General features: G+C 34.8%; 8 protein-coding genes and 1 pseudogene across 10 annotated transcripts; 6 read left to right on the forward strand and 3 right to left on the reverse strand.

Moving 5' to 3' along the window:
• Positions 1 to 250: 250 nt before the first annotated feature.
• Positions 251 to 2,595, forward strand: LOC108196435 (uncharacterized). The gene is made up of 5 exons (XM_064086165.1): positions 251 to 381; positions 681 to 771; positions 878 to 1,311; positions 2,028 to 2,274; positions 2,358 to 2,595. The coding sequence occupies exons 1-5, from the start codon at positions 376 to 378 to the stop codon at positions 2,375 to 2,377; spliced, it is 798 nt and encodes a 265-aa protein (XP_063942235.1). The 5' UTR covers positions 251 to 375; the 3' UTR covers positions 2,378 to 2,595.
• A 2,370-nt stretch (positions 2,596 to 4,965) lies between these two features.
• Positions 4,966 to 8,525, forward strand: LOC108197764 (uncharacterized). 2 transcript variants are annotated; one of them, XM_017365462.2, is made up of 8 exons: positions 4,966 to 5,233; positions 6,521 to 6,601; positions 6,683 to 6,771; positions 6,976 to 7,050; positions 7,275 to 7,387; positions 7,482 to 7,724; positions 7,819 to 7,890; positions 8,189 to 8,525. In XM_017365462.2, exons 1-8 carry the CDS (start codon positions 5,111 to 5,113, stop codon positions 8,248 to 8,250), a joined length of 858 nt encoding a protein of 285 aa, XP_017220951.1. In that variant the 5' UTR covers positions 4,966 to 5,110; the 3' UTR covers positions 8,251 to 8,525. The 2 variants fall into 2 exon arrangements, with proteins under 2 accessions (XP_017220951.1, XP_017220958.1); XM_017365469.2 differs by having other exon boundaries at positions 7,275 to 7,381; positions 8,189 to 8,524.
• Positions 8,526 to 9,704: 1,179 nt separating this feature from the next.
• On the forward strand, positions 9,705 to 11,696 carry LOC108194918 (protein SULFUR DEFICIENCY-INDUCED 1). The gene is made up of 4 exons (XM_017361864.2): positions 9,705 to 10,041; positions 10,308 to 10,520; positions 10,828 to 10,983; positions 11,169 to 11,696. The coding sequence occupies exons 1-4, from the start codon at positions 9,925 to 9,927 to the stop codon at positions 11,571 to 11,573; spliced, it is 891 nt and encodes a 296-aa protein (XP_017217353.1). The 5' UTR covers positions 9,705 to 9,924; the 3' UTR covers positions 11,574 to 11,696.
• A 3,562-nt stretch (positions 11,697 to 15,258) lies between these two features.
• On the forward strand, positions 15,259 to 18,032 carry LOC108215268 (probable serine/threonine-protein kinase PBL25). Of its 2 annotated transcripts, none has more exons than XM_017387692.2 (5): positions 15,259 to 15,806; positions 16,130 to 16,362; positions 16,467 to 16,656; positions 16,785 to 17,176; positions 17,575 to 18,032. In XM_017387692.2, the coding sequence occupies exons 1-5, from the start codon at positions 15,656 to 15,658 to the stop codon at positions 17,938 to 17,940; spliced, it is 1,332 nt and encodes a 443-aa protein (XP_017243181.1). In that variant the 5' UTR covers positions 15,259 to 15,655; the 3' UTR covers positions 17,941 to 18,032. The 2 variants fall into 2 exon arrangements, with proteins under 2 accessions (XP_017243181.1, XP_017243206.1); XM_017387717.2 differs by having other exon boundaries at positions 15,512 to 15,806; positions 16,133 to 16,362.
• A 2,885-nt stretch (positions 18,033 to 20,917) lies between these two features.
• On the forward strand, positions 20,918 to 23,261 carry LOC108205154 (cyclin-dependent kinase inhibitor 3). The gene is made up of 3 exons (XM_017374970.2): positions 20,918 to 21,424; positions 22,594 to 22,794; positions 22,892 to 23,261. Exons 1-3 carry the CDS (start codon positions 21,003 to 21,005, stop codon positions 22,959 to 22,961), a joined length of 693 nt encoding a protein of 230 aa, XP_017230459.1. The 5' UTR covers positions 20,918 to 21,002; the 3' UTR covers positions 22,962 to 23,261.
• A 1,001-nt stretch (positions 23,262 to 24,262) lies between these two features.
• On the reverse strand, positions 24,263 to 26,630 carry LOC108205156 (cytochrome b5). The gene is made up of 3 exons (XM_017374972.2): positions 26,287 to 26,630; positions 24,958 to 25,024; positions 24,263 to 24,767 (listed from the first exon to the last, which is right to left on the reverse strand). Exons 1-3 carry the CDS (start codon positions 26,371 to 26,373, stop codon positions 24,514 to 24,516), a joined length of 408 nt encoding a protein of 135 aa, XP_017230461.1. The 5' UTR covers positions 26,374 to 26,630; the 3' UTR covers positions 24,263 to 24,513.
• Positions 26,631 to 35,879: 9,249 nt separating this feature from the next.
• On the reverse strand, positions 35,880 to 40,453 carry LOC108216663 (pentatricopeptide repeat-containing protein At5g48730, chloroplastic). The gene is made up of 4 exons (XM_017389524.2): positions 40,148 to 40,453; positions 38,408 to 38,814; positions 37,130 to 37,873; positions 35,880 to 36,303 (listed from the first exon to the last, which is right to left on the reverse strand). The coding sequence occupies exons 1-3, from the start codon at positions 40,451 to 40,453 to the stop codon at positions 37,180 to 37,182; spliced, it is 1,407 nt and encodes a 468-aa protein (XP_017245013.1). The 3' UTR covers positions 35,880 to 36,303; positions 37,130 to 37,179.
• Positions 40,454 to 42,559: 2,106 nt separating this feature from the next.
• Positions 42,560 to 45,721, reverse strand: LOC108225316 (3-dehydroquinate synthase, chloroplastic-like; annotated as a pseudogene).
• Positions 45,722 to 52,289: 6,568 nt separating this feature from the next.
• Positions 52,290 to 54,285, forward strand: LOC135151177 (uncharacterized). The gene has a single exon (XM_064088865.1). It carries the CDS (start codon positions 52,337 to 52,339, stop codon positions 54,065 to 54,067), a length of 1,731 nt encoding a protein of 576 aa, XP_063944935.1. The 5' UTR covers positions 52,290 to 52,336; the 3' UTR covers positions 54,068 to 54,285.
• Positions 54,286 to 62,487: the final 8,202 nt, after the last annotated feature.

Here is a 62,487-nt window from a genome sequence, read left to right on the forward strand (position 1 = left end):
ATAAGAAGCACTCCATGAAATGGCCTATGAATTGATGCCAAAAGTACTCTTGAGAACGATAACCGTACAGGTGTATGGTGTACCGATGTTCCACAGATGCTAAATTCACAATGCTGTAACATTCGATGACTCGCAAAAATTATGTGAATGCAAATTTGCAGTTGGAGGAGAAGGTAGCCCCACACACAGCCTGGTTGTCGCAGCATCTTCGTAGATTCAGTCAAGTATAGGCTCATTGTCTTCTCCTACAAAAAGGCATTTAAAGTGAGTACTCTTATTCAGACAAATATTATATCTTCATTCAGACATTACAGTTATATATCTCTTCGTCTATCGTTCGATTTCATCAGTCTATTGCTGCAGATATTGCATAACATGCAGGTGAGCTAGCTTTGGCAATATTTGTATATAAAGCATTATTTCACACACAGACACTCATCACCAGAGACGGATCTAGTAAGAAGCACGAGAGACACGTGTCCCCCCCTTTTTTTTTTTGACATTTTTTCACCATTCCAAATTTTACAAAATGAAAGAAGTGACTCCACATAATTAAAAAATATATGGGTGTTGTCTGAAAAATTTGTTTGGTGGCCCCAAGATTTGAATTCTAGATCCACCCCTGCTCATCACTCATATCTATGTATGATATTTATGAGCTGAAGTTTGATTTATAACAGATCATTCGGTGGCTGCTAAGGGTCGCAGATGAACCTACAAAAGAGCGTAATGGAGTAACTAGTACTAAATCCGACAAGGAGAGCTGGAGTGGTTAGTTAAAACTATCAGAATTCGTCGAAATGTTATGCATTGACATGATCAGATTGCAGAATTTTTGTTAACAATTGCTTCTTTGTTTTTACTTAAAATTCTGCAGCAAAAACTAAAGAAGTCGTGTTGACAAATCAGCTTGAGGCCAATAAGAGACAAAAAAGAGCAAGAAATATTAGTCTGGGTTGTGAGAATTTTACTTTGTTCAGTATACTAAAAAGGCGAGACATTTCAAAGCCATGGTTCTACAATACGCTCAATCTGAAGAGAGTCGATACAACGAAGATGATGAAGAAGGAAGCCATTGACAGAGGACTATGTATTAGTAACAACAGACTAGATGCAGCCGCGAATCATGTCAGAAACACTAAGGTTCTGCCTCTCGCTGATGATGCATTATCGTCTAGACACCAACGTGGAAACGAGGCAAAAGGAGATCAGAAAGGGAAGAGCGGAAAATCTAGACCTTTGTCGAAAATGAAGGAGCTTGTGAGATGGGCTCCTAAACCGGAGAAAGGAGGAAAGTACACTGACCGAAAGGTAAATACAAAAAATTCACACTAATGCTATTCTGTAAGTGTAAATGTGCAATCACCGGTTATAAGTGTTAAAATATAATATGATCCGGTGAGTAGGGGTGTAAACAAACCAAACTATTCGTGAGCTACTCGAGTTCGGCTCGGAAAATATTCGAATTTGATTCGGTAATAATCGAGCCGAGCTCGAGCTCGAGCTATTTGATTGTTTTACCGAGCCGAGCCCGAGCTTCAAATTACTCGGCTCGTAAGGTTCGCGAGCCTTATCGAGCCTCTATTATTTTTTAATTTTTTTATTATAAATATATTTTGACAAATATATTTAATATTATATTTATAATTTATATATTTAATCGAATCGAACTCGAGTCGAACCGATCATATTTCGAGTTTTTGTCAATATTTGGTGACTCGATTCGAGCTTTCGAGCCGAACTCGAGCCTATCGAACTATTTACGAGCCGAGTTTCGAACTTGAAATTAAAAGCTCGGTCGAGCTCGAACTCGAGCCCGAGCCCCGAACTTTTTAGTCGAGCTCGAGCCGAGCCTGGCAGTGTTCGAATCGGCTCGGCTCGTTTACACCCCTACCGGTGAGTTCTGCCTCAAAGATGAACAGCCGTGATTCACTCTTGACTCAAAAATGGGTTTTCGAGTGAGAGGAATGTTAAAATATAATATGATCCTGGTAAGTTCTCTTCCTAACACCTTATTATTGTTTCAGGTTTTACAAGATCGAAACAGAGAAGAACCAAAATCAGCACCAGATAATGGAAAATTTAGTAATGACTCTCTGAAAATGAGTTCCAGATGGGATATAGATTACTCTGCTCTTTCGAATGCTTATTCAAAAAGGGTCACGTCTGATCTGACTAAAAATCCACATTGTTCCTCGAACTCTACTCCCGTTCATCGTGATAATCATAGTACTCCAACGAAATCAGGGAACTGGATCACTACGGACTCCGATTGTAAGTCCTGATCTCCCCGAATGCTACTGTACTATTAATGTGTGAGGATCTGTTACTAATATTGTGTGTTCTGCTTATGACAGTTGTGGTGCTAGAGCTCTGAAGACAAGATCCCGAAAGGACTTGCTGTAGTAGAGATTTTAACCGCATAGTTAAAATTATTTACATTATTTACGAAGTGTTAGCACGAGTTGATAAACATTAGTATTTTTTAATTATCCTGTCATAGCATGTAGTATCAATAAATTAAATTGTGGTGGTTATATATTCATGTACATGCAAATACTCAATGTATAATTTTAATCCGTATTTGACAGAGATCTAATTAACTACTCCCTATGTCCCATTTAATTGTATACGTTTCTTTTTAACTGCTCGACACGCATTTCAATACTCTTATAAAATATAGTTCCGTAACTTATTTTTGAGATTTTCTTTTTCTGAATAAAAATATAACATCCAAACTTTAATTCAGAAAAAGAAAATTTTAAAAATAAATTACACAACTACACTTTATAGGAGCATTAAAGTCCGTGCCGCGTCCCCGTCCCCAATGTATAATATTCAGGGGGACGGAGGGAGTACTTTCAGAATGAATATTTTAAAACCGCAATTGACCGAGAACTAATCAACTAATTTCGAAATATATCTCATGAAAAGAACTACATTAAATTTTGCACTTGTTTGAGCCAACTACACTCAACTAAACTTCGGATTCACATTAAATTTTGGGTTCCTGTGAGATTGAACGCAAAGAATTAGTGTCGGATGACATGAAAATGAGAGAATCTGATGAATTTAGGCGACCTGTACAAAATATGCACCACCAGAAGACAATCGTGGTAGGTACAGTAATAGGTATAAGCAATAAGTAATATTCCCTCCGTCCATTTAATTCTATACGATTTTTTTCAACTGCTCGATACGCATTTCAATGTTTTTATAAAATATAATTTGGTAATTTATTTTTAAAATTTTTTTTCTGAATAAAAATATAACATCTAAATTTTAATTCATAAAAAAAATCTTAAAAATAAATCACACAATTATTATACGAAAGCATTAAAGTTTGTGCCGCGTCCCCGTCTCCCAATACATAAGGACGGAGGGATTATATAGGAGTAAATATAAGTACAATAATGAATATATCTTCGTTTGAGTGTTGGAGGCTTGGAGGTGGATGTCACGAATTTTGAAAAAATAATCCCAAATATTTGATCTCAAGCATTGGTTTGGCTTTATCATTTTTTTTAAAAAATGTTTTGTATTTTGAAACCTTAAATATTATTTTATATGATTTTTTACTGTAAAATGTCAAATCATGTTATGTGGTACTCCCTCCGTCCCTCTCATTTCTTATCGAATGGGTTGGGCACGGAGGTTAAGAAATATGAATAAAGTATACTCCCTCCGTCCCACCCATTTCTTATCAAATGGGTTGGGCACGGAGGTTAAGGAATATGTATAAAGTAGTGGAAAAGAGGAAGAAAAGTGGGTAAAGTGGTGGGACCCATTGATTTTTAATGTATAAAAAGAAGATAGTGGAGTAAAAGTAGTGTGAAAAGGAAAGAAAAGTGAAGAAGTGGTGGGACCCATTGACTATTTTTGGTAAGTTTTGAAATGTAAAGAATTAGATGGGACACCCCAAAAAGGAAAGTGTAAAGAAATGGGTGGGACGGAGGGAGTAGTTGAAAAGAGAAAGAGAAGTGGGTGAAGTGGTGGGACCCACTGATTTTTAATGTATAAAAAGGAGATAGTTGAGTAAAAGTAGTGTGAAAAGAAAAGAAAAGTGAAGAAGTGGTGGGACCCATTAACCATATTTGGTAAGTTTTGAAATGTAAAGAATTGGATGGGACACCCTAAAAAAGAAAGTGTAAAGAAATGGAAGGAACGGAGGGAGTATGTTTTTTCATACCAACACGCACTCTAAACAGGGTTAATAGATGATATCGATTTTTTTTTGGATATTATGTATGAGTTTTGTGGCAGGTACCCTTTACTTTTCCTCTTACTAGACGAGCGTCTTAAAATTTTGATTAAATGTTTAAAATAATTTATTTTGCAAATAAAAGTATATAATGAATATTATAATCCAGAAAAAGTTAAAATAATTTGAACTAGCTGACAAAAATCTGTAAAGTACGTGTAACGTGTTAAAAAAATAACCAAACGGTAATAAAACAGTGAGAACACGATTTTCTAAACTATATATGTGATAATATTTAGTTTAGTTTCAAAATTTATAATTGAGTGATATATACTCCCTCTGTCCCCCTCATTTGTTTACAGTTTTTTCACACTGCTCGACACGTATTTTAATGCGCATATAAAACATAGTTCTATAGCTTATTTTTAAATTTTTTCTTTTTTGTATAAAAATTTAAACATCAAATTTTTATACAGAAGAAAAAAAAGATCAAAATAATTTACCGAACTACGTTTTACGAGAGCATTAGAATGCGTGCCGAACCCCCGTCACCCAATGTAAACAAATGAGGGGGACGGAGGGAGTATGTGTTTTAAACATTAATATTGTTTTATTCTTATCAAGTGCCAACAGGCCTGTACAAGAACGTGACCCAAAAAGTCCAACGAAAACACACCCAAGCCCATAAAGAAATTTCTAATGGGCCCTAAGCTCCACTAAAAACAGGAGCCGAATAGTCCAATATATCCACACACGCTATATTACACCCCTGTACTAAAACACACACAACACACAGTGACGAGGGTTTAGTGCAGATTTTCATCTGTAAAGCATAAAAGATTTGAGGGTTTTGTTCTTGAAAAATCACACCCATTTGGCCATTTTGACCATCTGTTACAAAAAAGTGCAATGGAAAAGTACCAGAAAGTGCAGAAACCGAGGCCTGAGACACCCTATAACGAGAATGAAATGAGGATCACTTCAATGGGTCTGGTGGGGAATTATGTGAACTATGCTGCTTCTCTTTTTCAGGTGAAAAACCCCTTTTTTTTGTTTTTTGGTTTTGGTGGGCTAATGAGTAATGGGTGTGTTTATGATCATTGCTTAGGGGTTTTGTGGGGGGTTATGTTTTTGGGGTTTATGTGATGATTTGTGAGTTTGATGGGGTTTGTTTGTATGTTTGATTTGTGCAAAAAAGATTTATTTAATTTTTTTGGTGGTTTTTATGGATGTTGGAATATTTTGTTTGGATTGTGTCTTTTTTCTTTGGCTGGGTGAATTGGAAATGTGAAATGGTTTGGTGATGTAATGTGTTTTGTTTTTGGTATTCGGTTTTCGACATGCATGTTTGATGTTTAGTTATTGTATGATGCCTGTTGTAGTTTGTTTGATGAGAACTGTGTAAGTGTATGGAGTAGTGCACCAAAATGCAGCAAAGATATCAAGAAGTGTCATAATCTGAGAAAATTGCAAAGTTATCCTTATGGAATCAGATGTGTTTGTTTTCATTTTTTTCTCCAAATACGAATGATGGAATTTGCACATTGGAGATGCTTATCTTCCAGATATGCATTTCGAAGATGATGCACATTATGAATTGCAGTTCTCATGTAGTAATAGGAGCGAGCTTTCGGTTGTGGCGTTTGGGTCAAGTTCTGAAAATGTGGTAAAAAGGGTGGGCTAACACCTAGAACTTGTTTAGTGTCCTGTTAGTCAATACTTAGTTCGCGTGATTTCACATGCTCTTTACATGGGGAAACTCGAGATGTAAAACTTTAGTCCAATTACTCATTAGACACAGCTTATATTTTGATTTTGGGTCTGGGAGCTGCAGGACTTGAAAAAGTTCTCGTTGATATATAAACATAGCTTCTAATCGAAGGGGATACTTATAATGCACATTGGTCATGGGCTTCTTATGGAAGGGTATATTTATAATGCACATGGGTCATGCTTTGTAAAAATAAGCAACACCATTCTTTTGTATTTTTGATGGTAAACTACATTGCTTTTGTTAAGTGAGAAACTTTATTTTTGGTGCGATGACTTTATGAAATGGTGCACAATTCACCTCTGTTCTCAGTGTGCTCTTTTTCTAGTAATTTACTAGACTGATTTCAACTTGTAAACTTATCTTCATGAAATCCAGTTTACATTATTTGTCTTTTATAATGAAGTGGTTAGTTAATTCTGTGAAAGCACATAAGCACTGCATGTTAATTCTTGTTCAGCTATTAAAAACTATGGATGACTGTGACACTATGCCTCTGCTACATCTCGGTTTATACATTACATATTAATGTATGATTATATCTGCAGGAGAGACATGGACGGAAAATTGTTATTAAAGGAATGGGACAGGCAATAAGTAAGACAGTTGCTATAGCAGAGATTCTTAAGGTTGGTTTCTGCATTGATAGATAAATTTCTGTCTCTTTAATCACTCGCAAAAAAGTAATTTCTTCTAATTTTGTTCAACAGAGGAGGATTCCGGAGTTGCATCAAGATACTGCTATCGATTCGGTAAGCTTAGTGGATGTATGGGAGCCTATTGAAGAGGGTCTTCTGCCGTAAGTATTTCTAAAGCGTGTTCCCTTATTGTATCATCTTTTCAAGTTTTCCAGAACAATTTCCTTATAAGAGAAATTGTATCATGTTTGAAGTTTTTTATAACAAGTATCTTTTTCAAAAGATGGTCAGTACCATCTGAATTATTTCACTGACATGTGTGGGAGCTATCGTTACGGATTTGCTGTATTGATGTTAATCTGCAGTGTGGAGACAAGTCGCCGAGTCTCAGCTATCTCGATCACCCTGTCAACTGAGGAGTTAAGCAAGGATTCTCCAGGGTAAACTATACATAATCTGCATTCTATTAAGCCAAAAAAGATGAATATTTAAGATACTAAGCATTGCTCTTTTAATGATGCTTTCAAAATCTGCACAAACTGAAAATTGAGAAAAATTTGTAATTCAGATATGCAGCATCCAGGATGCTGTAAGCTTCTCACATTAATGGGTCCTTTGCCTTACCATGTAGTGGACATTTACTGCTGACTTTGTATGTGCATAGGTACCAAGCTCCAACTCATGTGGAACAATCAAGGCCACGACAGAATTATCAACAACAACGATTTCACCAACAACCTAGGGAAGCACGAACCGGTTACAATGTTGCCGGTGAGGGTAATTCTCAAATATTTATTCTGGGAAAGCTGAAACTATTATTCTTGTGAGATGTACTTTTATAAACTGAAGCATTTGCTGCTTGAACTTTTAGATGCATATGGGCATGGTCGAGTGCGTGGTAGGGGGAGAGGACGGGGATGGAACAGAGGCGGCTACAACAACTATGATGGAAACTATCGTGGGAATTATCAAGGTGGCTACCAGGGGAATTATCAAGGTGGATATCATGGGAATTATCAAGGGGGCTACCAAGGAAATTATCCAGGGGTATACCCGGGGTATCCAGGGAGCTACCAGGGGAATTATCCAGGGGGCTACCAGGGAAATTATCAAGGCATGCTCTGTATAATTCTCACATATACAACATAATTATCTGATTATAACAAATATTTTGTGAATTAATCTGACGTCACTCATTTTTTTAACAGAAAATGGCGGGTACTCAAATCGGAGCCAAGGTGGTGCTCGCGGCCCTCGTTTCAGTAGTTACGGCTATCGTGGTCAGTCTATGTTTTCAGTTGTCTTTTGCAATTATATCTTCATTTCTGGAGATCTGAGTTCTTTGCTTCGTCTTTACGACTTTCAAGTGTTACTGGAATAGGGGTGAACACTACAATTTCAAAATGTGCACTCACTCGGCAAACACATACATTTACAGTGTCTAGTAGTATCTTTATGTGTTTATGTTTGTTCTAACTTCTAAGCACTTGTACATGTTCAACCATTCATATCTTTCAGTTAATCTATAGCAAATGAAACATAGACTAGTACCATGTATAATTAGTGGCCTTTTAACAGGGACTGGATATGGAAGAGGCAGGGGTCGAGGTGGGGGCAGAGGTCGCAGTCACAATATTTAAAGGATGGATGGTCAGCTTAAAGATGGTTACAACCTGATATTCTGCTATACATAAATAGTTTTTTGCCTTGGCTTCGCAGTTCTATTTTGGAATCTGTTTCAAAACTTGAAGTTCTGGATTTTACAGTCCAAGGTTTTTTTAACCGTGTCATGCAATGTGCATGTCTAGGACCTTTCGATATTTACTTAGCTTTTGAAGTATATAAATCCATACTATCTAGTTTTTGATTTTGTTGGAGTTTTTACATATGTTTGTTCTCCGCCTTTATCATTTATATCTATACATGATTTAAGATCTTTTATATTTTTTATGACGTCGATTACAGCTTCATTCCCATCTCATATCGTGTAGAAGAACGTTGGGGGCTCAGGACATTCTTCCAAAGCATCCTAATCTAATAATGTTTCAGTTGTTTATCCTTTCCATCTTTATAATTTCAGAGGGTACTCTGTATCGTTTAATTATCGCTATTAGCCATTAGGGTATATATATATTAACATAATCATATTCTGTCCATTTGAAATTATTGATTTATTTTCAAGATTTTTTCTAAATTAGACGTACAGTTCCCATTCAATACAAATTTGTGATATTCTTTTCACAATTTCCTCTCATTTGCCGTCACAAATTTTGTCCTTTCTTCCTGTCCACAAAAAATTCACTGCATTTTGTTTTTCTGTAGAAAGTTTACTGCATTAGCTATGAGCAGAAATGGAAACTGCATAATATATATAATATATTAAAAAATTTATATGTGAACCTTACAAAAAAGAAAAGAAAATTATATGCGAAAAATTAAAAATTAATATGTAATGGAGGGAGATAAAGGAGTACTAGATTGGATTGAATCTTCTACGTATTGAAAAATCATTTTTTATATTATCCTGGAAATCCTTACATCATTTCTCCTCATAAATTATCAATATTGTTTTGTTCTCCCTTTGACATTTATGCTTTGTAGTTTAGACGTAGAAGCCGAAGGCAACAAAAAAGTACATGAATTAATCGGACTGCTTTTCAGTCCATATGCATCGATATTATGTATACACGGAAATTAATTTTTTTAATTATAAATTTTATCTTAAATATTTTAAACTATCGTGTAATTAACATGACCAATATTTCGTGTCAAAATTTAAAAAAAATGACAAATATTTCATCTTCTCAAATGGTGATTTAAAGGTTCTGATTCCGGTTTCCTTCTGATATGATGATCTCAATTTTCTGATTTCGATTTTTCTCATCAGTAACAAAGAAATATTTTAAATTTATTTGATATGACGAGAGATAAAGATAACAATGTACTATAGCAAGAATCCAAGAATCTGGTAAATACATAGTTCAAGCTGAACCTGGACGCATAAGCATCTAAATTCATCGTGTATCTCGACATGTACACCAGTAAACATGCATATATATAAATTGTCCTAATTTGCGTGTACCTGGAATTTACTATCCATCTCCAGTTCTCCACACAATTAACGACTCTAAAATGTCCACTCTAGATTACTCCAATAATGATCCATTTGCTAAGTGCTAGCTTTTAGATTATTAACTACTACTATTACTAATATTGCTCGTTTGCTTGTGTACATAAATGATCAGTATATAATTCGTATACTATACTTTCTTCTGCAGCCTCGATTTTTTTTCATCCCTTGTAGATAGAGAATAATGGAAGGTGAATATTCGAAGAAGAAAAGAAGTGAGGATGATGAAGAGCATCTTTTTCATGTGATATATAAGGTTCCTTCTGCTGACGGCCCTTACGGTCGAGCTAAACATGCTCAGGTATAAGAAGAGAAATATCCGCTAGACTATAAATTCATTCGATAATAAGTATGAGGTGTTTTTTTATCATTGAATTGATATAGGATGAACCGATGTCTATTAACGTTTTTCTAGCAGTAAAGCTCTCGATGTTAAACCTTTATATTTTGTGTCGTTGATATTAGTTGATTGATTGCATGTAAATTAATTATGATACTTTAGCACTAATTTATTTATTTGAAAATTTACCAAAATATATGGAGTGAATTTTTTAGTTTAATGATCAGCTAGTGCAAAAGGATCCAGAAGCTGCACTAGTGTGGTTTTGGAAGGCGATAAATGCGGGAGATAGAGTAGACAGTGCTCTGAAGGATATGGCTGTGGTGATGAAGCAGCTGGATAGAACTGAAGAGGCCATTGAAGCCATCAAATCTTTTCGAGTTCTTTGTTCCAGAAACTCACAAGAATCAATTGATAATATTCTCCTGGACTTGTACAAGGCGAGTATAAATTTACAGATTCATTTGCATATATTTTACCTGGTTCAATTTCTGGTTTTGTGTGGTTATGCAAATTTTCATGTATGCATTCAGCTGCGGATCCAGGTTTGGGCTAGCCTAGAGTTCAGCCCCGACTGAATTCCAAAATATAATAGATTTTTTTTCCAGATCTTAAAATCAACTTTGGCCTTGTCGCATATAAAAAATAGCAATATCTGGTACTCATTTGTTTGTAATGCTGATTCCGTCACTGCATGCATTCATAATTATTTGGACATGGGCGTTAATGATCGATTAATTTGTGTAGAAATGTGGGAGAATAGATGAACAAATTGCACTGCTGAAACAGAAGCTAAGGTCGATTTACAGGGGAGAGGCATTTAATGGAAGACCTACCAAAACTGCGAGGTCTCATGGGAAGAAGTTTCAGGTTTCTGTCAAACAAGAAACCTCAAGATTACTGGTAAGTACCAAACACACATAAGTCATAAGCCCACAAAAAAATAAAAAATCAGAGGACACTGCTCCTCGTGCCACTTACTAAATCCGCCCCTTTCTGCCACTGATTTCAAGGGGGGCACTGTCAAAAATAGTGACAATATTTTGTTTGTTCATGTTTGGTCTATAATATTTCTTACTCTGGTGCAGGGAAATTTGGGCTGGGCATATATGCAGAAATCAAACTACATGGCAGCAGAGGTGGTGTATAAAAAGGCTCAAATGATTGATCCAGATGATAACAAGGCCTGTAACTTGGCCTTCTGCCTCATGAAGCGGGCTCGATACGATGAGGCCCGTTCGATCTTGAAAGATATATTGCTAGGCAGAACCCAGGGTGCTGAAGCCATAAGGACCAGAAGTAGAGCTCAAGAATTACTGACAGAACTGGAAAATGAGACTCAAATGCTACCGTTGGATCTGTTGGGCCTTGATCTTGATGAAGATTTTGTTGATGGGCTTGAGAGATTGATGAATGCATGGGCACCAAGTAGGTCAAGAAGGCTTCCTATCTTTGAAGAAATATCAACTTCTAGAGATCAGTTGGCCTGTTAGATGTGTGTATTGCCTGATTTTGGGCCAGCAGTAAATGAAAGCCCAATTAATAATGAAAAGTGAAGAAACTGAACTATAAATATATAAAAATGTTCAGAAAATGCGACAAATTCGTTTATTATCCATGTTACTCGCACTCTTCATTTTCTGAAAATATTGTATAATTCAGTCCTGATTTATAATGTATGAAACAAGTAGACAAGCACCAAATTGGTTGAAAATCAGACATTCATGTTACTCGGACTCTTATAATCGTGTTCCATAATGCACCGTGACAAGTAGACAAACACTATTTACTTTTTCGCGAGAAAACAAAGGTGCTAGGCCGTGCAAGAATTTGACAGGAGTCGATTCTTCAACAAACTTTCCCTTTCACCATTGTTTGATCTGCACTACATGAGTGGGAAACTTATATGCAGATAAGAATAGATTATAGGTAGAGAAGACAAGACATGATTTGAAATAACCATAAATCACCAATCAAAACATAAATAGAAGCTCTGCATTCATTGTTTGTGAGATGAAACTGTCCTGGCGAAAATAGTTGTGTTTCTTGTATTGTACTATCATGCAATCAAAGAGCAATCTTGTACAGAAAATTTGCATGCAATCATTGTACAATCATCAGTTGTTAAGAACAAGTGGATCCTCTGATGTATAATTTGGCCACACAATTATTTTTCATCCAATAATTAAGCCCAGGAATAGGACTCTGATCTGAGGATTCTTGTTTTTATATTTCCATAATTTGAGTTTGATTTGATTTGGATTTGGATTGTTATGTCGTGTTATAAAGTTCGAGTTCTGTTTTTTCCTAGCAAGCCGAGTTTAATTTGAGTTCGGATTCTGATACTTAAATCAATAACACCATGGGAGGAAAATTGTCATTTCTGCAGCAGTTTTTACAGAGAATATCAAATCAACTTTTGAAATCAAATCCTTCTTTTATATTTTGAAAATATAAATTTATTCTGGATTTAGCAGTTCGTTTTTCCTGTGCATGCCAAGTAATGCAATGAGTGGGAAAAGAATACGAACATCACTACATCAGTACATAGTGGGAGTAATATTAAAACACTGTTTGATCTTTATTCCTTTCTCCGCGTTCAAGTATTTCAAATTAAAAAAATTGAAAGATCACCAGTCATCGTGTTACCAGATTTTATTGGTCGAGGCCATCCTCTGCAGCAAATAAGGGCTTTTACGATGGAAACAGAGAATAATTTCATCGTAAATTTCCTTATCCCGGTGTGTTGTAGACTTGTAGTGATCGAGACGCATGAAAAACAGGCACAGTGCATGTTACTGTCTCTTTTACTGGCTTTTAACAATTGAAGTTAATCATGAGCTTTATAATTTAACTGGATATTTATGCTCAAATCTGGGCACTTACTAGGATCATAAAGTTGCTCTATATATGGTGCAGAGAAAGGAGAGTACTACATAATGCTTCACTTTAAAGTTTAAAGAAAGTCTTAAAATGCCATAACATTACTATATTAGCTGGACTTAGGGTTCTTCCCTAGTCAAAAAAGCCAAAAACTAACCGGCAACCCAAGGAAAAGCTAGACAGATCACTTTCTTTTCTTTAGTAGTCTTTTGTTGCCAAAGATTCTTATTGTATATTTACATATTAAGGCCGAGTCTTTGATAAATGATTATTATGTAGTGTCCTCTATCGCGGTTAATAAGTGTGAAATGATAAAACTTCTAAAAAATTTAGTGTTACATTATAATGTTGGGCTTAATAGGCGTGGCAGGATATGTTATAACAATTATTTGTCTTGGACCGGACCCGTATGTATGTATTAAAACTTTATCAGTACTCTTCTCTAGTTCTCTTTATATTTGGTTGCCTTCTTTAGAATCATATCCTTCATAGCTTCCTACAACAATGTTTAACTAATTTTCATTTTCTTGCAACAATTTTCTGTGTACAAGCTAGCTAAGTGCATGGCCATCTCCGAAAACTCAATCAAAATTCATTGCTGCAGAACTATTTCAAGTGTTTTCTTCATGGCCTTCTTCATCTGTTTGTTCTTGAGCTGTAGTAGTGGTGCTTCCTCAGTGATCCCCAGTAATTTCCAAAGACAGAGGCAGTTGCTTTCACAAACTAAGGCTCATTCTTCGCGTTCAGTATCATCATCGTCGTTGGCTAGGGTCAAGAAATGCAATTATTTTGGAAAATGCAAAGTGCAGTTTGAAGGTGATGAGCACGCGGTTCCCAGTGGACCAAACCCTATATCTAACAGGTAATGATAAATTAGATCAAGAAGTTATGAGTTTTCTACGCGTGAGAGAAGATTTTGGCTTTACACTCGGTATTTGGTGATTGTTATAGGCCTAGATTGAGATCTCAGCTTGTAAATGAGCTCAGATCAAAGTAAGTCAGGCTCCATATATGGTTGTTACTATTATCAAGATTTAAGGTACTGTGATCTCAGCTGGTAGATGAGTTTGAATCTCATCAGAGACGATTTGGTAATTAATCATCGTTACAGAGAATATTCATGGCCTTATTATCTTGTAATATAGTTCGGATTATGAATGAGAGTATTTGAATTTAGCAACTACTGTTTGTAATTATAATACTTGCACAATAGTATATAATATTATAATCAAACTTAATTTGTGCTTGTTTGATAATTTATGCGCGATTTCAAGGCGATTAGTTGCTAGTATCAGTCCTTTATGCGCAATTTTAAGGCGTTCTTGCATGCACAGAGCTGGTCTTATAGTGTTCAGATCAAATTTCTCAGAACTATAAGTATACTGGATCCATGTCCAAGTATCCGTGTCGAATCATTATGTGTGTGTTTATTCAAGATAATTAATCGATATGGATGCTAAGACGATAGCAGCAGGGAGCTGATAATAATGAGTAGTACTGGAGTCAGAATCTGATGCTACTGCTGCATTTCAAAGTGAGCAAGAATCGCCTCACTCAATCACTAGTTTTTTGCTTTATTTTGTTTGACTTTGCTTTTTCTGATCATCAATCAACTTAAATATTCCAGTATAGCATAGCCTATTTGACATCCATGAGTTTGAGGGCTCCTCACTTGCCAGAAAATTTGAATACCTGGATGCTCAAATATTCCAAATGTCTTGTAAAAAATTTATAGGCTTTACTTTTTAGCGATTTATCGCTTATTTCATTTTCAACTGGATCTGATCATCGACTTCCGGTAAAAGAAGTAAAAGAACAAGTCCCGAACAAAAGCTCGTTGATTAAAATTAATTTTCAGACTCGAATATATTTAGATGCAATTAGTACTGTAAAAGAGCTGAGCTGTTCACGAACAAGCTTGATTCGGTATCTTATCGAGTTCAAATTTGAAAAAAAAAATTGTTCATTAAGAAATTCAAGTCGAGTATTATTTGCTAAGAAAAGTGTTTGTTTAACTTAACGATCAAACCGGCTCGTTTAGCAATTCGAAATCGATAAGCAAAAACTCGACTCGACTCGGTTCGTTTACAGCTTTGGATGCAATGAATAGTCGATGTCAGCAGTTCCCGCCAAAATGATCCCCCACATTTTGGCTTTTTAATTTCTTCTATGATAAAAATAAATTCCCTTCAAATTCTCTCTTCCTGTCTCTTTTCCATATTCTGCGGGATTTTCAGTGCCAAACAGGCCCCTAAACAATTTATTTTTACATTGTCTAGTTTTATCTGAGGTTTTGCTGTTAGTTTTCTGAAAACTCCTGCTAATTTAACCATCTTTCCTGGATTATGGGGTTGCAGATTTTTTTATTACAATGAAAACCCATAATCTACGATTTCCTGTTCATGTAATCAATCCCAGAAATTGTTGTGTATATGTCGAAAATCTGCATTTGATATCTGAATTTGAATGAATTCGAAACTTTATGACATTTCATTTTATCATTTACACAAGTTCTCATTATGTATGTGTGCTTTTGTTGACATGAACCAATATTTTCGAAATATTTGAGGGTATGTGCTTTAAAATTTCGAAATATATAGATGAAATCCTAATCCTGATCCTGGTTTTTGAAGTTTTCGAGATTTGGAGGAAGCGATTTTTAAGTATCGGTTGGCTTTCTTGCACCCCATAGATGGGTTGCTTTCCTTGTCTGCAGTTATCTCAGAACAACGCGAAAAAAAGACCAAAGAGCAGATTTTCATCAAATTTGAGACCAGCAGCTACAAAGCCTCATTCACGACAACAACCTTCGTATCCTCCTACATATTATGGTAAAAAGCATGGTAAGTACATAGCGGTTTGGAAACCATGTTCATATAATTTTGACAAGCCAAGGTGGAACGATATCCGGATCATTTAAGAAAATGGCAATTTAATACTTGACGAGTTTGATATATTTGCGCGTTGCTCAGCTAGTTTTTCTGCAGGAGCTTGAGTAGAATTTATTGGCCTTTGTTAGGCATGAGTTATATTTTCTTGTTTTTTACAGCATTGTTGGCCTATCAGGCCATCTTCGCGTAATGTTACAAATGAACCTGATAGTATTGATTATTATGAATCGTAATTTTTTGGAATAAGCTAAAGTACTGTAACTTATTATGTGTAGCAGAAGCGCCCAGAAAGGCTCCGACTGAAACCTCAGTCACGAGGCCTACGTCTAGAAAGTCCTCAGTTGAGGCTGCAGACAATAAGGATGATAATGGCAACAAAAACATTACGTCTCAATCTTTCAGTTTCCGTGAGCTAGCAACTGCAACAAGGAATTTCCGACAGGAATGCCTTATAGGAGAAGGAGGATTCGGACGTGTTTACAGGGGAAAAATCAGCAAAATTGGAGAGGTAACTCTAGTCTATACTAGTGCTGGTATGTTTATATGCTAAACTTGTGATGTCATTCTTGAAAGGCCTTTTGAATATGCATTTCCTGGTTTACTTACACTCAGGTTGTTGCAATAAAGCAACTAGATCGTAATGGATTACAAGGAAACAGAGAGTTTCTGGTGGAAGTACTGATGTTGAGCCTCCTCCATCATCAAAATTTGGTTAATCTTATCGGATATTGTGCTGATGGAGAACAAAGGCTTCTTGTCTACGAGTACATGTCACTAGGATCTCTCGAAGATCATTTATTAGGTACAAATGTTCTTCTCTTGGATATGCTCATTATGTAGCTAGAATCATTTTGATTTAGTTAATTCAGCTCAATCTCAGACAGATAATAAAAAGACTCTACTATATCTTGATGTATTCGTGTTCCTCAGATCTCAGACGAGGTCAGCCGCCACTGGCTTGGTCTTCAAGGATGAAAATCGCCCTCCATGCTGCGAGAGGGCTGGAATATTTGCATGATAGAGCCCACCCGCCAGTCATATACCGCGATTTAAAATCCTCAAATATCTTGCTGGACGAGGATTTCAATGCGAAGCTATCAGATTTTGGATTAGCCAAGCTTGGACCTGTTGGGGATAAATCTCATGTATCATCCAGGGTAATGGGAACTTATGGATATTGCGCCCCTGAGTATCAGAGAACGGGTCAATTAACAGTCAAGTCAGATGTATACAGCTTCGGAGTTGTGTTGTTGGAGATGATTACAGGAAGAAGAGCTATCGATACCTCAAAGAGAAATGAAGAGCAAACACTAGTTGCCTGGGTAAGCTCTTTCCCAATTAAGCCATCGAATAATTAATAATGATCTATTTCTGCCATATCAAATGTCCTTAGAACCTGTTTGTCCTAGCTTTAAGTAAGGAGCTAAAAATCTTTCAGACTTTAAGCTGAAAAATGTCTTTTTGTGTAATAAGTCAGAAACTGACCTAAAGTCAAATATAAGCTAGAAACAAATTTAAAGCCAGAATTTAGGTTTGAGATACTTTTTTCAGTGACTTAAACACTTAGCTTATCACGTTAAGTCCGGTTAAGTCATAAGTCACAATTTTAAACTCAGGCAAACGGGCTCTTAGTATCAATTTCTTGCACTTTGTCTAGATGGCTATTTCCTTTTTGTCGCGACTAGTGAAAATTTTTAAGTTGTACTATAACCTTGAGCAGGCAGGACCGATGTTCAAAAAACAAAGCAGATACTCAGAACTAGCTGATCCACTCCTGCAAGGAGATTATCCGAAAAAAAGTTTTAATCAAGCAGTTGCAATTGCTGCAATGTGTCTCCATGATGATGCATCAGCGCGTCCACTGATGAGCGATGTGGTCAGTGCTCTTAGCTTTCTTGGCGACACAGCTGAACCTGTCATTGCTTCGCCTGTTACACCGCCTTCTCCACAAGCTGCGAGGCATGTCAGCGAAAACCATTCTGATGAGGTTAATAAAACAGAACGCGAGCTAGCAATATCAGAAGCTAAGGAATGGTGCACAAAATCAAGAGACCAACAGGTTTCAGAAGGTTCTGTTTATCGCTGATATCTATTTTTATTTTTCATGCTGTACACTATTGAACTTTAGATCTGAGAATCACAAAACTCGAAGACAAGGTCTTATACATTTATGCGGAATTTTTTTTGAAAAGGTGATCCGAAAATATAGCTGCATTTCATAGTGAAGCCTGAATCTCAAATGAATAACGAGCCGAGTTCGAGTGGAGTTTGAAAAGAGGGCTCAAATATAATTTCTAGCGAGAATATAATATATTTTAATTTACATTAACATTAGTGTTATTTTTCAAAGTACACGATGGATCTGCTTTGCATATGAGAAGTCACAAATCACAATCTAGGATATAATTGGGCCTGGTTGAGGCCCGGCGACCTAACAGCCCAAACAGCAAACGTTTAATCCAGAAAAATGATAAGCGCAGCTTGGTTCCGGAAAAGCATATTCGCATTTTTTTCATTTTGGATTTAAGTTTTATGCATATTTTTACTTTCAAAACAAAAAAAGGTTTTATGCATATTTTGGATTGAATTTTTTTATAAATACAATGGAAAATAAAATAATAATAAAATATTATTTTTAAAAAATATATAATTTATTTTTAAATATATTTTTCATATTTCCAAAATAAAATAAATAAATCCAATCAAAATTAGATCAATTAATTAAGAAAAACTCTATTCTAAAAAACGGTGATTAATCTGAATGAATAACCGATTAACTCCTTTTTTGTGGCTCACCGATTAAATCTCTAATTAATCTTCGATCAATAGCAGATTAATCTCTTATTAATCCAATTAATCTCTGACTAATTTTATCGATTAAATTTGATTACGATTTTTACCCGGAGTAATACTTTTGTTTTGTCACTTGTTATCTGAGCCTGCTCATTTCATATTTGCGTCGTCACAATTTAGTTGATAGTTGTGATGTACTCCCTCCGTCCCTTTTTATCTGTCCATTTTGGAAAAAAAAACACATACCAAGGAATAATTGATTGTATGAACTTTTTCATTAAATACCTCTAATTAATATCTTGAAAATGGTGGAATACCTCTACTTTATGTCTTGAAAACATGAATTCAACCAAGTTTTAAATAAGTCAAGCCTTGAAAATTGAAATTATGGAGATATATTTGAAAAACTATCATTAAATTAGTTTTGAAAGTATAAATGGACAGATAAATAGGGACAAATTTTTACTTCCAAAGTGGACAGATAAATAGGGACGGAGGGAGTACGAGAGTAGAATCCCAATGTATGATAATCATAAATACTTGGATCAAGCTATCCCTATACTCATCTGATTGTTGCACCAAATGAAGATACATTCTGGAAAAAAGTGAAAAGTTGTGAAATTTCACACCAAAGTTTTAATGATCAAATTGAGTATTACTGACAATGATGATACCTATACGTACCTCTCCTCATAAACAAACGCGGTTGCTGCTGCTAACCCAAGTTTTGAGGCCATTAATGAAAGTCAATGCCTTTGGCTTTTGTTTTCTACTTTTAATCTTTTCTCTTATGCTCATTAAATTCTTTTGAGTTCTGGGAAATCACCAGAACATTAGATTACTAAGAAGGAAACATGTTGCCACAGAGATAAAGCATCTTTCTGTCTAGGCTCATTTGCTGTTGTATGATCACCAGATGTTATGCTAGTAGTGCAGTACATGAAACTTGAAAGTTCTGTGTTTACGAGAACTAGTATAACAAGACGGATCCAAGTATTACTAGGATTTTCAATTTTTCATATTCGGAATTAGAAACCAATTTTTATTTTTTTACACAAATAATATGAATAAATTGATTCTGACTTGTAAGCTCAGGACCGGCCAAACACCATCAGTTTATTTGTACTTCCTTTTGTCCTAGCATATTCTTTACGTTACTTTTCAACTCGCATTTTGATAATCTTATTAAATTCTTTTGAGTTCTGGGAAATCACCAGAACATTAGATTACTAGAAAGAAGGAAACATGTTGCCACAGAGATAAAGCATCTTTCTGTCTAGGCTCATTTCCTGTTGTTTGATCACCAGATGTTATGCTACTAGTGTAGTACATGAAAGCTCTGTGTTTACGAGAACTAGTATAACAAGGCGGAATCTGTCTCCTAGCGCTCGTAATTAAAACGTACATAAAATAGTATGAGTTTATAATTTATTTTTAAAATTGTACTTTTTTTAATGTTAATTCTTATTAGTAAAAAATGAGTCACAGTGACTTACTCCCTCCGTCCCTCTCAATTCTTAACACCGGGAGACAGAAGCGTGACATACACTTTAATGCTCCTGTAAAAAATAGTTGTATAAATCTTTTTTAAAAATCTTTTTTTCCCGAATAAAAATTTAGTATTTAAATTTTTATTCAGAAAAATAAAATTTTAGGAAAAAAGTTATAGAGCTATGTTTTATAGGTGCATTAAAGTGTGTGTCGAGCAGTGGGAAAAAATGTTAAGAAATTTGAGTTATTAATGTGTAGAGATGTCCAAAAAATTTGAAATATGAAATCCGATCTAATCTGATGTGAAAAAAAAATCTGAAAAATCCAATCCGGAAAAAGACCCGGTCTGGTCCGGCTCGGTCCGAGTTCGAGGGTCTAAAACAAGCCTAGTATATTTAAAAAAATATGGATTTTATCCGGATTTTTTATGAGTAAACTATACCACTGTGAAATGTTATGAATATATTTTTTTTATTTTTAACAGAATATCATTTTCTGTATTATAAAAAAAATGTTAGGAATTATTGGTCATTTTAGTAATATTGTAGAAAAAGTCACCCAATAAGAAAAGCCCTCTCCAAATTATTTTATTTTGCTTAATTTATAAATCATTAATTTAAGCTAAAAATATTATTATAAATTGATCCATAATTCACTAATTTAAGCTAAGAATATCATTATAAATTACACGTAATAAAGTCAAGCGGGACCCACATTGGGGGAAAAAAATGAAACTCTCTATTTTCCCTCCTCTCTCTCCTGCCTCTATAATTTCCCTCTCTTTCTCTCCCCCCTTCAAAACCCCCAACAACAGCAACAAACAAAGCACCCCTCTTCTCTCAAGAAATCAAGAAAATCAAGAACATGGGGAGATACATGAGAAAAGCTAAAATCACAAATGACATAGCTCTTGTAACAGACCTCTCTCAATCCAATAACAACACATCTGTCCGTACAAGAGCAAAGACTCTAGCTTTACAACAGCAAGAAAAGCAAGCTGCGGCTGCTTCAAATTGCTCACCTTGTGTTAATTCGTCAGACCCATCTTCATATCTGCAGCTGAGGAGCAGGAGGCTAGAAAGATCCAATTTTTTTGGTGCTGTGAAGTTGAAGAAGTGTGGTGCTGAAGAGAGCTTTAAGGGGCAGAAGACAGAGTGTTCTAACCCTAGAATTAAGAATGTCAAGGCGGGGTTGATTAGCTGCTCTAGTGATGAAAAGGGTTGTTTTGGTGATGTGGGTGAGGGTTCTTTTGGGCAAAATGACTGGGAGTTTCAAGGCAGAGATGGGTATACATCTCTCTCTCTCTCTCCCTCCCTCCCTCCCTCCCTCTCTCTCTCTCTCCCTCCCTCCCTCCCTCCCTCCCTCCCTCTCTCCCTCTCTCTCTCTCTCTCTCTCTCTCTCTCTCTCTCTCTCTCTCTCTCTCTCTCTCTCTCTCCCTCCCCCCCTCTCTCTCCATGCCTGTGTGTGTTAATTCCATTTTTCATGTTATAATCTTGAGAGTTTGAGGAGAAATTACTCGGAGGGCTAATTTAATATGTTTGCTGAGTTGCTGTATTTTATATGAAAATAATTATTTCGAAAAGTTTTTGTTGGTATTGTTCTAAATGAAACTTGAAATGTAGTTATTTTGTTAGTGTCTAGCTTCTTGAATCATCAATGACTTCATTTTGTTTTTGATTTTTCAAAACAGTTTCACTACCTCTTTTTAACAATTGCCTTGATTTTGTTGTCAGTTTGCAGTGCTTTTATAGTCTTTTCACTCTTAAAGGTCTCTTTTTACTACTCTTAATCATCTTTGTATTAACTGCTTTTAATAACTCAGTATTGCTAATACAATAAAATCTTGCAGTGACTTTTCTAGTTATGTTCTCTGCACTGTTTTTGATATTCTCTCCTGAGGTTTAAATTAAGCGTTCTCTGAACATTTCATGATTTTCGAAGCCACTGCTGTAGTTTTCTTCGTGTAAAGCTAATGTATGTGTTGTTATCATATACTCATCTGCAAGTAAGATGTTCCTTAAGGTTCTAATAACCCTACAAACTCGTTTTTCGGCCAAGTCACTACCCTACAAACTTGAAGTATACTATGTGCAATTGTGCATGCATTTTGTAAAGTTGCTTTCGGAAGATTATGGTAGTGTTTGTGACTGGTGAGAGGTCCTTTTAGTTAGCAATCAATATTGTTTCCGTGTTGGTTTCCCACTTGACCCACATAGTTGTATATTATGCAAGTTGCTTCACTTTGTATATCCAGCCAAATGGTTCGAATGACATTGACATCCCTTTGGATCCCTCAAATCTGATAAAAAAGAAAGTATTTTACGATGTTTTTTAAACGTTTTCTTGACACCATACTTTCAGGGATCTGGAATTCTTGTATAATACATGTCTGTGATATACATTATACCCTGTTTATAAGTAAAGCTATTTCTAATTATATGCATATTTCGTGTAGCAGCACCAGAGAAAGCACTCCTTGTGACCTGATAAGAGGATCAGACACCATTGGAACACCAGGTTCAAGTACGAGGCCTGCACGTCCAGTGGCATCTAATCAAAGGAGCTGGAACATGATGCAGCAAATCCCGACCAGTCGTGAGATGGAAGAGTTCTTCGCATTTGCTCAACAGGAACAGCAGCGACTTTTCACTGAGAAGTATGTCACAGTCTCTACTATATTGATATGGTAATTACATTTGCAGGCATCTTACACCTTGCGTAATGATTATGCTATTGTTCTTTTATTATTTCAGGTACAACTTTGATGTTGTGAATGATTTACCCTTGCCGGGACGCTATGAATGGGTGAGTGTGCACCCCTAAGCTCGAGCCAAACGAATAACTGGGAATCTGGGATACAACTTTCATAAGTTCTAACATGTTCAGAAAATCGTTGCTAATAAGCTCAAGAACATGGCGACGTAGCAGTAGGTCTTACATTTGTCTCCCTCATTTAGTTAGGTAGAAACAAGCTAATGTCTATTCAAATCTGTGGCATGTAGAAGCAGATGTATTACTAACCTTTAGAGAGCAGATTTGAGTACTAGAATGCAGTTTTAGGTTTTAAGAACTTCAGTGTTGTAACTTGAAATGCTCATTAATCGAAGATTTGATTTTTCTCCAGATTATGTTCCGATTTTACCAAGTTATTTGCAGGGTATATCTGTGTTTTTCTCATTCAAATAAATATATAGATAGCGATATCCCTTGTTAAGTAATCGGACAGATTATCCCTGCGGCTCAAATAATTATTACAGTATTCTTTATGCAAGCTCATCTGTAAATTTTGCTGTTGGAGTCTGGGAGTGATGAACAAAAGAACAAGAACTCTGTTTTACCTGTGACATTTGTGTGTGTGAGTGTGTGTGACACAAAGTCACGAGTTACTGACTCACAATTAGTATTGCTGCAAATTCAGCAGGCCCTTTTGTCTTCAAGGTAATATCTGCAGGTTAAAAGCCTTCAAAAGACTCAAAGGTCATGTACTGTTGACTCATGCTTGTAGTTTTTCTAAATAAATTTAAAAACTTCTGTGATTTGCTAATAAAATACCATCTTTTCTCAAGAACAAAATACATTATGTTGGGATCGGAAAAAAATTTACTTTAGCAAGATTATTACTTAATCGAGATTCAATGTATATATATTAGTTTTTCTTTTGGGGTTTGGAGAGGGATTTAAAAGAGAATCTAGCTTCTGAGTGATTGGCCCTGAAATAGACTGTCAAGAGGAGAAATAGAGCAAAATTTCTGAGCTTGATTATTGAATATGCTCTCTACTGCTGAAAAAGGTGATATTATTCTGTACCTTCTGGGCCTATTCAATCAGTTTTTTTTTGCTTTGTTTTCCCAACTTCTCCTGTATAATGTATATTGTGTCTGGTGTCAATGGTCACTTCTGCTAACTGATGAGATGTCACTGGAGATTTTGAGCTAATGACTAAATGACATTGGAGATTTTGATTTAAGTGTAAGCACATAGTTTTACAAGTCTTGTTTAAGTGTAAGCATATCACATTTGAGGGATTCAAAGGATGTAATTTATGAACTATATCACCATATGGAACCTAAGATTGTAAATGGTGGCACACATGTGATGGGCCTTTTAGGCCCATAAGCTGTATCTAAATTAAGGGACCAATTTGAGATGTAAAGAGCTAAGCCCATAAAATGCTGGTACAGTACTGTATGCCCTTGATCTACTGCATTATTATTTGACAGAACAGAGTAACAGACCAATTTTGTGCTCTAAGAAGATTTATAGTTCAAATTTTGATAAACCCCGTACCTTATATAGTTCAGATGGGGTTCCAATTCGTTTCGACTAAAAAAATTGAATCACGCGTAAATGGATGCCTCTTCGTGTAACGCTTTGATCATTCAGCTGGTTTAGCATAAAAGCGGATGCCGACAGCCACACATAAGAAGATAACTGGAACTAAGAACTGGAGCATCTTGATGACGAACTCTTTTGTTTTGTCCTGATTGTAGTGAGGCTGCTTAGGAGGAGTGTATGTTGTCGTTGAGGAAATGGTTGCTGTATCGATGTCCCCGATATAAAATTCATCAAGCATTGCCTTGGCTGTGCTACTGTGTCCAATATCCTCAAAATCATCTGTTGCATCTTTTGCTGCAAGGGTATTATCAGTAACAATTAAGTCATTTGTGTTCAAAATCTGTCTGTGCACATGTGTGCGCTTCAGTGTCGCAAATGAGGGTGTCAAGCTGTTTTGGCATGGCATAGGGAGGTCCGAGTAGTTGTTAGGGTAACGGGCTGATACCTAACAGTAGTAGCCAATTATAGAGATAAAGCATTGTACCTGTGACTGATAACAAAACATCATCACCGCCCGGATGTTCCTCCAAGAACTTTGTCACATCATAAACCTGCTCTTACAAGCCAAAATCAGAAGTGCATATAGTAGGAGAGAGCAACCAATGACACTAAGAAAGCCTCTTCAGAACATCTAGAGTTCAATTCGTTCGATTACAGAGTAGATATCGTTCAACTAACTTTCCCTTGTGATTTGACTGGATTTTATAATCAATGCTTGGAATCAGGAAGTGTTGGACAAGGTATATGCAGTAAAAAATAAGAAGAAAACCAAGTAAATGAGAATACAGACTTCTCAAGTCCTCGTGATCTATCACAACAATCTCAGTATATTTTTAGAAAACATTTTTCAGCAAAGGGCATGCATGATACATACAATAGACTGCAATCAGTGGCAGAGGCATTAAGTACTGAGGGTACACTCGGAGTACCCTGAGATTTTAAGACTACATACTAGCTGGTTTAGATTGCTGAACTGAGCTACTTGCTTGACAGAGTGTACTGTGTATCAAAATTCTGAAACCATCAGATTCCTCTTCACCGATATGGCGATATCTTTCATATGTAAAAAAGATTCTAGAACTATGATATCAAATTCCTCTTATAACAACATAATTGTTAGAGTACCCTGGAAGTTAGTTCTTTCTCCGCCACTGACTGCAATTATACAGATATCATAAATCATGCCGAACATTCCAGGTTTAAGGAGCTACTTAAGATGTGATTTCCATTATAGACACTTGGTCAACATCAACAATTACTAGCAAAAGGCTCAGCCATTTCAGAACCAAATAAACAAATATGTTTGCACAATACTGAAATTACTTCAAGATTTGATAGGAAATTACTTAACTGCCAGACAAAGTTACCTAAATAATTTAAAAAGACCAAAAACCAAAATCAGCAGCAGTCCACACAAAAGTCACATGTTTAGAATATCCAAACATTAAGAATCAACTCAAGTATTCTAAGCAGTAAGTACACATATCAAGCCCTTACAATAAAATATCTTCTATCACAAATCACAATTCTTTCAACCACATACAATATAATATCAACAATCACAATTCTGTGACAAATTTAATCTAGCATGCATTCATCGGAATCTCAAAAATATAATCTTGAAAACCAAGAAAACCTAATACTAACTTCATAATACTAAAATTCATGGGAATCCCAAAAATATAATCTTGAAAACCAAGAAACCTGCCCCTCTCTCTCTCTCTCTCTCCCCCCCTCCCTCCCTCTCTCTCCCTCTCTCTCCCTCTCTCTCTCTCTCTCTCACACACACACAAGATTGTTATAGAAACTGTACCTTGCCCTCAATGATCAACCAACAATCTTTAGGATTGTTGTGCTTGGAGACCTGGGACAGAGTAAAAACCTTGCTATCACCACCCATTTTTTTCAGAGTATAATCTGGAGAGATGGGTAGGCAAGAAACCAATAAATTCAGCTAAATAGAGCAAATTGTAGCAGATAAAAAGATGGATATTAAAATAAGGTAAGCAAGTGGTTTGGGGGTTGGTGGGAGATCAAACAATGCAAGATGGACTGTCTGCTGTCTAAAAGGCTGCTTGTGTATTTCTCATTTGCTGTGTGCTCACCTAACCATAGAACCATCTACCTCTATTGTATTTTAGCTTGTATATTTTGAGTTGCATGTTCTATATTTGTCGTGTAATTTTAGTAATCTTCTTGCAATGGTAAACATGATCCATATGTTTTCTTGGGTAAGAATCATTTTAGCAGGGAAAGTGTTATTTCTGGGATTCTTTTTTATTCCTAACTTTTTTCGTTAGCAATATTTGATTGATTTTCATTCGCAATAGAATCTCACTACACATATAAATTATCAATTGAAATAAGTCATGTGTTGGTGGTGGGTAAAAAAATTAGGACAAGATTTATGGTTAATATGAAAAGATATTATTATAATCATATGTATTGCTCTCAAATTTATGATCATATGCATGATTTTTGATACAATATTTTAATTTTAATATATTTTATATTTCTATATAATCTAATAAATCAATACAAGTATGGGACATATCAGTTTCATGTCATGGATTCAACTTTTGTTTATATGCAGAAATTTATTTGAAAAAGATGCTAATTTACTCCATAAATTTATAAATTTCTAAACTCTCCTATTCGAAAAATTATAAATTTATTGTTAGATTAATTACTATGTGAATAATTTTATGGACCATGTCGAAGGTTATATTAATATAAAAAAGTGGATCATATTTTTCTAAAGTTTGAATAATATTTTAAGTAAAATTAGGACTAAAAAAACTGAAAAGAATATCTTTGCTTAGTCTAAGTTATCTCATAGCTATGGTCTACCTGGGTGGATTTTATTTTGGCCTTTTGGGCCTTTTGGCTACATGTGTGGATTTGATCTTATTCAACAAAGAAAGTCCACAAGTCTGATAAAAACAAAATAAACAATGGAAGTCCACAATCATGGAACGCAATTTAAATTCACGTGCAAATCATACATGAATGCCATGACTCGAATTTTATCCCCAATTTCTTCCTAAAAAATAAAATCAGAAACTAAAATAATTTCGGAATAAAATCTGAAAAACGACTATTTTTATTTATTATCTGAAATCAGCTGTACTTTATAAGAAGAAATCTGCTTATTTTTAATAAAAAGTGTAAAAATAAAATATTCATTAATTTTTCTGACTCGGCCGGACTTGAGCCCGATTTAACCTCCCTTCCGCAACCCATGTTTGTTGTGCTCTGCAACATTGCAAAACAAAGCATGGCACCCCAGAAAGCAGCCATCTGAGGGGATAAAATGATGTAACGTGACGAATAAAACGAGCGATAGCAGATTCCCACCTTGTAATCATTACTTCAAGGATCAAAACGGAGTCCAGCTCTTAACAGAAAATCACAACAGAGCAGCGAAAGATCAAACTCCCTAGATTTAAGTGCGGGGTTCCACAACTAGTCCTGTCTCATAATCAGAAATTGTCGCATTAAAACCAAATTGATTAGTTACCTGACGGGGAAGACATTTCTGGTCTATCCCAATTTGAGGAACAACCAAAGAGGCGGCTACGTTACATTAGAATGGAACTGAGGTGGACATGTTATTAAGTCAGACTTGAAAAAGAGAGATTCTATGAACTTTTCAATCAAACGTATCATTGTAAGAAAAAAAACCAGGACGACTACTATTGCACCAGACTAGAACCAAACAGGAACACATTCGGCAATCCCACCGTCTGTGACATCTAAATTTAATTCCATTAGCTTACAATAGCCATACATTTTTCAATCATTATCATCATTGTAAGAAAGAAAAAACAGAATGAAACCTACTTCCCCAGATTACAAGCAAGCAGAAAAACATTCAGCAGTACCACTGTCTATAACATGTAAAGTGTTTGTTTTTTTCTTTCACATTACATAATACTACTTCCATCCCACTTTCACGCTACAAATGACTAACGTTTTTCTGTTTTCATGTTTCAAACATATAAGGAAATAATATAAATGGGAAAAAAAAAACATAACTACTTAAAACTTCCCACATACCAAATATGAAAGATAACAAAACCCTCATGAAATAAGATTGCTGTAAAGCGCAGATACATAATCAGTTAAAATGACCTTCAAACCCCTGGCATTCAATTGAACACTTGAGTTGTCTTCTATTATGGCAAATGAGCTCTTCGTGAGTCCACTCAACGCAGAGGAGGAATTGTAGGGAGATGACCAAGTAGAGGAGTCTGCTTTTCTAAATAAATAGAGGTCATTCCTGGAAGTGAAACCAAACTAGGCGTATATGGAAAGCAGAAACGCGTGTCAAGAGAGTCTACACACGGCCACGGGATGTGCTTAATAGTCCCCAATTTGTGATTAAAGCAGGCAATCCTACCAAATTCTTTAGTTACAATCTCATCGCCATACTTGAAACCCTGTTGCAGGCACTCAAAACGCCCAAATCGCATAAATAGTCCGAAATTGTACATCTTACTCCACACACCACCCTCGCATCCCTTGTCCTCGTCCAAAGAATACACCTCAAGAAAGTTGAATTCATACGCCATTAAACTAAGAAGGTCCCTCATATTGACGACTTTGAATTTCTTATTCCTGCTGAATTCAGATGAGTACCTAGGCAACAACTTGAACTTGTTACTTGTAGCATCAAACTTGAGTGCATCCACACACAGACTAACCCTGTGCTTATTCGAGAACGGCATAGTGACAGAACATGTAGTCCAATAAGGAGAATCCCTAACCACAGTAATTTGAGAATTCTCCAATATAGAAATAAGAATCTTCTCATCACGATCATCAAACTGATTACGAATCCATGAACCAGAACTCGAGGAGTAAACGGCATAACTAAGAGACTTATCAAGCGAACGATAGCACATTCCTACTTTGTAGTCATTACTGAGAGGATCATAACCGAGTCCGACTCTCTTCAGAGAGTAAAAACCTAGTGGTGGAAGGTGAAATTCTTTCGCTTGACGAATAGCAGGGTTCCACAAGAACACTACATTGCGACTACGCAGACCTACTAAGCCCTTGGCAGAACCGATGAGATTGTAACCATCGTTGTTGAGGAGAAATTCCACTTGGTAGCGGGAGATAATAGCGATGTGTCTTGATATATAGTTGCGGCTTGTGATCACCAGAAAGTCATTGTTTTTCGGGTTTTGACGATCACTATGTTGTTTAACGAACTGTGGATCGGAGAATAGAGAGCGCCATGATTTACATACAGATTTGAAACGCGACTGTCATGTCTGGATTGGGCTAGTATTGGGATAGTAAGGTTTGGGCCATATGTAATGGGCTTATGGATTAGTAGAGACAGTCTTTTTATTACCGTTAAGCTTGTCTGCCTATAAATGGCAAGTATTGTAGTGGGTAGAATCATCTTTGGAATTGAGAATATGCTCTGTCTCTTACTTTGTTTTTCTTTCTCTGCAAGTTTTATCTTATTAGCTGTATTATTTTAGCTGTAAAACCCTTAGTCATAACAAAGTGGTATCAGAGCCAATCCTTGGCCATGGCTGAAAACATTAAATCTAACCTCCAGAAACATGAAAACTCCATCAGTTCTTTAGAAAATCGTTTTGAGCAGATGCAGCTTGTTTTGGAAGAGGAGCATCATAGATCTATTGAGTCCTTGGCTGAAATCAGGTCTCAGATGGAGCATCTGACCAATGCCAATGCCGATAGTGGTAAAAGGTTTAATGAGTTGTTGGATCTGTTAAAGGGCACTGTCAAAGGGAAGCAAGCTGAAACCCCAGAGATGGGTTCTTCAACCCACACACAGAGACCAGTCCATGCTAAAAATACAGGGTATCCTCCAGGGTTTGGTCCTTACAATGACAACTGGGAGGAGGTGGTGAGCAGAGCTGGGCCAACAAGTGTAGGGGGCAACTCTATCGCCTTTGAAGGCAACCAGTTCTTTCAACCTCCCAAGGTAAGGCCTACTCAACCTATAAACCCTAATTTAAATTTCAGTCAGTACACACCACAAAATGCACAAACTGTGATGGGGACTACACTGCCTCCCTTATTACACCAGTATCTGTCATCTCTAAACTACAATACTGACTCTGGACTTTGGCCTCCGGTATCTCAACCTCATATGACCTCTACTGGTTATCCACCACCATACAACCACCAAGCCATCACTTACCCACCACCATACAACCCTCCTCCTCACAACCCCAACCCCACATTTAACCCCAACATCCAGCAACCATACCAAAATAACTTTCAACAGCCACATAACAACCCATACCAGCAGAATCTTCCTCCACCACCACCGTATCCACCACATCCAAACCAGCACCATCAACCCTATAACCACCACAACCAAAGTTTTACCCCTTATAAGTTTCCGAAAATCGATTTCCCTAGATTTGAGGGTAAAGATCCAAGGGGATGGATCTCCAAGTGTGAAAAGTTTTTTCAACTTAACCCTTCCTTAGACAACAGACAAAGGGTGGTATACGCAGCTTTACATCTAGATGGGGAGGCGGACACATGGTATCAATCAGTCCAATTAGAGCAGAATGACTTGTTATGGACAGATTTTGCTCGATTAGTCTGTCATCGCTTTACAAGAGGGGGATATGAGAATTTGGAGGGGCAGTTCAACAAGTTGATGCAGAAGGGTAAAGTAGATGAGTATATCACGCAGTTTGAGGAGCTGAAAAAGCACATTGTGGTTCAAAATCCGAACCTCAGTGAACTGTATTTTGTAAACAGCTTCTTAAGTGGGTTAAAGGATGAGATTTCCAGCACCTTGTATTTACATAAACCCCATTCCTTAAGAGATGCTAGGGAAAAAGCTCGGGCACAAGAATGTGTGCTGGAAGCTATGGAGAAGAGAGCTAAGCCTGCTAGTAAGCCACTTGCTAATGTGGTTTCCACCACTAAAAGGGATGCTTCGGGGTATAGTGAAAGGTACAAAGGGCAATCTAGCCAAGGAGGTAAACCAGATTCAAAGCCAGTAAGAAGGTTGTCTTATGGAGATTTTAGAGATCGAATGAACAAGGGCTTGTGTGTACATTGTGATGAAAAGTACACACCTGGGCATAACTGCCGGAATAAGCAATTGTTTATGGTGACTGCTGAAGAAGAAGGGGAAACTGGAAGTCAGCATAATGAGACAGGGGAACTATCCATTATTTGGGAAGAAGATGACCAGGGAACAGAGGGCAAAGGTGAGGAGCAAGAGTCTGAAATTTCTATACATGCCTTAACTGGTACAGATGGACTGCACACCTTGAGTATAGAAGGCATGAAAGGGAATCATAAATTAAGAATGCTGATAGACAGTGGTTCCACCCACAACTTTGTGTCTACAGCTACTGCAAAAGCTCTTGGGTTAAAGACACAACCATGCTCTCCTGTCAGTGTGGTAGTTGCTAATGGTGCAAAGCTCAACTGTGACAGAATGGTGCCTAAGTTTGAATGGAGTATGGCTGGGGAAAGGTTTGAAGCAAGCTTGTTGTTGTTACCAATTGGAGGGTATGATGTCATATTGGGTGTTAACTGGATGAAGATAGTGAGTCCAGTGGTCTTTGATTTCCAACATAGTAACATTATGGTGTTTTGGAAGGGAAGGAGGATCAAATTAGAACAGTCTGCAGGGTTGGGTGAACTGACTGTGGTTCCAGACACAAAGAAGGGTAAATGGGTGCACAAAGAGGATAGTTGTTTCCTAATCCAGGTGATGGCAGTTACTGAAACTCCACCTCAGGAAAGTTTACCCAGTGAAATCAAAGAGGTAATGGAAGAGTTTGCTGATGTCTTTGCAGAACCTAAAGGTCTGCCTCCTCAAAGAAGTCATGATCATAAGATACCATTAAGAAGTGATAGCAGCCCAGTAAATTCCAATCCTTACAAATGCCCTTATGTGCATAAAAGTGAGATTGAAAAGATTGTGAAGGAGATGCTGGAGAGTGGGATTGTGAGACATAGCAGCTCCCCATATGCTTCTCCTGTGTTGTTAGTCAAAAAGAAAGACAACACATGGAGATTATGTGTTGATTATAGAGCCCTCAACTCAATTACTATCAAAAATCAGTTTCCAATACCTGTTATTGAGGAACTCTTGGCTGAGCTAAAAGGCAGTTCTGTCTTCACTAAGTTAGACCTCAGAAGTGGTTACCATCAAATAAGGGTGCAACCGGAGGACATTCACAAAACAGCATTTCGAACACACCAAGGGCATTATGAATTTATGGTCATGCCCTTTGGGCTGACTAATGCACCAGCAAGTTTTCAGTGTCTTATGAATGAGGTTTTTGGAGAGCAGATCAGAGATTATGTACTGGTCTTCTTTGATGATATACTAGTATACAGTCCCTCCATGGCCATGCATGTGGTGCATCTGAAAACAGTTTTAGAGCTGTTAAGGAAGCATTCCTTATTTGTTAAAAGGTCTAAATGTGAGATAGCCAAGGCCAGTGTAGAATACTTGGGGCATGTAATCACTACAGAAGGGGTGAAGGCTGATACAGAGAAGATCAGGGCCATGGTTGACTGGCCAGTACCCAAGAACATTAAAGCATTAAGAGGCTTTCTGGGATTGACTGGTTACTACAGAAGATTTGTAGCACACTATGGGCTTATCAGCAAGCCACTAACACAACTTCTCAAAAAGGGGGCCTTCCAGTGGAGTGAAGAGGCTGAACTTGCTTTCAACACCCTCAAAGAAGCCATGTCTACAACACCTGTTCTAGCCATGCCAGATTTTACTAAACCCTTTGTTTTGGAGACTGATGCATGCCAATCTGGAGTAGGAGCTGTCCTAATGCAGGAGGGGAAACCCATTGCCTTTCTCAGCAAAGTGTTGGCTGCCAAACACATGAGTTTATCAACTTATGAGAAAGAATTAATGGCGGTGATAATGGCGGTCCAGAGATGGAGATATTATCTGCTGGGGCACAAATTCATCATAAAAACTGATCATGAGGCCTTGAAATACCTCATGGAGCAGAAACTCACCACTCTACTCCAACATAAATGGTTGTCAAAACTACTTGGCTATGACTACACAGTGGTGTACAAGAAGGGTAAAGATAATCTGGTAGCTGATGCCCTATCCAGATGCCATGATCAAGGTGCACAATGCAATGCTCTACACACTGTAATACCCCTCTGGAAACAGGAACTGAAGAATAGTTGGGAAACTGATCAGTTTGCACAAGAAATGCTGGTGAAGTTGATGACTGGGAACAGTGAATTAAAAGGGTATAAATTGGTAGATGGGGATTTAATGTATGAAGGAAGATGGTATGTGGGGAGTGGCAATCAGATGAGGAAGCAAATCATTGAAAATGTTCACAGTAGCCCTGAAGGAGGCCATTCTGGAGTCACTGTGACTGCAAAGAGAATCCAGGAAAAATTCCATTGGCCACAACTCAAATTGGAGGTACAGGAGTACATTAGAGCCTGTGATGTGTGCCAGAGGTGTAAGGCTGAACATACCTCACCACCAGGCTTGCTACAGCCACTGCCTATACCCAATAATGCTTGGGAAACTATATCCTTAGATTTCATAGAAGGATTGCCAAAATCTGCTGGCAAAGAAGTCATTTTGGTCATTGTTGACAAACTGACCAAATATGCACATTTTGTGGCCCTTAGTCATCCTTACACAGCTGTCATTGTGGCTCAAAAGGTCTTAGATACTGTGGTTAAACTGCATGGCCCTCCCAAATGCATCATCTCTGATAGAGATACAGTCTTCATCAGTACCTTTTGGAAGGAATTATTCAACACTATGGGAACAAAGCTGAACATAAGCACTGCTTACCATCCTCAAACGGATGGCCAAACAGAAAGAGTCAACCAGTGTTTAGAAATGTATCTACGCTGCATTACAGGGCAAAAACCTCATTTGTGGAGTCAGTGGCTGCCTATGGCAGAGTTATGGTACAATACTTGCTACCACACTGCCATTGGAATGTCTCCTTTCAAGGCCCTTTATGATCAAGAACCCCCACCCATACAATACCAGTCTGCAGGAGTAAGTAATCCTGGTGTGAAGCAGTTTGTTAAAGACAGGGTACATATTCAACAGCTGCTAAAGGAGAATTTATTGAAGGCTCAAGAACGAATGCAGTGGTATGCCAACAAGCATCGAGTTGACAGACAGTTTAATGTTGGGGATGAAGTATTTTTAAAGCTCCAGCTGTATCGACAAGCATCTGTGGTACTGAGGAGAAACCAGAAGTTATCTGCAAAATTTTATGGCCCCTACAAGGTCAGCAGGAGGGTAGGAAGTGTAGCGTATCAAGTGGAGCTGCCAGCTGGATCCAAAGTGCATAATGTTTTCCATGTCTCACAACTCAAGAAACGAGTAGGCAAGGGTAAGGTGATACAAACAGAGCTGCCTGGAGTAAATGATGAAGGGGAATTGCAGATAGAACCTGTGGCTGTGCTGGATAGGCAACTGGTGAAGAAAGGTAACAGGCCTGCGACAAGGGTACTTATACAGTGGACAAATGGTGGAAGAGATGAAGCAACCTGGGAATTTTGGGAAGATATCCATAAGAAGTTCCCAAAGTTTGATCCTTGGGGACAAGGATCAGTTTAAGGGAAGGGATTTGTCATGTCTGGATTGGGCTAGTATTGGGATAGTAAGGTTTGGGCCATATGTAATGGGCTTATGGATTAGTAGAGACAGTCTTTTTATTACCGTTAAGCTTGTCTGCCTATAAATGGCAAGTATTGTAGTGGGTAGAATCATCTTTGGAATTGAGAATATGCTCTGTCTCTTACTTTGTTTTTCTTTCTCTGCAAGTTTTATCTTATTAGCTGTATTATTTTAGCTGTAAAACCCTTAGTCATAACAGCGACACGGATTTGATTGGGAGGCGTGACAGGATTTCTTCTCGGATTATTTCTTGCGGAAGCTCCGGATTGGGTCTTATCTCTTTTCCACGCCGTCCCGGCTTATTATGCGGCGGCGACAGCTTTTTGCGTTTGCGCTGGTTGGCCGGCTCATTCTTTTGTGAAACCCTAACCCTAACCCTAACAGCGGAGGCATCTGGTGGCAACTGATCGGTATATCTGTGTTGGACCCGGCTTGTTAGACCAATGCAAGTGCAACCACTTGCATGCATTCAAAATTTATTATTTATAATTTAATTTGTAATCAATACTATGCTATTAAAGCCGAAGCATTAAAACGGTGATATAAAAAAAATCATCTAAAACTTTTTTTTGTTAAAATAAAAAAATCATCTAAACTTCGTATGCTCATCTAAACAGAATTACAGATAATTAAAACAACACAAAAAGAATTGGGGAACATCCATTCTATACTTCGTATGCTCATCGCTGCTCTCTACCAGTCATCTGAATCGATGTCCACTACTTCAGTTTTGTGCTAGCATACTGGCATACTATGTATGGTCTGAGACTTCTGGGACCACCGGCACAGGAACCTATCAGCAGTAGTCTGGCTAAATAATCTGTCTGAACTTATATATGGAGCACCGGATACAACTTTTTAGTCTGCTTTAAGTGAAATACTAGGTACAGGTTCGATTGAGTGGTTAGTAGAATCTTATGTAGCAAGCAATTCCTTCTATTATCGAGGGAGCAGATCATCAGAAGCTAGCAATACACAGTCCACACACCATCCTTAAAAATAAGTTAAACTGTTTAAAGGTTAGATAAAGTGCCAACAAATGCTCTAGTCTTATTTCTTTTTACGGTCCTTGGCAGCACAAAATTGAGTTCCGTGGCTTACTGAATTTACTTTACAACACCTGTCCACGACCTTCTCAAACTGCCAGATTTGCGATATCTACCTGCCCTGAAAAATGATGAGTTTCCTAAGCATTAGGCTCAAAAAATGTGTTTCACAGAGTTTATAGGTATAATAAAGTACTTTTGCAGATCATCTATGAAATTACAAACTAATAGTTCCTCAATACTCAGCGATAAACTAGAGATTGCAACAAAGATATCCAAATTTACTATGACCAATAATAATTTAGCAAACCAGTTATTGGCCGGACTAAATTTTTAGCTGAATGCAACTGGACAGCAGAGTGCAGAAATGTATATTGCAGTGAGTCCAAAGAAATTAGATTACTAAGGTTTGTGAAGAATGAATTATTTGAAGAGTTCATATGGATGCACTTCTTCTGCACTTCCTATGTTTCAAAATAATACCATTTGGGCAAATTTGTATGTTAAGCTGTAAGAAATTATCAATTAAACTATATATTATTCAATAATTTTTCTATCAGCTAGAAATTTAATATCTAATATAATAATTAAGTAAGATTTAGTACAACAATTAATTTTTAGGCCTCAATATAAGTGCAAAGTTGTCCGCAGGTGATTATTTTGTAAAGGAGGTAGTAGCAATATACAATTTGTTATTGACCGAATACTAACCTGTGCGGGTGTTCCTAAGAAAAAGTCTCCAACACTAAACAAGTAACAGCTAAGCAATTAACTTGCCAGAAGGATAAAACATTCAACAATTATTTAGCAAAAAGAATACATCCAACAGATACCAACAATTTTGATTAAAAGATCATAATCATTCCGATGCTTTCTTCTGTACTACTTCCACAACGTATTCTCATAATTTAACAAAAACAGTACTCAAAAATTTGTCAGTGGCTTACTTTGAGAAAAAAGATATGAGCTGTAGTCCTTCCATAGTTAACCATTTCCATCATGGTGAAGTGCTCCCTAGTGACGCAAGCACAGCCTTGAACTCCTTCACCTGGCTAGTCATGTTACTCATAGAATAGGCCTTAATCATGGTTCTATATGTAATTTTATCAGGCTTGCATCCTTTCCTCTCCATTATTTCAAGAGCATTTTTCATCTCTGCTACGCATCCCATCATCCCATAAGCATCAATCAGGCAGTTAAAAAACACAGTATCTAGTGTTACATCTGAATTTTCTGTATAACGCAGAACACCAGTGAGTTTTTCAGCTTTTCCCGCTTGACCATAAGCTCTTACAAGTGAACAAAGTGTGACACAATTTGGTTTTATTTTCTCTGACTGCATTAACCTAAACAAAAATTCCATCTGTTTGAGATCACCAGCTCTTCCAAATGCATCTATCACTACGTTGTACGTGACAAGTGACCATGAGAAGTGATATTTCTCCATAAATTCCATTACGGCACTCATTTTCTCATAATTGCCAGTTTTTCCATAGGAATCTAAGAGTATATTGAAGGTCTTAATGCTGGGTTGAATTCCAGCACATTGAAACTTCTCATAACACTTCTCCATCATCTCAATCTGCCCACTGTTTCCAAATGCTCTCAGTGTGGAGTTCATGGTCCATACATCAGGCTCAACTTCCTGCTGGTGGAGCATCTCAACAAGAATTGATTCCATTTGTGTGAACCTTAAAATAAATGGAACCAGTAAGGCACTCACTCTCTAAATGGTTTTATGATACAAGACAGTTGGACAAGTTTAAAACAAAAAAATGATAGTTACATTTACTGGTACAGGCATCAGGACAACCACAATGTAGGATTAGCTAGGAGTAAAACGATCTTGTAGCTTGAGGTGGCAAGAAAATACAATTTACAAGAAGAACTGATGAATATTTCTTTGTTTATATATTCTATATCACCCTTACCAAAGTCTATCTTCATATTGTATCATGGAAATCAGGGAATATGCTGCCACAATTCTAAGACAAGTGACTTATTTTGACTACTCAAAGCAAAGTCAACTGATATTCTAATTCAAGATTGACAAATCTTCATCAAAATCTATGAACCAAAAATCATTGATTGCATAGATCTACTTCTGTGTAATTAAGTAAATTAGATCTATTTTCATTTAAACTAGTAAGACTAGGTAACTGAGTATCATTTGTGGCAAAAAAAATAGTGAACTTAGTAAATCAGAGGCAAGAATAAGACATTACTTCTTTGCTTTCCCATATGAATCAATGAGGGTATTGTATGTGATTGTGTTGGGTTTTACTCCTTGTGATGTCATGTCAGAAAGCAGATATTGCACTTTGTCAAAAGCATAAACTTGGAGGCAAGATTTTATGAGGATCGAGTACGTGAAGACATCAGGTTGACAATCAGAAGTGTTCTTCATTTCTTCTAGGATGTAAAATGCTTCGTTTAGATAGCCACTTCGACTGTAAGCAGACAAAAGAGCAGTGTACGATTCAACGTTAATGGGGCAACCTTCATCGACCATGGCCTGAAATAATGAATGGGCTTTCTCAGGTTGCTTACATTTTCCAAGCATAACAATTAGCTTGACATAGATACCAGAGTTTGGCCTGTACCAAAGCTGCTCCTGCAGTAACTCAAAAACCTGAAAGCAATTTCAATCTTAATCATTCAGATTTTAAGCATGTCAAGATTCTGCTGACTAATAATTAAAAACATGTAAAAACCATCTTGAAAGCAGATCCAAATATATTCCCTTGATGGAAAGGAAAGAAAAGCAGTACAAAATCAGAAACATATTTCTATTGTTTCGATTAGCACAACTAAAATTCGTTTCAGATTGTTTCCAAATAAAAATGTTTCAGATATTGGGATAAGCATCACAATTCACAAACACTCTGTGAAATTTATCATTAGAAATAGCAGGTGGAAAAGCAACTGTTTAGAATTTGTTGCATTAGATACAATGTACATTGGCCAGTGTGAGCATCTCCATGGGAAACATATTTTCAAACTGACCTAGAAATTCTCAGTTGCTTATATAAATCATAAATGTATAACAGATTAACAGATAGCAATTCGTACGACATATATCTTGAAAAAAATGGGGAGTTGATATGGTTTAAAGGGGGCGGTGAGAATCAACATCTAGCACTAGAAGCATCACAACTGGGGCCCAGCTTGGTCAACGATTCTCGAAGTATTCTTGCACAGGTCCGAACTTGAAAGAAAAAATATGATATAATTAATGATTCTCGATATATTATGTGACAATATATTTTGTACGCTTCTCAGTTCTCTATTAGAGTATTTATTATAATTTCTTTGTTGAATCTGCATTTTTGTACCACCACCCAAACATATCTTGCAAAGTTTGATCATTGTACAAGTCACATAAGTCCATACTCCATAACATGACACACCTACTCAGTTGTCGACCCTGGATGAGGATACAGAGCTTTTCTGATGTCAATAGATTCAATTATTTTTCCCACCATCTATTTCCATACATACAAATCCAAATTGATGCTGGGGTCATAATGACTATCAGTTTTATTAAATTGTTGCTTGCCCGAGAGGCGAGAGCCATGAGAGTAAATTCTTCACACTTTACTATTAAGCGAATGACCATTGACATACTGTAATTCGTAACGTGAAATTTCCTTCAAATCAAATATTTGAAAGTTTTTGAGTAAGAAAATACTAATTAGACTCCAAGCCTCCGACTACTAAACTTTCAAATCAAACAACAAGGTCATTCACCACAAGCTCAAGAAACTCATAATTACATAATTAAAGGCATAATTTCCCCCAAAACTGCTAATTTAACATTTAAGCTATACTAACAAAAAAGAAAAATTTTAACAATGTATATGGATAAGAATATTTAACAGACACACAGAGGGAGAGAGGGAGGGGGAGAGAGAGAGAGAGAGAGAGAGAGAGAGAGAGAGGGAGGGAGGGAGGGAGATGCTGGCCTTAAGAGCAGACTCCCAACGCAAAGCAGTGATTCTTTCATGAAGAGCTTCAAGAACAGTTCTGGGCAAGAGCTTTTTGGAGTTGGTAGGTCCCCTTTTCTTCTCAATCACAGCCTTTGTAGCTTCTCTTCTCAATATTATCGAAATTGCTTTCTGTGATGCTATCTTGTTATTCACCATCACTTTTCTCTCTTTGTTTTCTCTTTCTTTTAGTTTCAAGGCCTCCATATTTTTGGCCGGTTGACTTTCCGGTCTCCGGTTAATCGGCGGTGGAAATGGGGTTGTGGGCCCGGATAAAGATGCCATGGATTTTACCCACAGAGTTTGTGGCTTCGCTTGTCTGCTCAAACACTACTGTAGTGTAATTCTGTAGATATTGAAGTCGATTACTAGGCTCAGTTTATGTTTATTGGGCCGATTAATCTGTAATGTGTATTTCTAGTTTAATTTTTAAAATTTAATTAATTAATATAAATTTTATAGTAACATATTTATATGATATTCAAACTAATATCACATATTATCAATGTGTATTTCCAATTCAATTTTTAAATTTCAATTACTCAATATAAATCCTAGTAAATGATATGCTATAAAGTAAATTAAACTAATATCTCCGAGTTTTTATCTCATTAATCATCGGTTATCTTATCACACTAATGACAATTGCGATAACAGTCTATAACTCTATATTGACAATATTAATTATTTTTTAAATTATAGTAACATTTTTTTTTTATCAAAGATTGTATGTTACTTATTCAATAGCCTATCAAAAAAAATTAAAAAAATATATTTAAAACTTATAGGATTTTTCATACTGGTGAATTTTAATTTCAAGGACATTTATATTGTAGAAAATCTATACTATATTATAAAAAGCCAACATAGGTTTAATTTGTAATCGTACAAAATTTTGGTTAGTTTTTTTTGGTTAGGCATGTTTTATTGATTTACCCATTTTACCCCTACTAAAAATATAAAGAATACAACTAATAATCAATCTCTTATTAGATTCCAAACCTTAGTTGGTAATTCAAATCTTAGTTTTACAAACAACAGCAAAGAATATCACGGGATCCAAGCATCAGTCTCCCTCTCCATCACACATACAGGTTTAATTTGTAGTCGTACAGGTTTAATTTGTAGTCGTACAAAATTTTGGTTAGTTTTTTTTGTTAGGCATGTTTTATTGATTTACCCATTTTACCCCTACTAAAAATATAGTTTTTTTTGGTTAGGCATGTTTTATTGATTTACCCATTTTACCCCTACTAAAAATATAAAGAATACAACTAATAATCAATCTCTTATTAGATTCCAAATCTTAGTTTTACAAACAACAGCAAAGAATATCATGGGATCCAAGCATCAGTCTCCCTCTCCATCACACATACAGGTTTAATTTGTAGTCGTACAAAATTTTGGTTAGTTTTTTTTGGTTAGGCATGTTTTATTGATTTACCCATTTTACCCCTACTAAAAATATAAAGAATACAACTAATAATCAATCTCTTATTAGATTCCAAACCTTAGTTGGTAATTCAAATCTTAGTTTTACAAACAACAGCAAAGAATATCACGGGATCCAAGCATCAGTCTCCCTCTCCATCACACATACACTCAGCATTCGCCTTTTGTTTCTGTCTCCACCGTGCATAGTAGCTTCACATAAAATCCAATAAAAAGAGGCAAAGAAATAGATCAAAGAGGTAAACTTAATAGTTTTTTGAGTTTTAATTGTTTTTTTTAGTTTTAATACTTTATTATTCTTAATATAATTCTTTTTAACTCTAATTTATTATACAACAAATATTTTTTTTCCTATGAAAAATCTGATTTAAAATTAATTGAACAATATATTAACACATATTAATAACAGAAAAATATTCATAAATAGATAATAAATTGAAAAAGTTAAATTTTTATGAGAAAATATAATTAGTTGGTTATTAATTTAAATTCAATTTATTAATACTAAAATACTAATAAAATGATATTAAAATTTAAATTTATAAATAATTAATTACGAACTATATACCCGCCCGTGCTTTGCACGGGTTAAAGGCTAGTATATATAAATCTGAAAAATAAAAAATCCTTAACAGCATTTAACTGCAACCTTCCTGGTGAAAACTGGTAGTTCATGCATTGTTACATTGTCCTATTCTTTTGAGATTCTTAATAATTTTATTCATTCCCATTGCTGAGACCACAATACCAGATAGCTCAGCTCTCAGACTGAGACTCCCAAATTTCATCGAATAATGTGATGAATAGACGCTCTTGAGTTTGTTAATGTGAACTATTGTTTGTCTGAAGTTCTCTCTAGTTACAGAGAGCAACTCATTGTTATTGTACGACAAAAGATCTACCATTACAAACGCTTAGTACAAATGAAAACACTTGGTTTCAGGACTTGCAAAACGCGTGGAGTGTTTCATCAAGTGCTTTCCTGTCATAATCACCTGTGAAAACACAATTACCTAAAGGGCCTTTCAGAAGAACCAGTCTTAACACACCATCTGCTACCTTTTTATCAAGCTGCCATTGAGAGAAAGAACGAATGAGAGATATTTGGCAGTTTCTGCATAGAGATATTGTTATTGCAAGCGTGGAACCATGCATTTCAATTTTCAATTTCATTCTTACCGCCATGGCAGACTTGAACATCTCTGCAGTCATATTTGCAGGAGGACGAGTGGGTAGTTTAGCCTGCTTTATGATCTTGTTAGCTCGTTCCACAACTGAATTGTCAATCCAACCAAGATGGTATGACATGTCAACAGCCATAAGCTGCAAGTATAAAGGTAATCAGAATAAAAAGGGGTAAACAGCACCGTGCCAACTGCAACAGCTTCTCCATGAAGCCACTCTCCGTAGCCACAAATATTCTCTATTGCCTGCAAATGACACCAAGTTAATAAATTCAAGTTTATTTGTAAAATAGGTAGGCATAGGGCAGATGAATTGAGTGCACAACACAATGTGGCTGATCATATTCTGAAGCTCCAAATATCAATTTGTCCAGTTCCTGGTCTTCCATTTGTGAATGTTTTTGTGTTGGCGTGTGTAAATATAGAGAAAAGCAGAAAACAAGAAAATAAGAGATTTAAAGATATATGGCAGATGAACACAGAGTTGCAGGGAAATACAAAGTGATTACTTGCAAAGAAAGTTGTAATAGAGAGAGTTGACAGAACAGTTAAAAAACCTCGAGAGAGAAAGAGTGGTGGAAACTGGAAATGCATCCTTTTCACGAAAATCAGCACAACAGAATTACGAAATGGACTGGTAGTCTGGTACTACCATTTCCTCTATTCTAGTTATTCCTGCTTATTAATACTACTATTACCACTAAAATAGGCACTTCCTGACAAATGACTGTCAGTGGCACACTAGTGAAAGCTTATATGATTTAACAGATCTGTTTATATAATCTATCACTAATCAGGAAATTTCTCAAACTTACATGACCAAAAGTATGACCCAAGTTCAACGTTGCCCTAACTTCACTTTCCATCTCATCTTGGCATACTATGTCGGCCTTGATTTCACATGACCGCTTGATTGCATAAGCCAATGCATCAGGGTACCTGCAGAAGAGTATATTTAAATTCATAGGTGAAATATCTCCAGAAAAGAATTTATAAGGAACTTGTCTCTAATATATTTATTATCAACAAAGGGTCATTAAAAGCTGTGCAATTATATAAACTACTCCTGCAAATGAAATTGCTGCATTTTTATCTCACATGAGTAATCAGCTACATCAAATATAGTTCACCTGGGCCCTTGCCATTAGAGCATCCATGTTTCTCTCTTGCCATGCAAAAAACTCAGCGTCTGCAACAAGGCCACACTTTATGATCTCTGCAAACTCCGATGCAATTCTCTCTCTGATAATGTGTTCAATGTGTCAGTGTCAATTAGCACACTCTGTGGTTGGTAGATTGTGCCAATTAAATTCTTTCCAAGCCGGTGATTAACTCCAGTCTTACCACCAACTGAAGAATCTACCTGATACATGTAAATAAAAGGGTACCTTAGTATCCTCTTTCATACAACACAAAACACAAATCGGAAGTGGAGAGACAATAAGGATATATCTACAAGCTGTAACTGACCTGTACCAAGTTTAAGTAGACACATTGTCGTAAAGGTCCGAGTAGGGTCTGAGAAAGGTAAGTATGTGCGCATAAATTTATCCCTAATCCTCATTTTCTTAACAAACAAAATTGTTTCTGGGATACATGCACAAACATGGGAGCAAAGTTACGATTTATTTAATAATTTTATTAGTATAGAGTAGGAAGGAACATTTATTTAATAATTTGGATTAAGATTGAATAGAGAATATTACTCACATTAAAAAATTGTAAGAGAAGATAGCTAATAGGAGAAGATAGAAAAAGTTGAATGCACCAAAGTTAAAGGGAGTGGCAGAGGCAACACTGCAAAGGTGATCTCACCATATTTGAAGATTCCTTGGTCCTTTTTCATATCAACTTTCCATGAATCTCGGCACGCAAAGCCTCCCTAGTCCTTGGATCACGAATCTTCGGAATCACATAAGCAATTGATATTAGCAGAAAATTCTGATGAAATGTTGTAATTTCCTCTGCCAACTAAGCCTGCACACTTAAGAGATTCATTTGATAAGTTGTCAAGTCTGTTTCACGGTTTTAGAATCTGCAATTAATTTTGATGCGAAGGGCATTCATTAAGCTGGCATGTTTTACCATACTAACAGTGTAAAGATGGTTTATTTACTATCTGTAACTAGGTTCACATTCAAGTTGAATAGAATGAGCAGTAGTATATGCAGAATTAGGCATGATTCTTCTATATTGATTCTTGGGTCCAAAAGTGTGGTCACAGATCCCATACCTTACAAAGTGCAGTCCCCCAATCCTAGAATGCTGGAAACAGGCACACACATAACCCCATTAAACTGAATAGCACTTGGGCTGTGTTCACTTGGATGGAATGGAATGAGGGGGGAATGAAATGAAAAATTATATAGAAGTTTTTAGGAGAAAGAAGAAAGTATGAGATAATAGTGACAAGATATGAATGTAGTTAAATTTCTTGTGAGAAAGATTGTAAAGAAACATGATGTAGAAATGGAATGAGCATTCCTTCCAAAACATGTGGGTTAGAATTATAGTTAAAATAGTAGGATTGGAATGATTGAAGGAATGAAAATCATATATATTTTCTTTGATCAACACCATTTTCGAGTACAAAATTCATTCCATTCTCCCCTCATTCCATTCACTCCAAGTGAACACAACCTTGGAGTTGTGTGTCTGAGGTGCCCTTTTTCTAGTTGTCACCACATGCTACTATGATCCCGATCGATGAACCAACAAACATGTTAAATCTTGTGTTAATCAGTCAAACATATTTTATCTTCAAATTAAAGCTGCTTGTACGAGCCACATCAGTAAAGCTTGTAACTTTGAGTACCATCCAATAACAAGCCGAGTTCAAATTCGCCACACCAGTGAAGTCTGCAGCTCTGGGAAACAAAGGATTTGTTTCTTCACTTTCTGGTTTGAGCTGGACCATGACCAAACACACAAATTGATGTCTTTGATGTCACCTTTAGCTTTTTCTCCGAGTACCTCCTTGCCACAGAATGTCCCAAGATGGAAAAATGTGTGTAAAGAAATACCCTTAAGGAGTGGGAAATGAGGCTAATTCAGATGTTGATTTTTATCTGTTAGAAGAATTAAACCAGGATATGCCATCTGCTAGTTGAGATGTTGTTCCAGGTTATAGCGGCAATGGGCAGTCATTAGGAATTCACCTTAAAAAAAGAAGACGAGAAGGATTATATATTAATGAAACTAAAAGAAATATCCCTTGCACGTCATCATTCAAGTGTTGAAAATACGAATACTGTAAATGATGTGAGCATGGAGCAGAGCAGCATTCCTGAAGGAGCAGAGATATCAAGAGAGAAGGTTGAACCTGATACATACCTCGTATGACTATTCTGATGTCACAAGTCAGGTATCTTATGTTATTATTGTCTAGTATCTGCTATCTTATATCAATTGTTATATCTATTAATCCTTTTGGTGTTCATTTGCAGATGATGAAACAGCTAGAAGAGCTAGAGGATTAATACATGATGAAACATCTTTTAATCCTCGTATCCATAGTATCAACTCAAATCCTACTGAATTCTACCAGGCTACCTATTACTCTTTGTATTTGAGCATGACTTGTATCGGGTGAATAGATATCATGTTAATCATATCTTTATGGCTTTATAAGATACATACATCATTAGCACAACCCTTCTCTCTTGCATTTTGTTGCCAACAGATAATCAAGAATTGATTGCCTTATTCTGTTCCACTTTAGGCGATACTAGTGCGTTCAAGACTCGAGCAATCAATAGGCTCAGAATTTTTTGATTCATGTGCTTTCAAATTATACATATCTCGTATTGAGATTGAATCAATTTATTCGGTTTTGCTTGCAGCCTGCACTGGTTTCTGAAATCTTGTCAGCTTTGTTCATTCTTTCAAATCAGCACTTTCTTTAAGTAGGTCAGGTATGGAGCACATTAAGAATTACTATTAAATCCAAAGCTTCAAAGGATTAGATCAAATTAAGTAGGTCTGCACTAACTTCACAATCGAACTGTGGAACACAATTTACTTCCTAGCACTAGCACACCTTTACTAGACATTTAAATTGGTCAAATTAAACCAATCGTTTTTATCTCTTATAATGCCTTCTCTTTTATCCTCCACCAATGTCCCTTCAATGCTAGTATTTGGTAAATTGTCCTTATCATTATGGATAATTCAAGGCACTTGAAACATTTTCAATGCCATATATAAACAACTGTCATCCTGTTTCTCTTGATTTTCATCTCAAAAAGTTATTAGTCTTAATGTTCTGCTAACCCAACAATTACATTGGCTAAGCTTAAATGTCAGAAAAATGTTGACACACAGGGGACCAGAGATGGAGTCAGAGTATAAAGCCGAAAACATTAGCCAAACCAGCTTATTAGTTACTCAACTAGTCAACTTCTTATTAATTTTCTGCCCCTTGTTCTTTTACTGTGTTTTAGGATAGGCTGGATGGACAGGCAGAGGTTTTGCTTGATCAGTATGAACTCAGTGAGGATGGAACAGTAGCATTAATTAGTGAGGATGGAACAAAATAGAAGTTGCAATAACCATAGGCATTTGCTGCTGATTTTATTAATGATATGTTTGCTTTGTTACAGGTCAAGTTCTCAAACATGAAGGACTAATGATATGATAGCAAAGGTTTTTTCTATTGTCATTCCCCAGCTCCCAAGTAAGCCGAAGATTTGAAATTCATTTTGTAATGATTTTTTGCTACAATATAGTCGTACATCAAGTTTTTTCTGCGTTCTTCATCCAATACAATAATGAGTTACATTATACTAATAAGAGAAGTTTTAGAACAATAGTATAAATCGAAGCAATTAACAAAGATGTGTTCTAATTTATTATAATTTATTAATTTGTGTACACATATAGATATATTCATCGGTTTAATTAATTGCAAATGTAATATGATATTTTATCATATGCTACATATTTAATTAATGAATATGTTTTGACTGTTCAACCGATCTATATTATTAGAGGATAGGAAGCGTTTTATTGCACATACTATTGACAATTTTGCTCATGATTAAAAATAGAAGAAAAATATGTGCATAACTAATTTTGCATGACGCCATCATATTTATTGTAAACATGAGATTTTATTATAATATATAACCTTCTTGCATATTATATGAATTGAGAAAAGAAAACTTATCAAGGTTTTAAATTATATAGAAATATATTTCAATATTTTTAATCATGATTTATAGTCCAATTTTTCAGTTTTATCTTTATATTAGCATTAAATTGAAATGTTACAATATAAAATTTACTATAAATATTACTTTTTAATTGTTAATATATTTTTAGAGGGTCGTTACATAGCGCGACTTCTCAACAAATCATTAATCAATATATTTATATAAAGGAGAAGAGATAGGTATAAATATAAAAATACAAATTTTTTTTTTTTAATTTTGAATATATTGAATCATCATATACTTATATAAAGCAGAGGGGCGTGCAGGTGGTGCCTCTCAAATAGTTTCATTATATTTTTTCTAATTTTCTGAAATTTTTGAATTATAAATATAAAAATACAAATTACCTTTTTTAATTTTGAATATATTGAAAAAAAGTTTCAAAACTGCAGAGAAGAGCGAGGGGCGTATCTATTTTTTCAAATTTTCTAGAATTTTTGAATTATATATATATATATATATATATATATATATATATATATATATATATTACCTTTCTAATTTTGAATATATTGAAAGAAAGTTTCAAAAATGTCTTTTTCAGTATTGAAAATACCGTTTTTCGGTTTCAAAAATTATTGGGAGGCAATTTCAAAATATAATATTGGTAAGTTTTATTTTTCTAATTTTTTGAAACTTCTGAAATCTATTTGAAATTATTGGAAAGATTTTTGAATTATAATAGTTGGACAGTTTCAAATTATAATATTAGCAAGTTCTATTTTTCTAATTTTCTTAAACATCTAAAATTTATTCGAAATTATGGGGCAGGAAGTTTTATATTATAATATTTACTAGTTGATAACCCGTGCCATGCACGGGTTTAAATAAAATTTTAAAATTTGTTATTTATTGGAAGAATAATGTCTTTTTTAATTACATTATCATATTTTTTATTATATTTATTTAAATTATTGTTTTTAAATGATATTTAAATTATTATTATTTAATATAAGACTTTCTATATATTAAAATTTGATCCTACTTTAAAAAAAATTTATAACAATATGGGTCCCTGTTGTATGGAGTCCACAAAATAAAAGTATTGGAGTTCAAAATTATATAAAAATAATCTACTCGTTTCAATTTTAATTTTTTTAGTCTACAATATTTGTAAACATTTGACAATTTGCAGGTTATGTTCTACAATATAATCGTTGCAATCAAAATACAAAACAATTATTTTATAAATCACTAAACACTATATATGTTCTAAAATATAACTCATAAGTAGAATAATGATCTTAATGTTGAAAGATGTTAATGATTAATTAATAGTTATATATTTTAAACTACTTAAAGATGGTAAATTATATATAAAATTTGAATAATTAAAGATATTATCTATAATTAAACTAAAAGATTATGACTGGTACTTACTGCGGCTTAAATGCGGGACTTTATGGAACTTAACTCTAACAGTATGTTTTATTTTAGTAAAATTACTATGTTGTTTGATGATTTTTAAATTGTGAAAATAATATTCAAGATCAACACATATAAGTTCGTTTATAGCATCTTTAATCTTGAACAAAAAATCAAAATTTTAAGTAGCAATTATTTTATTCATTTAATAGGCAAACATTATATATAATTCTATTTGGAGTTTTTGTAGATCTAACAGGTGTTGTAGTTATTTGATAAACTAATATTATAGTTTGACAAAATTAGTTAACTTTCCAAAAGTTATGTGATATCAAATATTTTAGAGTTTCGGTTCTTTTATTATATACTGCAATATGGACAATGACTTTATTTTCCTTGAATTCACCATCTTATTCATCTTTTTCACAATCTTTTGAAAAACGGGTTAATTATCAAATTGGGCACTCGCTTCACACCAATATATCATCCGGACCACTCTCAAAATTTCGGTCTCATTTAAAACACCGTTTTCAAAAACTATATCAGTCTTAAAAATAAAATGTTAAATTCAAAAACAAATCGATAGTTTGAGAAGTGTTACTCATGGGGATCTAACACAGTAGGCTATAGAGATTATGTAGGTACGATTAATTGAATTTTCGAGTCCAAAAATTAGGTTAAATTGATGGTGGGAGAGATGGGTTATGAAAAACCCTAATAATCCATATAGCGCCATTTTTTGGACGCGGAAATTCAATTAATCGTACCTACATAATCTCTATTGCCAACTGTGTTAGATCTCTTTGAGTAACACTTGTAAAACTGTTGATTTGTTTTCGAATTTACCTTTTTATTTTTAAGGCTGATACAATTTTTAAACACGGTGTTTCAAATGAGTTCGGAAATTTGAGAGTGACCCATATGATATATTGGTGTGAAGTGAGTGCCCAATTTGAAAATTAACCCTTTGAAAAACACTGAATGATAATAATAATTATTATTAAAAAATATATATGACCAAGTTTTTTGGTACTTTGACATCAATATTGAATTTTGTTTATTTTAATTCTGAAATAAGATAGAAATTTTATAGATTTATTTTGTAAATTAAATTGCATAAGTTTTAAAAATTAAAACGAATATTTGGCGTATGTCTAGAGTTTCGGTTTTTTTATTATATGTTGCAATATGGACAATGGCTTCTTTTCCTTTGAGTTTCTATTTGTCAAGTCACTGGTACCACCACCTTATTCAACTTTATTGCAATCTTCTAGAAAAACACTGAATGATAATAATTATTATTATTAAAAAATATATGATCTATTTTAATCTGAAATATGATAAAAAAAATTTAAATTTATTTCGTAAATTAAATTGTATGAGTTTTAAAGAGTAAAACGAATAATTTCGTTGACATTATTATTCTATTGATAGGATATTATATTAATATAAATATGAACTTCTTATTTATTTGAACTTTGAAGCATGATAAAAGATTTATAGAGGTTTTCCGCATATTAAATTTTCTGAGTTTTAAAAAATTAAAACAAATTATTTTGCTGGTAATATATTTTTATTATATTTTTATTAGTGAGATAATTGTTATAATACAAAATTCTGTCAAATATAGAAGTTTTTCGATAATAGTAATAATTGTTAAATAAAAAATAATATGATGATAACCAAATTTGATATGAATTTTATAGAACTGTTTCATAAATTAAATTGTTAGCGATTTAACTGTGCGAATAGGATAAATGTTATATTATAAAATCCTAAACACCATAAAAGTTTTTAAATAGTAGTATAATAATCTTAACCAATATTGAAATTTTTAATAATAAAATCTGAATCAATATAGAAGTCTTTTCATAATTATATAATAATAATTATAAAATCTTAAAAATGTATATTAATAAGTATAAAATTCTCACAATATGAAAATCTTTTCATAATTTTATATTGATTATTGTTACTAAATAAAAATTTATATAACATTGTCCTAATCAATATTGAAGTTTTTAATAATAAAATTCTAATCACTACAGTAGTCTTTCACTGTCCTAATGAATATTGATGTCCTTAATAATAAAATTCTATTGAATATAGAAGTCTTTTGATAATAGTAGAATAATGATTATAAAATCCTAATCAATATGAAAGTGACCAAATTAAATCCTAATCAATATGAAAGTGACCAAATTTTGATATCTTTGGTAGCGATGTTCTACTGAAATATGGTTTCGCTTATTAATAAGGGATAATTAATTTATAGGTCCTTGAACTTTGGCCCATTTTTGATTCGCGTCCTTGAACTAAGTTTGTCAACATGCGCATCCTTAAACTTTGTAAATTTTCAACTCAGGTCCCTCCGTCAGTTTTTAACTAACGGACGTTATCTTAAATTTGGGGGTTTTTGATTCGTTGATGGATTGATGAAACTGATGGCATGGGAAGTTTCGGGAGGTCAAACTGAAGAGATTCATGTAGGTTTCGATGGCGGAGGATTGCCAAAATGGTAGCCGGAATCAATGGCCATTTTCCGGCCGCCGGAGAGATTGTCCACATTCTGGCAATCCTCCGCCATCGAAACCTACATGAATGTCTTCGGTTTGACCTCCCGAAGATTCATATACCATCACTTTCATCAATTCATCATCGAATCGAAAACCCCCAAATTCAAAACCCTAATTCACTAACTTCCGTTAGTCAAAAACTGACAGAGGGACATGAATTGGAAATTTACAAAGTTTGAGGATGCGCATATTGACAAACTTAGTTCAAGGACGCGAACCAAAAATGGACCAAAGTTAAAGGACATATGAATTAATTATCCCTATTAATAAAGGGTATTTATTCTTCTTGTCAATATTTTGGGAAGGCATAAATTTACCAATTACTCTGGGGTTCATCGAGTAACACAGAGAGCTAACCCTAGATAACCAGTATCATTCATGTCTTCGAGCAGATCAGCCAACACATACACTTTGAATTCTCACTACATCCAACACATTGTGGTAGAATCATGTATGCCAATGTTCAAAAATCTCGTTCTTGATCTCGACAAAGTCCAATATACTTGTTGGTCCATTCTTTTTCGTGACACTGCTCGAACTCATAATCTTCTCCATCATATTGATCCTTCTGTTCCTGGTCCAATACTCTCTACTGCTATCATCCTACTCAGTAAACGTGATGACGTCAGTCAAGACGCGCTCGTTCTCACGTGGATTTATGCCACCATCTCTCCTTGTTTGCTTGCTAGGTTGCTCACTAGAAATTGTACTACAGCCATGGATGCATGGGCATGTTTACGCGATATGTGTCAACAACATGTCCCGAAGAAGAGAAGGTTGATGAGTAATAGTCAGGTGGATATAAAAGAAAAATTGGTAGAGTCATGTGTGTCAAGATTTAAGAATGTGGTTCTTGATCTTTACAGAATCCAATTCACTTGTTGGTCTAGTCTTTTTCGTGATACTGCTAGGGATCATAATCTTCTCCATCGGATTGATCCAAGTTTTGGTACCCCGCCTAATGTTAGTACTGATCATGACATGATAATTCAAGATGCTGTTGTTGTTGCATGGATATATGCCACCATCTCTCCTTATTTACTTGCAAGATTACTGACTCAGAAATCATCGACTTGTGCAATGGATGTTTGGGCACGTCTCCAAGATATGTGTCAACAACATGAGACCGCCATGGAGAAGAAAAGGTCCTTTCAATTTTATTTAAATGAATTAAATCGGGGTTTGGGGAATACTACTAGTGATGATGATGGTACTGTTGATTTAATAAGCAAGTTACCGGATGATGTGCTCGTCTACATGCTATCTTTAGTCAATGATATGAAAATAGTGGGAAGAACCAGCCTTCTTTCCAAGAGGTGGACTCATGTGTGGACTAACCTCATGGATCTAGATTTCAGTGATCCGGTAACTGCTGCCACTCTAAAAGACTGTCGGATGCTTTCTGATATGTATATATTTGCTGACAGGGTTTTTGTTGATTGGGTTAACCGGGTTATAAGGGCAAATCGAGCTCCATATCTCAATACCTTCCGGATATGTTTTCCCCTCCATAGTTCTTATGCTGTTTATTTTCAGAACTGGATCAATTTTGCCTTTGGTAAAGAGGTTCGCAATTTGGTTCTTGTATTTGGATACTATGCTTATCCAAATATCAATTTCCTAAACATATTTACCAGTGATCCTGCCTTGATCCTCAATACTACACTTAAAACTCTTTACTTGGAATCAGTGAGTATAAAAGGACCTCTGCTTCAGTGGGTTTTAACTAATTGTCTCAATCTTCAACGTCTGTCTGTTCATGGCTGCAGGGCCAGTCCAGATGACGCTGCCTCTTCCAAACACCACCAAAGACTCATGGTCTCGTCCCTTACAGTCAAACATGTGGAGTTTGTTTGCTGCTTAAAGTTACTCAACATTAAAACGCTTCATCTATCTGCTCCAAATCTTACTTCCATTGTAGTTAATGATAATGAAGTTGATGTGGAGTATCATAGTATTCCATCGCTTGTGGATGCTACTTTTGGAGGGTCATATTTTCCTCACTTGGATACCTTATGTAGCTTTTCTTCGCAGCTTGAAAAACTGTCCATTGAGTGGTGCAAGGTTAGTTCGCTGCATGCTGTAGTGTATGTGTTGCTAATTGGTTAGTTGCATGATAATTTTCTTGCTCAGACAAGATTACTTGTGTCTGTGAACAACCTTGATGCTTTTGATCCATTTTTATTTTGTAGGTATACCCTGCAGTTACTGGATTTCCGATTTTTGTTAATGTTAAGCAATTGGAGATTGTAGTTGGGCTTGGCTCTCCGGATCATAGCCTTAATATGTCAACCTCCTTGATAGAGGCGTGTCCTTTGTTGCATACATTCAAGTTGAAGGTTGGATGCACCTTTCATATACAATTTTAAATATGATAATTATTTTTGCTATTTACTGATTAGATTCTCTCAATTCTCAGTTAATACATCGCGTATGATATTCAATTGAATTTTTTTCAATATTTGTTTTAAGCCGTCTATACCCTAGGCTCCTCTTACAAGTATTCTCTGGATTCCTTGGAACCTGTGAATTCGAATCCCCTGTACTTTAGCACCTTCTGTTATCATCAGTTGTTGTGTTTTACTCTTGAACTTGTTTGAATGTTGCACTTTTCCCTTGAAGTTGGCATGACAGGCAGATATGACTTGAATTTATGTTGATTTACAGATGAATGCATTTGCTACTCAGATGCAATGGCTCTCGGAGTATGCTCAAAAAAATGTAATGTGTCTGCATCAGCACCTTAAGACTGTAGAGTATGCTGGATTTGCTGGATCTGCATCTGCTGCCGAGCTTGCAATTTGTCTCATTCAATATGCTCCTATGCTCCGGAGGTTCATTTTTGATACTCGTCAAACTGGATATTTTGGACTACCGCCAGAACTTAGTACTTCTGGTACTAAATATCAAATGGCTAGTGCGAGGCATTCAGCATGGCTTGCAAAACGAATTCAATTAACCAGTGGTCATGTCGATGTGGTGATTCTTAATTGAGTTTTACTCTGTTTCTGCTTTCAGTCAATTTTGAATTTCATAAGAAAATCTATCATTTATGCCTTCTGATTTATGAAGACTGTAATTTTGATTAAAAGAATGGCACGCACTACAGGTAAGTTGTAAACGTTAGATCATTTCTGCTACTTTGAATAGACAAAAGTTGACAGTTGGTAAAATTTACGTTTTCCTGAATTTTCGTTGCAGATTTTGACATTTAGTATCATCTCATACCATTGCATCACAATTAACATCATATATTCCGTGGACAATATTTGCCGCGAACGGTGTGGTTTTCTCTAAAACAGTAAACCGAGCCCACAAAACAAGTGTTGTGTTGTATACTGGACTTGTGTGCTCTGTCTTGTATCCTTTGAATGTATGAGACTTAGTTTTACCAGGAACAACAGTCTTAGAACTTAGAAGTATGCACCAACTGCCAGATAGATCCAGGTTGTGCTGCTTTTTTTGAGTTGACACATCGTGACTTCATATATTGTTAGCCAATTTAGCAGAAAGATAAGTATAGAAATAAGTAGTAATAACTATATTCAGAGAAAAACCCGGAATCAAACAATATTGAGTTCAGATTGCACTTGGATATGTATATTTGATTGATCTGATTAGTACCAGTCATGCTTGGATGTGTAATACTTGCTATTAAAGTATCAGCTTCATACTCAGGGAATGAAGGCGGGATGTGATCAACTGGTTCATCTCCAGGACCAATGTTTGTGAGTGGTTTACCACAGAGTCCAGCGTTCCCCTCATACGTGGAAATATCAAATCCCTGGAGTTGAGTACCAGATGGTATTCTTCCCGAGAAGTTATTGTCTCACAGATCTAAATATGCAAGAAAATTTAGTCCAGACATGCTTTGAGGAATTTCACCTGAAAAATTTGAATAACTCTGGATCTTCATAAGAATAGATATGCTCATCAACTTCAGTTCCTTTCAGGATCATTGCAGTCAAATTATTAAAGCATGGAGGAATAATTCCTCCATACTTTAATAATTTCATATTTCAAAAGTCATAAGGTATGCTTCATAATTTCATAATTTAAAATGAAATAATTTCATATTTCATAAGTCATAAGTCATAATTTCATAAAATATGGAGGAATAAGTCCATATTTCATATGGACAAGCATGATTAAAGCTGCTACTATGATCCCGATCGATGAACCAACAAACATGTTAAATCTTGTGTTAATCAGTCAAACATATTTTATCTTCAAATTAAAGCTGCTTGTACGAGCCACATCAGTAAAGCTTGTAACTTTGAGTACCATCCAATAACAAGCCGAGTTCAAATTCGCCACACCAGTGAAGTCTGCAGCTCTGGGAAACAAAGGATTTGTTTCTTCACTTTCTGGTTTGAGCTGGACCATGACCAAACACACAAATTGATGTCTTTGATGTCACCTTTAGCTTTTTCTCCGAGTACCTCCTTGCCACAGAATGTCCCAAGATGGAAAAATGTGTGTAAAGAAATACCCTTAAGGAGTGGGAAATGAGGCTAATTCAGATGTTGATTTTTATCTGTTAGAAGAATTAAACCAGGATATGCCATCTGCTAGTTGAGATGTTGTTCCAGGTTATAGCGGCAATGGGCAGTCATTAGGAATTCACCTTAAAAAAAGAAGACGAGAAGGATTATATATTAATGAAACTAAAAGAAATATCCCTTGCACGTCATCATTCAAGTGTTGAAAATACGAATACTGTAAATGATGTGAGCATGGAGCAGAGCAGCATTCCTGAAGGAGCAGAGATATCAAGAGAGAAGGTTGAACCTGATACATACCTCGTATGACTATTCTGATGTCACAAGTCAGGTATCTTATGTTATTATTGTCTAGTATCTGCTATCTTATATCAATTGTTATATCTATTAATCCTTTTGGTGTTCATTTGCAGATGATGAAACAGCTAGAAGAGCTAGAGGATTAATACATGATGAAACATCTTTTAATCCTCGTATCCATAGTATCAACTCAAATCCTACTGAATTCTACCAGGCTACCTATTACTCTTTGTATTTGAGCATGACTTGTATCGGGTGAATAGATATCATGTTAATCATATCTTTATGGCTTTATAAGATACATACATCATTAGCACAACCCTTCTCTCTTGCATTTTGTTGCCAACAGATAATCAAGAATTGATTGCCTTATTCTGTTCCACTTTAGGCGATACTAGTGCGTTCAAGACTCGAGCAATCAATAGGCTCAGAATTTTTTGATTCATGTGCTTTCAAATTATACATATCTCGTATTGAGATTGAATCAATTTATTCGGTTTTGCTTGCAGCCTGCACTGGTTTCTGAAATCTTGTCAGCTTTGTTCATTCTTTCAAATCAGCATTTTCTTTAAGTAGGTCAGGTATGGAGCACATTAAGAATTACTATTAAATCCAAAGCTTCAAAGGATTAGATCAAATTAAGTAGGTCTGCACTAACTTCACAATCGAACTGTGGAACACAATTTACTTCCTAGCACTAGCACACCTTTACTAGACATTTAAATTGGTCAAATTAAACCAATCGTTTTTATCTCTTATAATGCCTTCTCTTTTATCCTCCACCAATGTCCCTTCAATGCTAGTATTTGGTAAATTGTCCTTATCATTATGGATAATTCAAGGCACTTGAAACATTTTCAATGCCATATATAAACAACTGTCATCCTGTTTCTCTTGATTTTCATCTCAAAAAGTTATTAGTCTTAATGTTCTGCTAACCCAACAATTACATTGGCTAAGCTTAAATGTCAGAAAAATGTTGACACACAGGGGACCAGAGATGGAGTCAGAGTATAAAGCCGAAAACATTAGCCAAACCAGCTTATTAGTTACTCAACTAGTCAACTTCTTATTAATTTTCTGCCCCTTGTTCTTTTACTGTGTTTTAGGATAGGCTGGATGGACAGGCAGAGGTTTTGCTTGATCAGTATGAACTCAGTGAGGATGGAACAGTAGCATTAATTAGTGAGGATGGAACAAAATAGAAGTTGCAATAACCATAGGCATTTGCTGCTGATTTTATTAATGATATGTTTGCTTTGTTACAGGTCAAGTTCTCAAACATGAAGGACTAATGATATGATAGCAAAGGTTTTTTCTATTGTCATTCCCCAGCTCCCAAGTAAGCCGAAGATTTGAAATTCATTTTGTAATGATTTTTTGCTACAATATAGTCGTACATCAAGTTTTTTCTGCGTTCTTCATCCAATACAATAATGAGTTACATTATACTAATAAGAGAAGTTTTAGAACAATAGTATAAATCGAAGCAATTAACAAAGATGTGTTCTAATTTATTATAATTTATTAATTTGTGTACACATATAGATATATTCATCGGTTTAATTAATTGCAAATGTAATATGATATTTTATCATATGCTACATATTTAATTAATGAATATGTTTTGACTGTTCAACCGATCTATATTATTAGAGGATAGGAAGCGTTTTATTGCACATACTATTGACAATTTTGCTCATGATTAAAAATAGAAGAAAAATATGTGCATAACTAATTTTGCATGACGCCATCATATTTATTGTAAACATGAGATTTTATTATAATATATAACCTTCTTGCATATTATATGAATTGAGAAAAGAAAACTTATCAAGGTTTTAAATTATATAGAAATATATTTCAATATTTTTAATCATGATTTATAGTCCAATTTTTCAGTTTTATCTTTATATTAGCATTAAATTGAAATGTTACAATATAAAATTTACTATAAATATTACTTTTTAATTGTTAATATATTTTTAGAGGGTCGTTACATAGCGTGACTTCTCAACAAATCATTAATCAATATATTTATATAAAGGAGAAGAGATAGGTATAAATATAAAAATACAAATTTTTTTTTTTAATTTTGAATATATTGAATCATCATATACTTATATAAAGCAGAGGGGCGTGCAGGTGGTGCCTCTCAAATAGTTTCATTATATATATATATATATATATATATATATATATATATATATATATATTACCTTTCTAATTTTGAATATATTGAAAGAAAATTTCAAAAATGTCTTTTTCAGTATTGAAAATACCGTTTTTCGGTTTCAAAAATTATTGGGAGGCAATTTCAAAATATAATATTGGTAAGTTTTATTTTTCTAATTTTTTGAAACTTCTGAAATCTATTTGAAATTATTGGAAAGATTTTTGAATTATAATAGTTGGACAGTTTCAAATTATAATATTAGCAAGTTCTATTTTTCTAATTTTCTTAAACATCTAAAATTTATTCGAAATTATGGGGCAGGAAGTTTTATATTATAATATTTACTAGTTGATAACCCGTGCCATGCACGGGTTTAAATAAAATTTTAAAATTTGTTATTTATTGGAAGAATAATGTCTTTTTTAATTACATTATCATATTTTTTATTATATTTATTTAAATTATTGTTTTTAAATGATATTTAAATTATTATTATTTAATATAAGACTTTCTATATATTAAAATTTGATCCTACTTTAAAAAAAATTTATAACAATATGGGTCCCTGTTGTATGGAGTCCACAAAATAAAAGTATTGGAGTTCAAAATTATATAAAAATAATCTACTCGTTTCAATTTTAATTTTTTTAGTCTACAATATTTGTAAACATTTGACAATTTGCAGGTTATGTTCTACAATATAATCGTTGCAATCAAAATACAAAACAATTATTTTATAAATCACTAAACACTATATATGTTCTAAAATATAACTCATAAGTAGAATAATGATCTTAATGTTGAAAGATGTTAATGATTAATTAATAGTTATATATTTTAAACTACTTAAAGATGGTAAATTATATATAAAATTTGAATAATTAAAGATATTATCTATAATTAAACTAAAAGATTATGACTGGTACTTACTGCGGCTTAAATGCGGGACTTTATGGAACTTAACTCTAACAGTATGTTTTATTTTAGTAAAATTACTATGTTGTTTGATGATTTTTAAATTGTGAAAATAATATTCAAGATCAACACATATAAGTTCGTTTATAGCATCTTTAATCTTGAACAAAAAATCAAAATTTTAAGTAGCAATTATTTTATTCATTTAATAGGCAAACATTATATATAATTCTATTTGGAGTTTTTGTAGATCTAACAGGTGTTGTAGTTATTTGATAAACTAATATTATAGTTTGACAAAATTAGTTAACTTTCCAAAAGTTATGTGATATCAAATATTTTAGAGTTTCGGTTCTTTTATTATATACTGCAATATGGACAATGACTTTATTTTCCTTGAATTCACCATCTTATTCATCTTTTTCACAATCTTTTGAAAAACGGGTTAATTATCAAATTGGGCACTCGCTTCACACCAATATATCATCCGGACCACTCTCAAAATTTCGGTCTCATTTAAAACACCGTTTTCAAAAACTATATCAGTCTTAAAAATAAAATGTTAAATTCAAAAACAAATCGATAGTTTGAGAAGTGTTACTCATGGGGATCTAACACAGTAGGCTATAGAGATTATGTAGGTACGATTAATTGAATTTTCGAGTCCAAAAATTAGGTTAAATTGATGGTGGGAGAGATGGGTTATGAAAAACCCTAATAATCCATATAGCGCCATTTTTTGGACGCGGAAATTCAATTAATCGTACCTACATAATCTCTATTGCCAACTGTGTTAGATCTCTTTGAGTAACACTTGTAAAACTGTTGATTTGTTTTCGAATTTACCTTTTTATTTTTAAGGCTGATACAATTTTTAAACACGGTGTTTCAAATGAGTTCGGAAATTTGAGAGTGACCCATATGATATATTGGTGTGAAGTGAGTGCCCAATTTGAAAATTAACCCTTTGAAAAACACTGAATGATAATAATAATTATTATTAAAAAATATATATGACCAAGTTTTTTGGTACTTTGACATCAATATTGAATTTTGTTTATTTTAATTCTGAAATAAGATAGAAATTTTATAGATTTATTTTGTAAATTAAATTGCATAAGTTTTAAAAATTAAAACGAATATTTGGCGTATGTCTAGAGTTTCGGTTTTTTTATTATATGTTGCAATATGGACAATGGCTTCTTTTCCTTTGAGTTTCTATTTGTCAAGTCACTGGTACCACCACCTTATTCAACTTTATTGCAATCTTCTAGAAAAACACTGAATGATAATAATTATTATTATTAAAAAATATATGATCTATTTTAATCTGAAATATGATAAAAAAAATTTAAATTTATTTCGTAAATTAAATTGTATGAGTTTTAAAGAGTAAAACGAATAATTTCGTTGACATTATTATTCTATTGATAGGATATTATATTAATATAAATATGAACTTCTTATTTATTTGAACTTTGAAGCATGATAAAAGATTTATAGAGGTTTTCCGCATATTAAATTTTCTGAGTTTTAAAAAATTAAAACAAATTATTTTGCTGGTAATATATTTTTATTATATTTTTATTAGTGAGATAATTGTTATAATACAAAATTCTGTCAAATATAGAAGTTTTTCGATAATAGTAATAATTGTTAAATAAAAAATAATATGATGATAACCAAATTTGATATGAATTTTATAGAACTGTTTCATAAATTAAATTGTTAGCGATTTAACTGTGCGAATAGGATAAATGTTATATTATAAAATCCTAAACACCATAAAAGTTTTTAAATAGTAGTATAATAATCTTAACCAATATTGAAATTTTTAATAATAAAATCTGAATCAATATAGAAGTCTTTTCATAATTATATAATAATAATTATAAAATCTTAAAAATGTATATTAATAAGTATAAAATTCTCACAATATGAAAATCTTTTCATAATTTTATATTGATTATTGTTACTAAATAAAAATTTATATAACATTGTCCTAATCAATATTGAAGTTTTTAATAATAAAATTCTAATCACTACAGTAGTCTTTCACTGTCCTAATGAATATTGATGTCCTTAATAATAAAATTCTATTGAATATAGAAGTCTTTTGATAATAGTAGAATAATGATTATAAAATCCTAATCAATATGAAAGTGACCAAATTAAATCCTAATCAATATGAAAGTGACCAAATTTTGATATCTTTGGTAGCGATGTTCTACTGAAATATGGTTTCGCTTATTAATAAGGGATAATTAATTTATAGGTCCTTGAACTTTGGCCCATTTTTGATTCGCGTCCTTGAACTAAGTTTGTCAACATGCGCATCCTTAAACTTTGTAAATTTTCAACTCAGGTCCCTCCGTCAGTTTTTAACTAACGGACGTTATCTTAAATTTGGGGGTTTTTGATTCGTTGATGGATTGATGAAACTGATGGCATGGGAAGTTTCGGGAGGTCAAACTGAAGAGATTCATGTAGGTTTCGATGGCGGAGGATTGCCAAAATGGTAGCCGGAATCAATGGCCATTTTCCGGCCGCCGGAGAGATTGTCACCATTCTGGCAATCCTCCGCCATCGAAACCTACATGAATGTCTTCGGTTTGACCTCCCGAAGATTCATATAC

This window comes from Daucus carota, chromosome 1, assembly GCF_001625215.2.
Source record: "Daucus carota subsp. sativus chromosome 1, DH1 v3.0, whole genome shotgun sequence".
NCBI lineage: Eukaryota > Viridiplantae > Streptophyta > Magnoliopsida > Apiales > Apiaceae > Daucus > Daucus carota.

Excerpts from the sequence above, each read along its gene's own strand:
- LOC108205154 (XM_017374970.2), top strand. The coding sequence starts at position 21,003 with ATGGGGAGATACATGAGAAAAGCTAAAATCACAAATGACATAGCTCTT. Across the intron at positions 21,425-22,593 it reads GAGTTTCAAGGCAGAGATGG|CAGCACCAGAGAAAGCACTC; the intron begins GTATACATCTCT and ends TATTTCGTGTAG. Across the intron at positions 22,795-22,891 it reads CAGCGACTTTTCACTGAGAA|GTACAACTTTGATGTTGTGA; the intron begins GTATGTCACAGT and ends TTATTATTTCAG.
- LOC135151177 (XM_064088865.1), top strand. The coding sequence starts at position 52,337 with ATGTCTTCGAGCAGATCAGCCAACACATACACTTTGAATTCTCACTAC.
- LOC108215268 (XM_017387692.2), top strand. The coding sequence starts at position 15,656 with ATGGGTTGCTTTCCTTGTCTGCAGTTATCTCAGAACAACGCGAAAAAA. Across the intron at positions 15,807-16,129 it reads ATATTATGGTAAAAAGCATG|CAGAAGCGCCCAGAAAGGCT; the intron begins GTAAGTACATAG and ends TATTATGTGTAG. Across the intron at positions 16,657-16,784 it reads TCTCGAAGATCATTTATTAG|ATCTCAGACGAGGTCAGCCG; the intron begins GTACAAATGTTC and ends CGTGTTCCTCAG.
- LOC108216663 (XM_017389524.2), bottom strand. The coding sequence starts at position 40,453 with ATGGCATCTTTATCCGGGCCCACAACCCCATTTCCACCGCCGATTAAC. Across the intron at positions 38,815-40,147 it reads GTTGGGAGTCTGCTCTTAAG|GTTTTTGAGTTACTGCAGGA; the intron begins GCCAGCATCTCC and ends AATTGCTTTCAG. Across the intron at positions 37,874-38,407 it reads TCATATGGGAAAGCAAAGAA|GTTCACACAAATGGAATCAA; the intron begins GTAATGTCTTAT and ends ATTTATTTTAAG.
- LOC108194918 (XM_017361864.2), top strand. The coding sequence starts at position 9,925 with ATGGAAGGTGAATATTCGAAGAAGAAAAGAAGTGAGGATGATGAAGAG. Across the intron at positions 10,042-10,307 it reads GTCGAGCTAAACATGCTCAG|CTAGTGCAAAAGGATCCAGA; the intron begins GTATAAGAAGAG and ends TTTAATGATCAG. Across the intron at positions 10,984-11,168 it reads AAGAAACCTCAAGATTACTG|GGAAATTTGGGCTGGGCATA; the intron begins GTAAGTACCAAA and ends ACTCTGGTGCAG.
- LOC108196435 (XM_064086165.1), top strand. Across the intron at positions 772-877 it reads CGACAAGGAGAGCTGGAGTG|CAAAAACTAAAGAAGTCGTG; the intron begins GTTAGTTAAAAC and ends AAAATTCTGCAG. Across the intron at positions 2,275-2,357 it reads GATCACTACGGACTCCGATT|TTGTGGTGCTAGAGCTCTGA; the intron begins GTAAGTCCTGAT and ends TGCTTATGACAG.
- LOC108205156 (XM_017374972.2), bottom strand. The coding sequence starts at position 26,373 with ATGGGTGGTGATAGCAAGGTTTTTACTCTGTCCCAGGTCTCCAAGCAC. Across the intron at positions 25,025-26,286 it reads GGTTGATCATTGAGGGCAAG|GTTTATGATGTGACAAAGTT; the intron begins GTACAGTTTCTA and ends TTGTAAGAGCAG. Across the intron at positions 24,768-24,957 it reads TGTTTTGTTATCAGTCACAG|CAAAAGATGCAACAGATGAT; the intron begins GTACAATGCTTT and ends ATACCCTTGCAG.
- LOC108197764 (XM_017365462.2), top strand. The coding sequence starts at position 5,111 with ATGGAAAAGTACCAGAAAGTGCAGAAACCGAGGCCTGAGACACCCTAT. Across the intron at positions 5,234-6,520 it reads ATGCTGCTTCTCTTTTTCAG|GAGAGACATGGACGGAAAAT; the intron begins GTGAAAAACCCC and ends TTATATCTGCAG. Across the intron at positions 7,725-7,818 it reads CTACCAGGGAAATTATCAAG|AAAATGGCGGGTACTCAAAT; the intron begins GCATGCTCTGTA and ends TTTTTTTAACAG.